We start from the raw sequence: 72089 nt of genomic DNA, 5'->3' as shown, positions 1-72089 counted from the left end.
GACTTGAAGGATGGGCTTCTAACTGACATATGGTTTACACTCCATAATGCTATGTACTGGGGAGAAGTTGGGAGAAATCTCACACTGAGACCCACTGAGATTTCTACTCTAACAATATATCAAAGAAAGGAAATTAATAAAAGTTACCCAATGCTTTCTCAGTCAAAGTATCCTAGAAGTATCCTAGATACTTTGAATCTCTGAACCAGAAGCCTGAGGGGTGGGAGTCATCAGATCCCAATGGCAGGAGTAAGAACTAAAGACTCGTTTTTCTTTACATTGTTATTAGTGCCCACAATTTCTTGATGGTCCTCCACAGACTGATGTTTCAGGGAGAATACAAATGCAAACTTTGAAAATAGTGTGTATTCTTAGAAGCCAGCCACCGTGTAAAAAGTCTTAGTTTCAATTCCTGATTGATGAGAGACCATCTAGAGAGAGAGAGATACCTGGTAGAGATGAAGCAAGGCTCCCAGCTAATAGCCAGAACCAAGGCCCCTGATGTGTGGGTGAGGCCTTCTTGGATGCTCCAACCCCAGTCAAGCTGCCTGAACCGACACCATGTAGAACAGAGATGAACCATCCCTGCTGAGTTCGGTCTGAACTCCCGACGCACAGAAGCATGGGCAAAAACACGGTTGATGTTTTAAGCTACTAAAACAAAAAAATTACACAATAATACAACAAATGTCATAAGATCTCACATGCTTTTTCCCTAAGCATCTTTTATTGTTCTGTGTTCCTCCATATCAACGCGTTTTGCTGTCATTTGCCTCTTGCCCTTTGAGAGGAGGGCTCTGAAAAGTTTCCTGGAAATTGAGTGCTCTGTTCAGTTAGGGCCCAGTTAATCAAGAGTTTATAGGTTCCTCCTGATAATGAGGAAATTGAAATAACAAAAGACCAACTCTAGAGAGTTGACCTAGATTATGGAACCAGCTGCTGGCCAGGGTCTGTCTCCTATTTCCTCCAGAGGATAATTAGCACTGAAAGTTGTGAAGTGCCCTTCACACAAGGATACCAGGCTAGAACATTCCTCAGGACACTACAGAGGAGGTGGTCTCCAAGGAAGTCCAATTAAAAATGTGTTGGGTTGTAAAAGCAGCCAAGATTTAGTCATTAAGATGCCTGTCAGCGTCTATGACTTTGTCTTCCTAATGAATTCTTCATCAGGAAGATTGCTCACAGCATCAAGGACTTAGGGTTACAGGTGACTTTCAGGTGCAAATACCTTGAGATGGATGTCTCATGGTGAGCACATTTGGGGCAGCAATTCTAAGCCTGAAGGAAGTATACGCAGATGGCACTAGTATAATAAGAGGGAAATTCAATGACTAAGTGCTTTAACACAAAGTGCTTTAACACAAAGAAGCCTATTTTTCATAGAATTAAAAAGCATGTTTGCCCTGAAAGGATTTTTTGACCCTATTGATTCAGGGATGCCCAGGCCATCTCTGGTGTGGTTCCTTGGAGCACAGCATTGAGAAAGGTTCTGAGGTACCATCTGGAAAAGAGTGCTTTGGTTGAATGACAATGCCTGCCTTCTCAACAAGAGGGCAAATGTAGGAATCTCTCCTCTGCACCTATCACATTTTATCTTGTACCAACTCTTTACAAATGGGCAAAGTGAAGCCCAGTTTGCAGAAGGGACTTGCTGAATGTCATGTGGGGAATTAGCAGGGTGGCCAGGTCTTGCCTAAATGATCCTCCTTGATTTGTTTTTACTATTTTTCCCATTCACATTTGGCATGGGGTTCAGATTCGTGACCCTACGTTTGCTTGTTACACTGAGATTGATTTCTTTGGCTTTGATTTATGGCACATTTTAAGTATTTTGGCTCAGAATCTCTCCTCCAGTCCTGGGATTTAGGGAAGATAGTTTACCCTACCTCCAACCTTGGTTACCATCTTGCTCAGCCTGAGCCCCACCCAGGTTTTTGAAAAAGGAATTTGGACCCATATCTATTTGAGGCTGTTTCATCTACAACCTTAGATTGAATAGTTTTGGAAGCATCCTTTATAATCTCCAGATGAGTACAAGTATATACTGTTGGATTCTTCTCTCTAGATGTATTTGATATGTCACCCACAGGATACAGAAAGGCTCAAAGTCTCAAAAATATTGTAGGTTGTACTGCTTCCATTCAACTGCGCTGTTTCTCCTCCATTGAGAGATAGGCTCAGCTTTAGCTGTCCCCATGTGAAGGGACCAGACACAGAGTGCGAGGACATTAAACTGGTATCTGATTTCTCAGGGACTCCAGGCAGTGTTTGGAGAAGGAAATGTTCTTGCCACTTTTCTAGTCAGAGCTCTAAACAACCAAGCTTATCCAACTGATATTCTACCTCTGGGCTGTTGACTCACTCTCCACCTTTGGGAACCTGCTTCTCATTGTGGATGGAAATACTTTAGCTGAGAAGAGGATACCCTCAAGCTGCTGACCTGACAACATTTCTTAGGAAAACATCAGCTCTGCTTTCTCTCAACTCCTTCAGCTTGCCTGCCTGGGATCTTACACTCATTTGAGCTCTTGCAACGTATTGTTTTCCAATCGTAGCACAAAAAGACACACTTACACACACACGCATATACATTTGGTGTGTTTGGATGTGTACGGGTGTTGCTATATAGAGGGTATTCAAGCTAGAATCTTTGTAGAACAAAGCATCCCCAGTCAGTCTCTACTTCGTTACTGTGTTTGATTTATTTGGGGCATTTGCCACTGGCTTTTGTGGGCATTATGACAGGGGCCATTAGGACATTGCCTGCAGATAGCGAGTGGACAAAGCCTGTCAGCTGGTATCAACCAGATGAAGGCATCAGAGCTACCTGAGATGGGGATGGGGAAAGATGAGCTTCCTTCCTTCGTTGCCACATAGCTGAGGGGCCTTATTAGCTGAAACACCTGGACTGAAGCAAAACAGCTCAGTTAACAGAAAAGAAACTGAGGCTCAGGTGTTTTGTGACTTGCCCCAAGTCACACACTTGCAATAAAGCCAGGATCGGGTCCAGGTTGTTTGAATCCCATCTGAGTGCTCATCCCACGTGTCCACCATTTTGACCTCCTCTCAGGACTGAAGTGTAATTAGCATGGACTAAGGTTCACCTACAGTTAATCATTTTATAGTTAATGGTTAATAATCGTGATCATATGAATGAAGGTGTAATATGAATGTAGAGTCACTAACTGTATTGGGAATTGAGAGTAGAGTTATGAGCTAAATATTTATGGTGATTAAAATTATCAAAGTAACAATTGGAGGCTGATAGCCAGTAGATCTGCATTTCCAGAGTGTGTCTTACCAAACGCTCTATAGAAAGAGGGTTCTGGGGTCAAATAAGTTTGGGAAATATTTTAAATCGCTCCTGGAAATTTACAACACTCATGAGGCATATTAAAAGGCTCTGAGAAATACTGCAGGAAAGAAACTTGTTTGTGTCTACATTTTCATTTGCCCAGCAAACCATCTTGGGGGATATTGTATGTTAAAACTCAGAGAAAGTGTGTGTGAAACAAACTGTAATAGATCGGTAACCAGTTATGAGCCCACACTAGGTATGTATGCAAAAGTAATCTGGGGCTGCCAGGGTCCCCTGCAGGATCTTAAACTGTGTTTGGTAGATCCCAAAGAGAACATTGCAGAGAGAGGGGTGGTCCGAGAGCAGCCTGGGGTCTTAGCCCCTTTCTTCTGCTTCAGCCAGAGAGGTTCAGCTTTTCTCTACTGTGGACAGTGAGATTCAGCATAAGATACTCATCTATTTATTCAGACAATATTTGCTGAACACCTGCCATGTGCCAGCCCTGTTTGAGGCACTTGGGGTAAATCGGTGACCAGAGACAAGTGCGATTCTGACATCATGGAACTTGATGTAGAAGGAGACAATGGATAATAAACATGATAGGAAATACAGCAACTAGAAGGATGTGCAACTATGACATACAACTATCTACTGGGGCTTTGGGGAGAAAAAGGGGAAAAAAAAAAGGAGGAGGATTGGCAATAGATGTTAGCTCAGGGCTGGTCTTCCTTAGCAAAAAAAAATAAAAAGAGGAGGATTGTCATGGATGTTAGCTCAGGGCTGATCTTCCTCACAAAAACATAAAAAAAAATAATAGGAAAATTATACAGCATGTTCAAAGATGATAAGCTCCTACTGGAAAAAAAATGATACCTGAGCCCCAGGTGATACCTGAGCAGAGGACTGGAGGGGGTAAGAGAATGAGCCCTGCACACATCTGAGGGAAGAGCACCCAGGCAGAGAAAATAGCCCATGCAAAGGCCCTGAGGCAAAGCGGAGAGGTGAAGAGAGAGTGTCGGAGATGTATCAGAAAGGTCAGAAGGGGCAGTGGTCAGGGATAAGGGCATGTTTGTATTCAGATGGGGGCTTGAGAGCATAGCAAAAGAAAGAGCATGGAGAACAGAGATAGTTTATTTATTGTAATCCATGACGTAGCTGTCAGAATCTAACTGAGAAAACAGAAATTACACATTTCTTTTCCACAGAGGGAATTTAATTTGGGGCATTAATTACACAACTGATGAGAGGACTGGGAAAAACAGGGACCATGATCAGCAACAACAGGAAGCCATTCCCAATCCTAGGCTGGACAGGCAGCAAAATGGAGCACAGGGCCTGGGCTCACCTGGCAAAACTGGAAGCACAGAAGATCCTTTCAGAAAGAGCTAGGACCACAAAGAAGATACAGCTTCTGCCAGAGGCCGCACTTGAGGCTTCTTCCTTCCTTCTGTGCTTCCATCTCCTGCCGATGGCTTCCACTGGCCAAACTCTGCCTGGACAATATCGCCTGCAGGTAAGCCCTCCTCTGATCAGCGCATAACAGGCTCTTCCAGGGATCTCTTGCCAGATAACAAACAACCCCACAATTATATGGCTTAAAACACAACCATTTTATTTGCTCATTTTTCTACAATTCAGGCAGAACTCGGCCAGCACAGCTTGTTGCTGCTCCAGCACCGCTCAGCTAAGACAGCTCATGGGGCTGGAGGATTCATTCCTGAGATGCCTCACTCGCCTGGCTGGCAGATTGGTCCCGGACGTTGGCTGAAAGCTCAGCCAACACTGTCTGCCTGGGGGCCTTGATTCTCCTTGTTGCTGGGTTGCTTGATTTTCCTCCCTGAGGCCTCTCCAGGTGGCTAGCTTGGACTTTCTCATAGCGTGGTGGTCTCAGAGTCAACGGACTTTCATGGCGGCTGGATTCCAAGTGGTGAAACAGAAATGCCAGGCCTTTTTAAGGCTTATTCCTAAAATTTGCACCATATCACATCCACTACATTCTATTGGTCAAATTCAAAGGGAGGAGACCAATCCAGGGGTAGGTATGACTCCCTAGGGAACCACCAAAATCACATGTACCACCTCCAGGGAAGGGCAACAAAGGGATTTGAGGTCTAACAGGTTTCAGATCAGAACAATCTAACCCTTTTGCCACTCAGCATCCGTTCTTACATTTTTATCTGTGTTTAATTATCATATGATAGCATTTCCCCCGCCACATTAGGCAGAAGCATAATCTTTAATCAAAAAGAAAACATTCTCATCTTCTCCCTAACAAGGAGAGACACAAAGTTCCACCAGTCACCATATCCCACTCAAGGCCACCAGGTCTGGACACGGCTTCTCCTGATCTGGGGACTTAGGAACTATGTTGTGAAGTTAAGCATCAATCACTGTCTTCATACAAAATAGTAGGGAAAAGAGGAGGGGAGAAAGTAACCATTGCTCATTATCTACCTAAAAAAGATCTGCATAGCTACTTGGGTTCATATTTCTGCAACCGGTCACAAGGATGTGGTTGATATGTCTAATTTCCTTCTTCAACTCCATTCCATGTTCCCTTTGCCTTCAATTAATCTCTTGGCTGTTTTTTTTTCTGGGAGTGGTGGACCCAAACTTTCATCCCTGAATGTCTGAATCATTAGCAAGCCTTCCTTTATTGGGTTGCTAATGATTTCTACTACTGGATATGGAAGTTCAAAGAGGCATCCCAATGAATCCCCTGGGTACAAGGCATAGTTCTCTCTGCCCCATTTTGTAACAAACACCCAATCAGGATCAACCACCCATCCAGTATAGTGACCCCCTTCTCAGCCTGTTGGTTTAGTGGCAAGAGGAGCCCCAAATAGCCAGTTGGCAGTCTCAACTTCCATTTTAATCAGAACAGTATGTTCCATGGAAGATATCCCTCTCTGGGCATTAAGACCTCTAGACTAGCAGAGCCAGAAGTTGAAGGGACAGGACCCTAGGAGTGGGTCATTCAATATAATAGTGAGAGAGCCCACTCCTAATTCCATCCCTTGCTTCTCAGACCTGTGTTCTGATTATGGGAGAAACAGCACCAGTTATTTGTCATTGGTTCAAAGCATATACCTCACCCCCAGGAGAATTACAGAGATTGATGCCACCACCGATGACTTGAAAGAATGGGGGTGTGGGGGTGTAGTTAATCAGATACCTTAGTAAGATGCTTATGCCAGATGGTGGAACATAAGACTCCCTTCCAAATCATTCATGGTTTAACCAAGAAAACGGAGACCACTTTACATATTTACAACACTAGGAATTTGATGCAGGGAATTAGTTTCAGAGATGACAGAAGAGGTGAGAAGAGGTGACTCTGAGGTAACCCATGGATGAGCAATAGCAGGAACCCATTGTTGCCCCCAGATGGAGGGACCAACCGAGAGCAAAGATGCTAGAAGGCTGGGCTAGGGTGATCTAGTGGATGTTACAGCCACTGAGGGCCGGAGCTGGAGCACAGGGGAGAGGCAGCCGCTAGAGAGACCCTGCCCAGTTCCAGGGGAAGAGGTAGATCTACCCGGCTTCTCTCTGCTCCTTCCCTTTGAGCCCCCTCTCTGTGCCTCCCTTTGGCCAAACTTATGTGGAACCCAGCTGAGTGGGGAGCCTGGGAAACACAGCCTCTAGGGCAGCCTTTCTCCATGCAGAGCACAGCAGCGGAAGGGCAAGAAGAGAATGTGGGGGCCAATGGGTCCAGCCCTGGGGGAGGCAGAGTGGTGGATGCAAGGGCTCTTGTGTGGGTAGATGGGGTTGAAGTGACAGTTGGGGGAGGGGGTGGTCTGCAGAATTCCTTTCTAACCTCACGATTCTCAGTGAAGTAGAGATCATGGCCATCCATTGAGAGCAAGGAGAGTAGGCGCTGGGCGCGTAAGGAGAAGTAGGTATGACGTGGTGACCTAGGAGATGGAAGAATGAAAAGACTGGGGAAGTTTCCTGAAGTTGCCTTGCAGCAGCAAAGGGCCACCTGAGGTCCTTGGACATGGATTTCAATGAGACCAGTCAGTGCAGCTGTGGGTTTTTCTTCAGCCAGACCCCACTGGGTGCAAGTGGTGATTACTAGGGCAGCTGTACATTACCAGAGTTATGGCTTTTCCAAGTGAATAAAATGAAGTGAGAGAGAGCGATACAAAGAAATATAAAATGCACCCTAGAGGAATTATAATGATCGACTGTGGGATTTCAGCTGGGAAAGGAGGGGCAGGAGGAAATTGGTGAGGTGGGGAATGGGTTCACGTGGAGTGGAGTTCCTTCTACTGAAGGGCTATTGAGATGGGCACTAGTAGGAATGGATTGGAAGGTGGTCAGACGCCAGAACACACGAATGAAAATAACGGGCAAGTGAAGGTCTAGGGTCTGACTGTGGGTGTCTGAGGCTGCGGAAGGTGTAGGAAAAGACCAGAGGAGTGGAGTTTGAGGAGCATTTGAAGGAAGGGCTTTGGGACTACAAAGGGATTTAGAAAACCACTTCTGTTAGCCACCTGTTGCTTGCTTCCCTCTTTATTTCCCTGGGTTCCCTTTATTGGCATGAGCCCTGCACTCTCACAGCAGGTGGTTCAGATGGAGCTACCACCACTCTCTGGGAACGGGGGACATGCACCCCCTCGCACCCTCTTGCTTTTCTTCCTGCCTCTCTGAGCCTTCCCCTTTCTCATATCTCCTCACTTTCCTTAAGTACTGAGTCCTGCTAGGCTGGTCGTCTAGGTACTCCTCTCTGCTCCCTACGTGCTCTACCCAACTTTCCTCTAACCAGGCAGCTCATTATTACAGCTTTCCCTGAGCCTGAGAGTCGCCATCCACATTGAGCTGGGCTGCAAGTAGCCACTGGGCTGTGGATGCTGAGTTGTGGGGAGAGTGGACATCTTGGAGGGATCCTGCTGAGGCTGGATGAAGCCCATAAGATCCACAGGAGCTGGGCTTTCTATGATGGATGTCAGAGGTGTAGGAGCGAAACAGATGACATTGAGAACTCCAAACCTGAGGATTCCGTGAAGGTATGGTTCTAGAATTCTGTGATTGTTGGATGTCAGGTTTCTATTGCAGTGAAACTATTTCTAGTCCCTCCTCCTGCCTTGCTTTTAAAGCTAGCAATACTTTACTGAGATCTTTTTCTTGTGATAAAGGAGAGCATAGTTTTTGGATAATTATCAGGTGTCTTCTGTGTGGCAGGCACTATTCTAGGCATGGGGCCCTGGACCATGGCTGAGTTTGCTCTGCTCTCATGACTTTTAAATTCAGACATGGGTTGGAGGGGATAGGAATGAGGGAGAGACAATAAACAAGGACACCAATAAATATACAGGAAAGTTTCAGTTAGTGCTATGAACAAAATAAAAACAGAGCCAAGGGTTAGAGGTGAACAAGGCTCGGGCCAAGAGTTACTGGACAGTGGAGGCTGGGGGAGGCCCGCGAGACCTCAGTGAGAAGAAAGAAGGGCCAGGTGGAGATTCAGAGGAACTACATTGCAGGCAAAAGGACACAAAATGCAAAGACCATCAGAAGGCAAGGAACATAGTGTGTCTGTGTCTGTGAGAGAGAAAGGAGGGTGAGTGACAGAGCTGAGTGAGCGAAGGACCAATCTGGAGGACGTCAGACAGACCACATAAGACCTTGGTGGCCAAGGTGAGGGGCTTACATTTTAGTAAGCAGGAGCATTTGGAGGTTAAGCAGGGGTGTGGTGTGCTGGGTAGGGGGACTCAGGCTCTATGGTGACTCCAATTTCACGCCTTCTTCTTTTCCTTGCATCTTCCAGATGCTGAGCCTAAACCCTCCCCTGACTGAGAGGCACCACTGAGAATGAATCAGCTTCTCCACCAATGAATTACTCCATTTTGCCTTCAGAATCCCAAAGGGGTGAGCTCAGGGCTCAAGGGGCTGCAGGGACAAACCAGCATTTCCTTGCATTTCCCTGTCACCATACAGTTATTGACCCCTGCACAGAGATATGCATGTTCAAGTGCTCTGTGTTGGCAAGTACTTCTGTAAAAGTAGGAACAATAGCCAACTACATTTATACAAACGTTTACAGTTCACAAAAAGCTTTACCGTCCCTTGTTACACCTGATCTCCCTATGCTCCCTCTGGGTAAGGCGGACATGCATTTTACTCCTCTTTGAGCTTGAATGAGTCACTGGCCTTCTCTGGGCTTCTATTTCCTCATCAGTAATTTGAGGAGAATTACAGCCCAGTTGTGAAGTTGTTGTTAGAGTTCGAAATAAGATATGCCGGGTACCTTATATTGTACCCAGTATACAGTAAGAACTCGTAAATGTTTGCTGAATTGAAAGTACTTAAAATTAGATTTTACCCAGAAGCCAAGCTTTGGCATCACTAGTGTTTGGTTACAGTATATGTTTATTAATCCTAACAACATTTCCTTTGTTTCAAAATAAAAAGTGAAAATGGATTATATATTTGCTGTTCCCTCCCTTTTTCCAAGTCGAACTTCATAATTTTGAGAGAGTTTAAAGGAGATTTGCAAGGTCCAGGGTGGCATGTGCACCATGTGAAACTAATTGCTTTGGTTTTGCCTTTTTTTTGCTACAGAAACTGGCCTCTGTTTGACTGATCTCTGTGAACACCAAAACTGCTGGCATTTACCTGGGCCTGGGTGACCACAGTTCTCTGGAGCTTCTGGAACGGCTGACCAGCTCCCTTGGGACTTTTGCTCTGACTGTGTTGCCCAGAATTCTACATGACCGTGACCTCATCTCTGAGCAAGTAGATGGAGTTACATGAACATTGCCCATTAGCAGCTCAGCAGGCCCGGCACTGGAGAAGCACAGCACTTCCCTAGGATCTTGATGATAAACCAGGACCTGCAGAGCCCACGGGCCCCAAGCATGCAGACCTGGGCCCATGCCCTCACTCACCATAACCAATTATATTCTATACTAGTCTGTTATATTCTACTCATAAGGATTTTAAATCTGTTCTGTCCTTCCTAACTCCTGGATGTCACCTTAGTTCAGGCTTTCCTCACAACTCAGGAGGACAATCACAAAAGCCTCTGATTCCTAAGGGTCCTCTTCACCCTCACACCCACCCCCGAAATCCTTCTTCTCCTGCTGTCAAAGTGATCTTTCAAAAGCCTAAGGCTGAGGGGCCAGCCCAGTGGCATACTGGTTAAGTTTGTGCATTCTGCTTCGGCAACCCGGGGTTCACCGGTTCGGACCCTGGGCACAGACCTACTCACCATTCATCAAGCCACGCTGAGGCAGCATCCCACATAGAAGAACTAGAAGGACCTATGACTAGGATACACAACTATGTATGGGGGCTTTGGGGAGGAAAAAAAAAGAGGAAGATTGGCAACAGATGTTACCTCAGGGACAACCTTAAAAAGAAAAAAAAACTTTTCAGCAGCCAGATTTGCTCCCTTGCATAATAAAGTCACTTCCAGGTGTGTCTCTTGGAGAGAAAAAATGTCTTATGAAACAAACAAAAAAACCCTAAGCCTGCCACCACTGGCTCCTCCTGGCCTCAGGACAGGGTTTGCCTTCTGTCAGGACCGAACCCTGCCTTCCCTTCTCCCACTTCCCACGTGTACTCGGGAGTGGATATCTGTGGTTTGTCTGCCTGGTCGCCTTTCTCGCTTCTTCAGGGAATGAAACCCACATTTTCCTTGGAGGAGCTCCCTTCCCCACGCTCAGACTCTGTTTCACATCTTTGTCTAGTTCAGAATGTTCATCAAACTGAAAATAATAGACAACACCTGTACGTGCTATAGTGCTCACAAAGTGCTTCCATGTGTATGGTCTACACTGCACCTCATGCCTGCCCAATGGGTTAGGTAGCTCATTCCTCTTTATTGCTGAGTATTATTCCATTGTTTGGATGTACCACAGTTTGTTTATTCACTCACCCATTGAAGGATATTTGAGTTATTTCTAGATTTTGGTAATTATGAATAAACTGCCATAAATATTTGCATACAGTGTTTGCGTGTGAACATGAGTCTTTCTTTTTCTTGGGTAAATATCTAGGAGTGGGATTGCTGAGTCATGTGGTAAGTGTATGTTTATAAGAAATTGCCACACTGTTTTCCAAGATGGCTGTGCTATTTTGCATCCCACAAGCAAGAATTTCCACATGTATAAAATTCCCATGAGTATAAATTCCCTCAAGTTAAAATTTCCAGTTGTGCTGCATCTGTGCTAACACTTGATATTATCTTTTTATTTTTAGCCATTCCAATAGGTGTGTATAGTATCAATTCAGTTTTAATACATAATATCTCTTTGCGTAAGCTCTCTTCTTGGCTGGTAGGCAGCTGCCATCTTGCTGTGTCCTCACATGATCCCTTCTTTGTGTGCACACAAGGGGAGAGAGAGAGCGCTTTCATGTCTCTTCTTACAAGGAGACTAATCCCATCATGAGGGCCCCACCCCACCCTCTTGACCTCATTTAACCTATTTACCTCCCAGAGACCCATCTCCAAATACCCCTACATTTGGGTTAGAGCTATGAATTCGAGGGGGACACAATTCAACCCATACCAACATAGAAGAGATTAGTGGAGATGGTTGTAGATCAAGCAGATCACAGAGTTGAGTATAGATTTCTGGTAAGTCACATTTAAGGGACAGGCTGAGAGCCTGGACAGATGCTGTTTCAGTGACAAGAAGGCTCTTTGCAGACCTGCAGCCTGAACCCATATTCCCTCCAGCCTTTGCTTTCCAGGCTAAATGACAATCTTTGTGGCCTGTTGTCCTCCAACTGAGATAGTCTGGCAAGTAGAAATAATAGTGAAAAGAACATGGATTTGGGTATTGGAGAGACTGGCTGGGGCTGTACATCTTAGCAGCTGTGTTAGAGCCAGTTGCCTAGCCCTTCAGGGTCCTAGTTTTCATATCCAAAACAGAGGGAATAGTCATAACTACCTTGCAGAGTCGTTGTGAGACTGAATGGGGTCCTATGGGCAAAGCACAGGACCTGTACTCAGTAAATGATTATTCTCTTGGTCTCTTTTTCCCCACTAGCAGCACCAACCAGAATAAACAGAGAAAGGCCGGGTTCTTCTCAGAGAACTCCCTTCAGTTGAAACTCTTGAACAATGAAGAGAAGGAATAAGGGACCAGGGAAACAGGAAAGGAAAGATGCAAGAAGAAAGGAAACAAGGTCTGATCACGTTAGCAATACAGCTTGAGTTTAACTGGTGTATCCGTTTCTTCACTCAAAGTACCCTCAGTGTCCCCAGGTTCATTTGTAATGGAAAGAACACCTGCTTGGCCTGGAAGGACCAGAGTTCAAGTCTCGGCTCTGCACTAGTTAGACTAAGCTGTGTGACCTTTAGGCAAAGCATCACATTCTCTGACCTTGAGTTTCCATACTTAAGGTCTATGGATGGTTCTTCCTCCCTCTTAGGTTCCTGTGCAAATTGAACGAGGTAATATATGTTCAAGTGCTTTTCAAAGCCAAATAAAAATGTAAGGGAATAATTATCATTTCTATTGCTGTCACTGTTACCATTTTGGACTTTGATTCCAATTCCTTCTTCCTTTGTCTTTTGAGATGCTCCCCACTTTGCCCAGAAGAACTCATTCATTAGGCACTGAGGATAATTCCCACATGGACAAAGGATGCGCAGCTTCCACATCGGCAAAATTAGAAACATTTAAATTTTTCATCTGTTCCCTTGTCTGCTCTTTGGTCAATAGCTTATTCTGACAACTTCATTACCTCCTAATTACTCCAAGTTCCTCTGCTCATTTTCTGTGTGTGATAAAAAACCAGCCCAAGAAAGGGGTTTGGCATGCCAAGTCACCCGACTCTTGACTGACAACCAAACCTTCCCTGCTCACTTGAAGGGAATGTATTTGCAAAAGACCTCTGATGCTTGCTTGAGTTTGCCAATTCTCTTTTCCTGCACATTTTACCTTCCACTGCAAGATGTGAGCGATAAGACACATTTTCTTCTCTCTTGTCAGAGCTGATTTATCCCCTGCCTATAAATCTTTGAGCAGTCCTTCAAGAAGCCATATCAGATGTGCCTTAATCTTTGTATTACTCATTTCTTAAAGGAATTTTAATCTATTGGGCTTTAATTATATGTCCCTTAGAAAGCATCAGCCTTTTCTTAGCAAGGCACTTTATTCTTGCAATTTGATACTCACTTTCACACTTACTTTCTCATGAGACTATACTTAGAAAATTGAAAGTGGAAGGGACCTTTGAGGTCACCCAGTCTCCCATGGAGCTGAAACCCGGCAGCTCATGCCAATCCCAGGGCTGCTTGTTAAAAATACAGATTCCCAGCAGACTCTAATAAAACAGTGGAGCTTTGACAAGTATGTTTAAGAAGCCACATGGGTGATTCTAATGAACAGGCAGCTGAAGGAACCCCACATCTAGTCCATGGATTTCAAGTCAGACATAGCTTCAGGGTGGAAGAAAAGAGAAAAGAAGTTGGAATTTCGGGGATATGAGTTCAAATGTGCAATCTCTTCATACCAACTGTGTATCCTGGGGCAAGTTTCTTATCCTCTGTGGCTTTAATTTCTTAACATGTAAAGTGGGGATTGTCAATTTAAAAAGCAAATTTGCCTATTATTTTATCTCAAAATGAGTTTATTCAGAAATAGCCAAAGGAATTGCAATTCGAGATGTGCGTGCCACGGCAAACCATAGTCAAATCCAGCAAACGAAGGAGGGGAGCTGCTTTTATAGAGAAAAAAGGGGAGAGGGAGGGGCTGTTCTAAATGAAAGTCCACTGAGGGAAAGTAACAGTTCAGGGAGGCAACTGCTTCTCATTGGCTGGGCTGTTGCTGTGTGGGGAGAGAAATATTCCTTCAGTAGTGAGATAGTTTTACTTCATTTAGCATTCCTTTCTTCCTGTTTGGTGTAATTGACAAGGTATGATAGGGCATGAGAGTTCCCCTCCAGGCCTTCCTGATTCCAATTTAAGTTTTCTTTCATTAATTTCCACAGGATCAGAGTGCTATAAAGAATAGTTTTGAGGTTTACAATGGAAAAACATATATAAGGCACCTAGCATAGTATCTGCATGTAGGAGGAATTTGATCCCTTTCACTTCTCCTAGGATCTCTATTACTTTCAATGTTGCACAGTCTAATAAAAATTGTGCTTTTATTCTTACTAATGCTTCCTTGGTTATCGTTAATGCAGCCTCTAATTTAATCCTCACAGCAACACTAGGAGGGTAGTACTATTATTGTCTCCGATTTAAAGATGAGGAAAAAAGTTATAGTTATGGTATGCAAAATTCCACAACTCAAGTGATGGTATTGGAATTTGAATACAGAAGACCTGACTCCAAAGCTGACATCCTCAAATGTTCCCCTCTGGCAGATAATACTTTTACTAAATTCCTTCCCTACTTGCCAGGAGCAGGACTAGGATGTGGCAAGCACACAGCTAAGTGTGCTCCATTTAAGGAGGCCCTCACTCTCACATGCGCGATCAGCCCTTGCACAGCCTCAAGAGTGAGGGCCTCCTTAAATTTTGTGCCCTAAGAGCCTCTCCTAATTCACCTTGGCCAGGTCCTAATGGGATCCACTGGGGAGGAAGAAATAACTGGAGGTGGGGAAAAGGTTGGGCACTGCTTACCTCTTCTGCTGTCTTCCCTCCCAAAGGGACATGCAGGGGGGACATTTATTCCCTAAAGCACTGAAGGACCTGAGGGGTCTGAGGGAAGAACAGACCCCCAAAAGTTCTAATGAGCATCTGGGCTCTGGCCTCCCCTCCTGCTCCTCCCCCAACACACACATACACACACACACACACACACACACACACACACTTAGGACCAAGATCTAACAATTTGGTTTGCTTGAAGATAATGACCCTTCCCTAACTTACCCTGACTGATTCTTAAAACTGGCCAGAGGATGGAAGGGAAACTGAGGCAGGATGGACCTTTAGCTGGGAGCCAATTGGTTTAGCCTTGGAGGGAGGAAAGCTATGAGGGTGGGAGTCAGGACAAGAGAGTCCTGACTTTAGAGCTCCGACCTCGGTATAATCTAGGGGCAGCACTTTGAATCCCTAAAATAACCTTGTGAGAATGGCATTAATAATAATATTCTACAGAAGGTAAAAACTGAGGATCAGAGGGAAGGTCTGTTTAGAACTGGAAGGGAAGGGGTAGAAAATGAATATTTATTAAGGACCCACTATGTGCATGTAATAGCTTCCATAATATTTAATATTGGCTACTGTAGGAAACCTGTGAGTCAGGTGAAAATATGTTCTGTATACAGATGTAGAGGGACACTGAGATTTAAGGAGAATGTTGAACTTGCTTAACGTTACACAGGAACCAGGATTCAAACCACGCCAGCTTGACTCTAAGCCATGCTTTTTCTTCCCATAATGGCACATAATTCCATATTTCCACAGCTTTTCTCATAATAGGTTTCAGATTCCAGCTGATTGTCAGTGGCTGCAGGTGCCCTGTGTTGAGGAGAATACTGAGATGGCATCTGGGTTTGATTAGTGATGTCTGCCCTGGGATTGGAGGGAAGCAGAAGCATGCCTGCAGTCCCTGCACCAGAGTGCTCTCCAAGAAACTAACCCAGCCCCATGAATCGGGAAGGTGTAGGTCCAGAACATGAACACAATGTCTTCTGAAATAAGACTTCTCTATCACTATTCCACATTGTTTCATTCATGCTTTCCACAAACTTTGTCTTGGGTATCTCTGTCGCCGCAGTGCCTGCGTTCTTCAAAGCTGTGATGCGTTAACTGGATTCATTTTCTGAATCGAGACATTTAGCTGAATTGACTGCATAGTGGAGGAGATAGAGATTTTGCCCATTTTCACAGATAAAGAAACCAAGGCAGAATGTCAGAGAGCTATCTAGTAGTAAAACCAGGATTCAACCCCAGAACTGTGCTCTCTGCTTGCTGTTCTCTGCACTAAAGCACGAGGAGGGAGACGGGATAGGGGGAGGAAGGAGTGACAGTTGTTCAGGGGGGAGGCAGTGGAGAAAAGAAATCGCCTCGGGTCTGTTTGCTCACACTTCCTTTCAAATAAGAGCTGTGTGTCTCAGCACATAAACAACTAAATAAACTGCCTCTGGCAGGCCCCAGATGGAGTATCAGTGTGAGGAGACTGCCTTGCTGAGATCCTTGGTCTCCTGGAGGGTTAGAAGAGGGGTAGAAGGTGCAGGCAAAGAACCTCTGAGTTGGGAAGAGAGGCCAGCCTGAGGCATGGACCCAGGGACTAAACTGGTCTTCTCACAAAAGCTGACACCTCTTTAGCATTTCTTCCACACTCCCCTCTCCTTTCTCCTACTTATTGATTGCTTGACCCTGAACAAGCTTTTAATTCCACAAGGAGAGAAACTTAACATACCAGCGTCCCTAAGAGGCAGGCAATGATGGGTCAACTTGATACTAAGATGTAAATGACTGATAGAAACAACTCACACCTGAAGCTCTTCATTTAATATTTTGAGAGCAACAATTCGTGCAGAGCACTGTGCTAGGCACCTACCTTGGATACATTCCACATCCTTAAGGAATTAACAAATATAGGGTGCATGCGATGGGTACGTTCTCTCCTCTGTGCTCTCACAGCCCTTTGTGTTGGGTTGAACAAGACTCACACTTCATGTTCTTTGAGCACTTACTCAGTGCCCATTGCTGTGGAGATACACAAGGCAAAACCTCGCTCTACCTGGTGCTCACAGTCTGGCCTGGGAGATGGGGAAGGAAAAAGTGCATCATAGTCCAGCACGAGAGATGAACTAGCTAAAGGATGCACCAAGACCATAGGACGGGAGGGCGAACCTGCCTGGAGGAGGTGCGAAGGGCTTCAGAGGGGAGGAGACCCCTAATTTTAAAGGACATTTTAAAGGGCAAGAAGGATACAGGCAAAGAAGGAGAAAATCAGAAATTAAAAACAGCCCATGTGAAGATCTGAGCTGTCTTTTTTTACATCAAGAAATGATTTGTGTGTGTGTGTGTGGCCAGAGCATAAAATCAGAGAAGAAAGAGACAAGAAGCAAGGTTGGTGAGGTAGACAAGCTCGTGTTGGGACCTGCAAGTCTCGCTAAGAAGTTTGAGCTTGGAGGTCATAGGGAGCCACTAAAGGTCTGTAAGCAGAAGAGTGAAGAGATAAATGTGAAGTTTGCTCTAGCTGATGAGAGGAGAGTGGCTAGGGGTGTGGCAGATCGGATTATTGTTCCCAACTCTTCACTCTCTCCCTGGATTATAAGTATATGTCCACACCCCTTGTTATGCCATTTTGCAATGTCTCCCTCTAAGGTGGAGTTTCTTAACCTCAATACTAGTAACATCTTGTATCAGATCATTCTTTGCTGTGAGAGCTGTCCTGTGCGTTGTAGGATGTTTAGTAGCCTCCTTGGTCTTCCTTGTTTGCTTCTTCATTGGACTCTATATATTTACCTTCCTTATACCCAACTATTTCCAACCATTACTGGCGCTGACCATTCCATTCACCCATTCATCCCATAAGTATGTATTGGTCATCAGTTATGTGCCAAGAATAGCGCTAGGTGCCTGGACATTCAGAACAGACAAATCTGATCTTTGCCCCCTTGGAGCTTATCTAGGTTAAGGATTACAAACTAGTGGCCCATGGACTGAGTCCAGCTCTAAACATGTTTTCTTTGGCTTACACAATATTGGTCCTTTTGGAAAAAGCAGACAATCTGGCAACAGTGGCCCCATGTTCCATAAGGCATCTATTGTCTGGAACAGAGGGCAGTGTGCATGTATATGTGTAAGTGTGTATATGTGTATGTATATGTGTGTGTACAAAAATATTAACAGGGGGCATTTTTTTGAAAGACTTTCTGAAAACTTGACTCAAGATAAATCTTGACTTTCTCTTAAATCCATCCATTTCCCTTATCTCTTCCACCATGATTTAGTCTTAGCAATCATTTCCTCTCCTCGGACAACAGCAACAGTGTCGCAAATTTCCCAACTCCTACAGTTGCAACCTCTAGTTCACCTACCACATAGAAGACTGAGTGATATTTTAAACATGCGAATCAGAACAAGTCACTTCCTTGATTAAAATCCCATTGTGCTCATAAGAAAACCCAGACTCAGAACTACATCCCACAGAGCCTTTCACAACCTGCCCCTTGCCCACCTCCCCACCTCCCCAGGCTCATTTGCACCATCATCCCCTTGTGCATTGTGCTTCAACCGCAATAGCCTTCTTCCTCTTCCTCAACGTGGCAAGCTCTTTCCCTCCTTTGCCTGGAATGCATTCCCTCCAATGATACCTCCTCTAAGAGATAATTCCTGATCCCCAGTCTAGAGGAGGTCACCCTTTAATTCTCCCTCATAGCACCATTTATTTTCCTTCATTGCACCAAATAAACGTCATAACTACACATTTATTTCTGTGGTTATTTGAGTGATGTCTGTCTCCTCCCCTATATTGCATGCTACTTGGAGGCCATATTTGTCTTGTTCATTGTTGTATTCTCAATGCTTACGGTGGTGCCTAGCACTTAGTAGGTGCTCAGGATTTGTTGAACAATTAGATGAATGAATGAGTAGGAGTTGGCTAGAAGAAAAATGAGGAGAACTACATTCCAAGTAGAGGGGATGAGATGTGCAAAGGCATGGAGGCACCACATCACTGTTCTTCCATCTCCATGATCAGTTGAGCTCCAAGTCCCATAATTGCCCTGGGATCTTAGACGATCCCAGCTGGATGGGGTCTTAGAGGATCTCTGCTTTGACTTTTCCATCTTGTTAGTGTGGAAACTGGAGTTCAGATAGGGTGAATCCCAGGCCAGCGCCCAGCCAGGGCCAGAAGCCTGGTCTCCTAATTCTTGGTACAGCATGTCCCTCTACCCCTCACCACCTCGGGGAGTGGGAAATAAAGCTCATTAGCTGTAAGAGACCTCTCTGGAGGCTCAGCAAGCTGCAGAGAAGAAATGGTTTCAAAACCAATTTTTTGCCTGGAAAGAAGCAAACAATAAAGACCTTAAGGGAGAAATAAACTTGAAGGTTGAATGCTTGGCTAAGGGAAAATTAAAGGAAAACCGCTAACTGCTGGTGAGGAAAGAAGGGAACCTGTGGGCTCTGGGAAGAGTCGGTGAGGAAAATTAGACAGAACAAGACAAGAAGCTATTTATTCAGGAATTCCTGTAATGATGACCACGTCAATCTCCTCCTCAAAAACCATCCATGGCTTCCCATTGCCCAGAAGGTAAAATTAGAGAATCAGGATATTTGAGTTAGAAGCTTGTCTAGTTGATGCATATATAGCTCATCCCATCATTTAATTTAAAAATACTGTTTTTGAGGTACCTAAAGAAATATGTAGCTGTTATAAATAAATACAAATACTGTTGAAGCGAAAATTTAAAATCTGCCTTCACTGTCTTTCAACCCACTACCTTCCCCAAAAGTAACTACTAGTGGTCTGGTGTGATTCCTTACAGAAAATTGTCAGTGTATTTACAGATATACTTTTAAGTGATTTCCAGAGATTGTCCTATTCAAATTGTTCTCTGACTTAGTTTTTCACATAATAGTATATATTTAGTGATCCTTTCATCTCAGTAAATAGGGATCTAACTCATTCTTTGTAAACAGTTGCATAAAATTTTATAAAGGGGAGATGGTCATAATTTATGTGACTCTTCCCCTTTTAATTAACACCAAAGTTGTTTTCAAATTTTACCATTAAAATATTGAGATGAATATTCCTGTAAAAAGGAATTTATGCTCTTGGGTAGTTATTTTGGCAGGAAAGATGCCTGTAAATGAAATTGCATCTCCATTTTAATTTTTAATTTTAATCTCACCGACAGTGGAAAAATAAAAGCTATCATCATTGAGCGCTCACTATGTGCCAGGCGCTGCTCTCAGCATTTTTCATAGATTATTATATTTAATTTCACCTAACTCTATAATGTGGTCACTGTTATAGATGAGCAAACTAAGGCTCAGGGAGGTTAAGTAACTTGCTTCAAGTCACACAGAGCAGGGTGTGGTCCCAGGTGGTCTGGCTTCAGAGCCCATGTTCCTAACGAGTTTGAATTCTCTGTCACTTAATGAGAATATCCATTTTCAAGCAACTTAACCAACATTGGATTTAATTAGCTATATTTTTTTTTACTAATTTGATATAAATTGTAACTTTTCATTTCAATGTGCATTCTCTTGATATTTTGTGAGATTGAGAACATTTTCATATGTTTATTAGCCTTTTATGTCTTGTATTAATTGTCCTTCTATATTCTATGCCTGTTTTCTCCATGAAGATTTTTAATAATTGATCGTAAAAAGCTCTTTGTATATTCTAATTATTAATCATTTGCTATATATATTGCAATATTTTTCTTATTCTGCACTTTTCTTTTTAATTTGTTGTGTTATCTCTCACAAAAAAGAAATTAAAAAATATTTTATAATCAAATATGTCAGTCTTTCCTTTATGGTGTCAAAAGCTTTGAATCTTTGATAGGACAACTTTCCCAACTTAAGGTAATAAAACTATTCCTCTATATTTATTATAATATTTTCTAAATTTTGTTTTTAAAACATATCTTTAATACATCTGGGTATTGTTTTTATATGTGGTTTGAATTAGATAACTTTTTCAATGATTATTCAATTGTCTTAACTATTTCTTGAATTGTTAATCCTTTGCTGACTGATCTGAAATGAAACTTTTATCATGAATTCTCAAATACCACAGACTGGATTCTGGTCTCTCTTTTCTATTCTTTTAATTGATTTTTCTAGGCTTTGGACAATGCCAGGTTTTGAGAAAAAATTAATTCCCATATTTGTAGACTACGATTTCATTTCTGATAGGGTAAGTTGATCTTATTGTGTTTCGTATTCAAAATACTTTTAGTTATTCTTACAAATTTACCCCGTGGAAGAATTTTAGAATCAGATTGTCTAGTTCTATTTTTTTTTAATGGGATTCTGATTCTAGCCTCTTCATTTTATAAAGGGAGGACTGAGATCAGAGAGAGGACGGCATTTATTCAAGGTCACATGTGTGTAAATAAGGTACTAATAATTCATTTCTAGGACAGTCACCCTGTCCTGACCAGAGAATTACGACCTTAAGGACCTCATCTGCACACCCCTCCCCTGGAACTGCTTATCTTCCCTACCCGTGTCCATTGAGCAGACACCAATGGGTCCTTCAAGATTCTACTCAAGCACATTTCTTCCTTGAGTCCACTCCTGCTTCTCAGTTGCCTTCTGCCGAGTTTGGAGTCCCCAATTTGTGCCTCCACAGCACTCAACTTCCCACAAAACATAACCTTTTTCACATTATACTGCCGTGGCCTATGATGCATCTTGAAGAGTGGGCATAATCTTGAGGCAGACTTCATTTAATACAAAGGAATCTTGCTTTACGAAACAACTCGAGAGAAGTCGCTGAATCCAATGAATTGATGGTAAATTCTATTTTAAATTCCCTGGTGAAGGTTACTATAATGTGGACGATGATAATGCATTTTGAAAACTGAAGGTCCTTTTGCAAAATCACTAATTGTGGTAGTCACTCATTTGTTCACAAATGTTTCAACTTTTCTCTTTCCTGACGTGTGGAAGATTTGCTCTTCTTTGCTCTGTTGGAGTTAGTCCTGGCAGTCTGACCTGTTTTGGCTAATGAAATGGCAGCAGAAATGGTGTGTCACTTCTAAATGGTGGTTTTACCAGCCAGTGTGTGGACAACAGGATGTCTGTACCCTGCCTGACTGATCACGGAGCACATGTTGAGATGGAGCCTCTATTGGCCTGGCTCCCTGAGTGACCAAGATGAATAGACCACTCTCTACCCACCCACGGTGTTTGTGTAGCAATAAAGGTTTCCTCTTAATCCACTTAGATTTGAGGATTGCTACCACAGTATAGTCTAGCCTGGCTTGACTGATACTACATAATCCCATCAGTCAATGTGGATGTTCTTTTATCAGGAAGCTGGGGACCTCATACTGACTGCTCTGCTGTCCATATTCTCTTTGTTCCTTTAATTGCACTTCTTCAAACCTATTTGTCTCGGATTTTCTCATACTTCAAACAACTTTTTATTTCCCTTATAAGCTGCTCACCGTAAAGCCAAAAGAAGCTCCTTGAAAACAAAACAGAATGTTGGTGATTATAAGGTAATCTTCAGAGAATATGACAAAAATAGAGGATTATAAGTTTTATTTTACACAAAACACAAATTGCATCAAATTTACTCTCTGAAGTTCAGCCAGAATGTCTAGTTGGTTAATTCCTTCATCTGCCACAGGTTTGAGGGGGCACTGCCACATGCCACATCCAAGGGACAAAGAGGGGGAGAGTGTGATCCTGTCTTCAAGGGGGTCACATTCTAGTCATACAGGCAGCTTTCTAAACAACAATGATGATGGATATGATGATAAGGTTGCCAGCAGAGATTATGTGTGAAGGCTTCCAGAGCACAGAGGAAGATGGAGCAGCATTATCTCAGCCACATGGAAGGCTTCACAGAACAAGAGCCATTTGAGTTGGGTTTGAAAAATGTGCAAAGGTTCAGAAAGTGTCTAAGGAGGTGGACATTCCAGGCAAGGAGACCAAAATGTGGGAAAATATGCCAGTGCGTGGTCATACCCTAAAGGTGGGTATCAGCCAACGTGACATACATATGATCAAATTCCCCTAAAGGCCAGTCAGGTAATGTACATAAGTGAAATAGGACATATATATTACACCCAGAAGTGATGGGGATAGTGGCGAACTGGCAGCACATGTCCCGTCTAAATGAGCAGCCACTTCTCAAATCCAGCTCCCTCTTGCCCAATCCCATCCCAATATTCCCAGATCTTTACTTCTTTTTTAAAATTTTTCTAGAGAACCATAAATCCAGATTTCCATGGAAAATATTCTGATGTACACTTTGTGGTCATAGGACCAGGGCTGATATTGAAAATATAGCAATTAGATGGCAAGGGCATTTAAAAATCAGATGTACACTGCACATAAGCAGTAAGTATGGTCTTCCCAGTGAATCTTGGCTGAACATTAGTTCTTCATGGGACACGTTTGGAATGCCCCTAAGCCACCAGGTTGTGAGCCCTGATCTCAAACTAAGAGAGGAAAACCAAGCTGTAGAAGTGGGGAGGTTGTGTGAAGAAGGCTTGAGTCTGATCACAACGGATTTTGAATAAACTGTGTCAGTTAGCTTTTTCTGTGCACCAAAGCACCCCAAAATGTAGGTGCTTAAAAAAAACAACCATTTATTTGTCTCATGATTCTGTAGGACAGCAATTCCTCTGGGCTCATCTGGGCTCATTCATGCATCTGCAGTCAGCTGACAAGTCCCATCAGCTGCTAGAGCTGGTTGGTTTAGCGAGGGCCTCAGTTAAGGTATCATGTCTCTCATTCACATGGTCTCCCATCCTCCAGCCAACCAGCCTAGGTCTGTTCACATGGCACGTGGTTCCAACAGCAGCAAGAGAAAATAATTGCTACTGCCCAGTGCTTTTCAAGCCTCTCTTGTGTCACATTGGCTAACATCCCATTAGCCAAAGGAAATATACTGCTGAGCCCAGAGGCAGAATACACTACGTGGTGGGCAGAAGGACCAGGACATAGAGGGAGGGCAAGAATTTGTGACGATTTTTGCCTTCTACCATATTTGCTACTAAGATTATACAAAGGGTCACATTGTCAAATCAGACCCTTAAGAATCAGAGATCTTATCAAACTTTACTAATAATTCAATATAGGTGATTGTGACACACAGACCAAGGAAGAGAAGTCCAGTGTCACTAACACTGCTTCTTGGGTTCTTCCTCATCACATCAGGACATGCTCTGATTTAATATGTGGGGTCTTTAAGTGATGCATGTGGGCTGTCACTTTACCAAAGGGAGAATTTCAGCACAAAGTATCTTCATCTTGTACTCTGATTATTACATACCTGAAACTGACATTTTCCAGCAGACAATGATGCAGAAATCTATAAATTTCAGGTTTATTTACCATAAGTATACCCTGCTGAAGGAATTCCATTGACGTGGTCTCTGTTATCATTCCACCACTAAAGATCATTAAGAGTTCTAATGGAATATTTACAAGGTTGCCCAAGCTATTTATTTATTCTTCTTTTTATTTTTCTTTATTTATCTCTCCCTCGTAAAAAGGATGCTAAAAGACCAGCTGCTAACTTTTTTTTTCCCTATCATACTTTGGATTTTGACCTTTTTATCTAATATTCACTTCTGTAACAAAGCATCCAAATATTTGGCATCATTTGCTTTTTCTTTTGTCTGTGTGTGTGTGTGTGCATACATGCCTGGGAATTACTTATCATTTATTGATGAGACTATGCATTAAGATGCATTTAATTTCTGTGGAGCCATAACTCTATCTATAGAGAGAATTTTATTTCATTTTTCCCCTGGTGGGTCCACTGCAGACCTGAACTAGAATCAGCTGCGCTGACTCTGGATCAGCCTCACCACATTCTGCTCACCTGTGAGGTGCAGAGCCCAGCTCCCACACACAGGGTCCTCCATCACACAGCAGGAGTATATTGGGTTCTAAATTCACAGAGGCTTTTGTCATCAGCCAGCATTTTCATCTTTAATAATTTTGTAAAGATAAACTCTTTTTTTCCCTGTTTATTTTTTTGTCCTTAAACTTGGTATTGACAAGCCTGACAGCACGGTACACACATATCCCATACATCCTGTCTGTCACTGAGTCATTCGATGCTGAGGAATAGGACCCCCTCCCCACATAGAAACACTTAGATTAATTTTGATAGTTTCATTCCTCAAGAAACAGCACGCTCCAGCCTAGCAATGACTTCCCTTGAAAGTAACACCAAGCACCCTCTGACCTGTGGCTCAGTGGGAGAACCATTGTTTTTCTGAAGCCATCTCATCAGCACAACTCAGAAGTGCAGTTATTAGTCTGACCAGTATTCAAGTCCTGCTTCCTTTACATTGTAAAAATTAAATCTTGAAATAATTTTCCAGAAGAAGCCAGCAGAGACATATCTCTTTACATTAACTACAAGTTGAAGCACCCCTGTGGCATTTCCCCATCCTCAGCCATGCCAGTTACAATGTCATAACCCAGAAGGAAGTGAAAATTGTCCATGTGGAAGGGAGGCAGGGCTCTATGGAAGAAAAGAGAAGAGACTGGAGTGAGCAAGTCCTGAATTCTAACCTTTGCTGCTGACTGAATGGGATTTGGAAGAACAGTTGAAAAGAGGAAGGCATTCCAGGCAGAGGTAGAGCATGTATGGAGCCATGGCATGCAGAACAATCTGGAGAGATTGGTGAACTGCAGGGAGGGCGGCACATCTGGAGAGCAGGGTATCTGGTGGCAGGAGGTAAGGCTGTATTTGATGCTAAGGAGATTGGATTTATCTGGGAGCTGGTGTGGTGCAGTGAATAGATCACATCTGTGTCATCAGATCCACCCATATTGGAGATCCAGCTCTGCTACTTTCTGACTGTGAAATCGAGATAACAAGATTTCTTTTGTAGGGTTATTTTGAGGATTAAAGACGTTGTGTGTAAAGACTGTGGCACCATGCCTGGCTCGGAGACATTCTGCTGTAAAGAGTTGCTTTTTTTAGGAAATGAGTGGTCACTTAAAGTATTTATTGTGGTGTTGAAAGATCATCTCACTAAGTATAAAGCATTGATTTAGGGTAAACTTCTCAGAATGGTCATCAGTTGGAAGGTCATTGTGCTTTACTGGTTGAGAAAGAGGCTGAGGTAGGGCAGTGGATCAGGGAAAGGGGAAAGGATAGGAGGGACAGATGCAAGAGATATTTGTGAAGCCAAAGCTAGAGGACCTGGGGTTCATTACAGGTAGTGGGCAGAGAATTGGGTGGGTTTGAGAAGTAGGAAGAATTTAAAATGATTATCAGGTTTTTGCTTGGATGATGGGTTGATAATGGTGCCCTCAAAGAAGATATAGAATGACAGAAAAAAGGGGCAGATTTTACATGGAAGAGGTTGGCCCTTAATTTAGGTATAAGCAAAGACAAAACCAGAAAGTAAAAATATAATCAAATTCCTGGGTTATTTATCTACACTTGGTCAAAATCCGGATGTTTGTAAATATATGGAGGCAATGTATCATAATGAAAGAGCACTGGATTTGGAATCAGAAGACCAGGCATGTAATCTCTGTCTACCAAATACTTGCTGTGCGATTTTGGGAAAATTACTGAGCCCCTCTGAGCTTCAGTTTCTTGATCCATAAAACAGAGATAATGATAATCACTCTTGCCCCCTCCATCAACCGAGGCACGGAGGACAGTATGTAGAGATTCTCGCTAGCCACTTGTCTCAGGACCTCGGTTCCTAGGGCTTCAGATCCACTCAGGTATGGGCAGCTTTGTGATTTTGTGGGTCATGATTGCTCCTGTGTTCTGAAAAGGCAGGTGCAATGTTCCAAATTCTCCTGGATGCCTTCCATGACAGGGCTCGCCAAGAGACTCCAGAGCAGGGACAGGGTGCCCCTTTGTGGAACACACAACACTCCCTGCCATCTGCCTGAGTCAGAGGGAAATGGAGACAATATCCTGTCTTCTGCAGGGACTAGAGCCATCAGGAGGGGAGGGAACAAGATCTGTTCCCCTCAACCCTGAGAGAATGGCCACTGAGAGTTTTCTTAGGCTTCACTGAAGTCAAGATGAGAAGGAACATGGAAATTTTAGTAGGAAGGACAGAAGGAAATAAATATGGAAGCTTGGAAAGAAGGGAGGGAGAGAAGAAAGGAGAGAGTTTGATGAGTAAATTGACCTCCATCTGCCTGTATTTTCAGTGATCAGGACCCAATACTAGTGAATGTGACTTCCAGGGCAGGGCAAGTACTAGTGGCCCGCCCCTTAATCCAGTTACACCTGTTCATTCTTCACGATTTGGCGCAGGTGGCATCTCTTTGAGGAGCCGTTCTTAATCTTCTTGGCCAGGTGAGGTGGTCCCCCTGGGTGGTCCCATAACACTCTCAGTGTCCTCCCTTCCTTGTATTGCAATGATCTATCTATGTGCCCGCCCTCCTCACAGACTGGGAGATACACATTATTACCACCACTACCACCCCCAATTAGAGGACAAGACTGTTGGAGCTCAGAGAAATTAAGTAACTTCCCTAAGGTCACAGAGCTAGCATGGGGCAGATCTAAGATTTAAACCTACCTTACCTTGGTCTCATTCCAAAGCTTTTAATTTTTCCATTTCAAACTGTTTTCCATAAAAAATGGATTTCTAAAGTGCCCCTCTAGGAAATGTGTTTTCTCTAAAATGAACCTCAAGCGGGACATTCAAGAGTGGCCCCAAGGGTCTTGGGGCGATGGAATATTCTGCCTTTCAAAAAGAATGATCTTATAATTCACAAGTTTGCCTTTCAATTAACTGAGGACTGTAGCTCTTTATTTAATGTTATTTCTACACAATCTAATTTCGGCTGCAGGTTAATGGCCCCATAGGGAGTTATTGCTACTTCAGTTTCAAAAGCCTTCAGCAGCATTCCCAGATTACTGGTTGTTAATGGAATCACCCAGCTGTTTTGACTTTCTTTCAATCCTTCTTGAGATGACCCTAGAGAAGAGGACAAAACAGAAACAGTGGGACTCACTTTTAGATCATTGGAGCTTGCTGAGCTCTCCTGCTGCTAGCCCCCTGGCCACACTCAATTCCAGCTCCTAGAAAACCACATGCTCATAGCCAGAACCAGCATTTCCCATAAAAGCAAAAACATTTACTGAGCGCCTACTATGTCCAAGGTACTGTGCTAGTGCTGCAGGAGATATAGAGATGAATCATCTATAGTGTGAAGCAAGAATCCCATTTGGTTGGGATAGTCACTAAAATCTCTGAGCTTCAGCTTCCTTATATGCAGTGGGTTCATCTGCAGTTTCACCAAGGTGCTTATCATTGTTTGTTTATTCATTCAAATAATATATATTGAGAGTCTACTATGCACCAGGGACTTTCCTAATGATACCTTCTGATAATTCCAACCTTGTAGGAGCTTATAGTCTCATACAGGATACAGACAAATTAATAGGCAGTGACAGTACATGGTGATGAGTCAACAATGGGGGGAAAACAGGGGGCCATGAGAACACGAAGGAGTTGTTCCTGTTCAGGTTGAGGGGTCAGACAAATCCTCCTTGAGTTTAGTCTGAGTTTAGATCTGAGCGGGAATAGGAGTAAGCCAGAATTAGCAGAGAGGTGAGCAAGGAGCACTGTTTCAGTTGGAAGGACCAGCAGGAGCAGATATGCAGGAGGAGAAAGAGTAAGTCATATTAGGGAAAGTATGGTGGTTAACGTGCCTTGAGTAGAGTTCAGAGTAAGGATAATTGTAAAGAGGGATGAGGCTGGAGAAAAGAGACATGTTCAGAACACAAAGAGTCTTGTATACCTACAAAAGAGATTGGACTTCGTTCTATAGACAATGGAGTGTGTAGAGATTCTCATCCGTGAGTGACACGAGCAGACTTGGACTTTTGACAACTCCTCTGGCTGCACTATGTAGACTTCATCTGGGGCTTGAAAAATCGGATGCTGGAGCAATTGGACCAAGATAGTGGACAGAGCTACCGAGGAAGCAATAAAGATGGAGAGAAGGGGAAGCAGTTGGAAGAAAAATTGGGAATAAGTGCCAACAGAACTTAATATCAGTCACGAGATGAGTTGCTGTAACTGCAAACATTAAACTTTTAGAAACATACAAACTAGAAAGTCAACTTCTACCTTTATGCCCAGATTTCCACATTTTGTGAATTGGTGACACCTGAGTGAATGAGGTTTTCTATATTGGAATACTAGATCAAAGTCATTCCACTCGAGATTTTATAAATTTAATAATATTGGAAGACGAAACGGTTTGGGACTCTAACCACAAGATGGCTTTGATTGCAGGCTTTGGGGTGGTTCAGGATCCAGTAGGTCATGGGAAACTTTCCCCAAATGATGACAAGGTAAATGAGTGGCTTTCACTTTAATGAGAGCCAGGGCTTCATTTTCATAGGTTTATTAAATTATGCTTCACCGATGGAATATTTAATTTACTGTAGAAAAGAAAAAAATCTTGGTTCCTCAAAGGCATGGGGACACAAAGATTGGTGGCTCATTTCACAGTATTGCACTTGTGAAATGGCCTCAGAGCCTATGCAGAAGCTACTGGAGGCAGAATGTCTCACAAATTTTTAAAAGTATGAAAAGTCTTCACTCCGGTGAAGGTAACATTTCACATTTTCTGAAAATCACACCCAAGCTTTTGTACTGCAATGTGTGAGCAGAAGTAGAAGGCCATGTTGTCTGGAGGCCGACCAGTGTGGTTTGGAACACCTGCTTTCACCTAAACCAGCTATACAAGTAAGGGAAAATAACTTACTCTTCCTAATGTGTTGTCTCGTCTGTGAAGTGGGAGTGGATCTGATAATCCACCTCTCAGGGCGATTCAAGAACATTCAAGTCAGAGCATTCCTTGCTCACTTCCCTCTCACTTGGTGTTGTCATCTGCAAGATAAGCAGAATAAATCCTGCCAGGCCTACTTCGCAGGTTGCTGGGAGCTCGAGGGAAGGCTGAGGCTCAGAGTGGAAAAGTATTTGTCCAAGGTCACAAAACAGATTGGAAACAGAGTAGAAGCTAAGACTAAGGTGTCCTAAAGTCCAGCACCCCCTCCATTGTGCCACACTAATGCCCAGGCCACTGGGACATGGGGGTGTGCTTCAGTGGTGGAGACTCTGGATTTCTCATTTATGCCATCAGCTAGTTTAGGAAGCACTGGAAAGTAAGCTTAGAACCCATCATGCAAACACTCCTTGATTCTGATTCCCAACCTCTCTTCCAACTGCAAGCCCTCTGACAAGGGAAATTGCCTTTCTGACACTTTACTCAGAAGCTTCCCCTCTGTACCCACGTTACTCCAGACACCTACCCTGCCAAGGGCCTTTGTCACACGGTGTGTCTGAGGGACCCACCTGAACATTGTCTGCTCCCTTCAGATGCTGAATGCCTGGAGGGCAGGGACTTGGTCCCATCTGTAAGTCCTCCTGACACCCTGCTCCCACCTGGCTCCTATAGGCACTCAACAGAGTTCCCAGAATTAAATCTATCATAAGAAATTTGACTTCCATATTGTTCACTTGTAAAAAGTAAAATGCACTACCTTTGGAAAAGATAGGAGAGCATTATCCAGGGTGAGCTGGGGCTGTGATTTGGAAGGAGACTCTTTCTAGGTCACTTATTCATATCTGTGTTACCCAAACAGTAGCCTGAGAAGTTTTGTAGCCGTAGAGTTCCCTAGAGACCCCAATGCCCACATCCCACCCCCTCAATCCCTGCTACTGCTCGCCTCCCACCCCATCTCCTCCACTCTTCTGGTGCCCTGATCTGGGCCATCAGGGGTGGGTTGATGAATAGGAAACAGAGGAAAGCAATCAGTCATTGACAACTTGACCTTAATTATTTGAAATATTCTCAAGGATGTGGTGGGGGGATATTTAATAGCTGATTGAAAGAGGACTCGACTGTCTCCGGAGACCACACCACCCCTGCCCTGGCTCAGCCCTTCATAGCTCTCACCAGAACCCTTCCACAGCCTCCTGTTTTTCTCTCTTTCCCAGCTTGCCTGGGTTTTTTCCTCCCACGCAAGTTTGAACCTTCCACGCTTGCCCCAAGCACTACCCTTGTGAAGAGTGTAGGCTTTGAGGACCCAAGCTCAAATCCCAACTCTGTCACATGGCTACTGCAGTTCCTCGCCTGACAGATTTACCACAAAGAAAAGAAATAATACAGTTAAGGCACAGAGTAGCCATCCAAGATATGGTAGCTGGCATTGTTTACGAAGGAAAGTTCCTGACTCCTCAGCCTGGCACTGAGTTTTCCACGTTCAGCCTCCCACTTACTTCTCCTGCCCTCCAACTCAGAACTGCTGTCAAACCAGGTCAGCTCAAGGGCTCAGCACACTAGGATCGCTGCATGAAGGGATGAAACAGGCTTTGGGACGAGGGTGGGCAGCTGTAGTGGGGCTCACCAAACACTTCATGAGCATTTCATGTGACCACTTCTGACCAATGGGCCGAGAGAGAGGTTACTCATGTCCCTCCCAGGTTGAAGCCTGGAAGAGCTGATGCATGACCTTCCAGTTGTTTCTATCTCCACTACAACAACCCCCATTCAAATGCAGCTATGAGAGCCAGGCAGCCTGTCTCACTGAGTCATTGCATGAAGGAAAGCTGCCCTGGAGAATCTTGGGGACTTTGCATGACTAAGCACTCAGCCTTGCTGTGTTAAGCTGCTTAGATTTGGGGTTGTTGTTACTACAGCATGACCTAACCTGTCCTGACTAATACATAGGTGAAATATTTATTAAACATCTACTATTGCTGGCTATACACAAGGCCATTAGGATAAATAATGACAAAGATACTCACGAGCCTTGCTTTCATTAGCTAACTAATGATGAAGTGGAGTTGTAAACAGACAATTAGAACACAGTGTGATATGTATTCAGACACAATTTGCTTTGGAGACTAGAGCGGGAGCATTTATTATAGTCTGGGCTCATGCAAGCTCTCTCAGAGAAAGTAACATCTAATCAGAATCTGAAGAATGAATGCTAGTCAGGGAATAAGCAGAGTCGTTTGCATGATTACGTGGTATGGTGTATGTGAAGCTCATGGTGGTTCTCAACAAATAATCCCAATCTTGCCTTAATTTTTCAGAGACTTTTACCTGGATATAGTCACTATCTTTCCAGAATAATGCAAAGGTCTCTACCTTTAATTCTTAGCACGTGAAATCCTCTCCCTGTTCTGAACTCCCTTTATCTGGAACTCTAAAATATCCAGACTTACTTGAATATAGCCATCCTGTATTTTATGAGCTTCAGAGATAGTACAGACCAGGCAGGCATGAGTCATTCCATCTTGTGACTTAGAGAATATGTCTTAGAGACTGAGTCATAAAATCATAAAGGCATGGAACATTTGGATGGGAGACCAAATGGAGAAAAAATAAAAGTTCCTCTTGGCATACAAATTATCTTGAAACAAATCTGTAACAGGATGTAGAAACTGAAGCCTCTGATAAGCACTATGAGATAACAGATGAGAAATTCAAAGCCAGGTGCCTGTGTTTGGCATTTACCAAGGAAATGTCAGAAGACTTGTTGCACGGCTAGAGGACCCTCTTCCTCATTGAGGATTTAAAGAGAGTTAAGGCAATGGAAGAGGAAAAACATCGTGGAGATTTCTTCAGCAACAACATCGTATTTTGGGGTGCCAGCTCAAGTTTGGTGAAAGTCTTCAATGGAATCATTCCAAGAGATTTGAAGTGTGTTCTCTGCAATTGAGGTCTCCTTCTCAACCAGGAGATGCAGAGGGCAGAGCAGGCTGATATGCTGCTTTGGAGGTGAAACCTAGGGAATCCTGCTGTGTGGGAACCCAGTGTTCCTTGGAACAACGGGTGTGGAAGTGTTTCCCATGAGCCAGCATGGGACTGTTTAGTGTGAGAAAAAGCCAGGGTGGGAACATTTCAATTAATAGGGCTGTCCTGGGGAGGAAGGGGAATCCTATCATCAAGAACCTGGGTCCCTAGGGTCTGAGGAAGGAGGTGAAGCATCCACCTGAATAGTGTTGCTTCCAGCTGGGTTTGGGGAGCCTCAGAGGGTGGTTCTCAGTGGTAGGTTTTCTGAGAACCTGAAAATGCCCACACTTCTGCCAGGTCCTGGGTGCTAGGACAGCTGATGATGGTGTCATCCAAGGAGGACTTTTCATATTCCCTTACCTCTCCTTCCTCCCTCGTCCAACCACGGAAGCTGGGCTTCAGGCCATTGTTGAGCACAAGATGGATGAATAGACAAATCAACCCCAGAGCCCCTCACATTTTCCTCCACAGGCTTCCAGGCTAAAAATTCCTGAGCTGGAGGAAGGCGGAAGATTCACTACCAAATCTTATTTAGATTTTTTGGCTAATATTTTTGGGCACTCAATTACTGAATCAACACAATTTTTGAGACTTAAAACAACTATGGAACTGTCACTTACCTGAGAGTTATCAGAAACATCTTGAACTTGGCTAATTTTCACCCTAGGGCAGGAGAAGTTTGCCCCATTGAATACATTTTGGAGGAGCAGTGGGAGAACAAAATAAGGGTGCATTTTAATTGCTTCACAAGCTGTGCTTGTTTAACCTACATCTTTTAAAGACTTTTTAAGCATCTCTTTGAAACTGCAGGGAAGAGAGATCCTTAAAAATTACTTAGGAATAAGAAAAGGTAAATGGATTTCAATTGTACAGTACCCATTATCATTCACTTAGGATGTGCAAAATGTTCCTCGTGTTTTCTTGGTTTAGTATCAACTCTCATTCCTTCCTGTTAGGAACTTTATTTCATCAACCTGAAATTCTCATCTGAGAAGGTCTTTAAGAACAGGATCTTCAGGATGGGGCACAGCAGGGTGAGAAGATCATGTGTGCAGCTCCTCCATTGCCCACCTGCAGCCTGAGCCATTTTTAAGGTCTCTGAGCTCAGTCTCTCATTCTAACCTGGATTTAGCTAAAACTCTTGGGTTGCCCCAATCTACACTTAAGTCTTTTCTTACCATACAGGCATCAAAAAAACAAACTACCACACACACAAACACATACATACGCTCACCCCAAACTACCTTCTTCTCTGCCACATCACAAATCGACTCTTAAAACCTGGAAAAGCGGGGCCGGGCCGGTGGTGCAGTAGTTAAGTTCACCTGCTCCACTTTGGCAGCCCAAGGCTCGCAGGTTTGGATCCCAGGCTCAGAACTACGCATTGCTTATCAAGCCATGCTGTGGCAGGTGTTCCGCATATACAGCAGAGGAAGGTGGGCACAGATGTTAGCCCAGGGCCAATCTTCTTCAGCAAAAAAAGGAGGATTGGCAACAGATATTAGCTCAGGGCTAATCTTCCTCACACACACGCACAAAAAAACCTGGAAAAGAAACGTAGTTTTTTAAAAAGAGTATAATTTCTGAAGCTTATTTAAGTACAAAAAGAAGAGGAATAAATCACATATACAATACCCAAACCTTCTAAATTTCTTCTTTAAGCATCTTTTATTTCCTCTAATTTTCCTTTGCTAAAGCAGCTGTCGTCTCTCTCCGTTGCCTGAAACCCTCCTCCCCACTCCACATCCCATCTGCTTATATACCCTGTACCTTGATCTGCCTAACAAAGGCCCAGCCTTTAGCCAAATCCTGACCAGCTGCCTCTGGCCTCACCCTGGCCCACTGAAATTTCTCAAATAATCCTGGGTACATTCGGATGGTGGGTGGGGTGGGGGTGGGGTGGGGGTGGAGGTGGGGTCATGAGCATCAATATGGCTTAGGTGCTTTTGCCTCGTGCTTTTTTCTAGGATGGGACCACACAGCTCCTCTGGCTTTTCCTTTCCTGTTTTTGCCTCATCAACCCCGTCCTGGAACTGGTCAGCTGGGCTCAAGCAACAGAAACATTGCTTCCAGCTCCCCATGTGATGGGCCTTCACATTTGTGGAGCCTCCCAAGAGGGAAAGAGTAAATAGGACAGATTCCCTTTAACTTGGACCTCATAGGTAAATTAGTTCCCATCATAGTACATGCCCAAGAAATAGTTTCTTCTCCCTCCTTTTCAGAAAATAAAATATTGCCAATAATTTTACCAATTCAGTAAGTGAAAATGTTCTTGGTTCCTCAGACTCTGGCCCTGTTAACAGGCCCACCTTCTCTCTTTTATCCATCTTCTTTACTCAGCTCTGCACACACATGGCTCTCTGTAATTGAATATGCATGAACATGCAGAAACCCATGGAAGCTAGCGACTTATTTTTAATGTGTAAATTGCATTCAAGAATTAGGTACACACAGCATTCTCAAAAGTCATGCTCCCTCGCCATCAACTAGAGGAATGGAACTAAATTATAAATTAAAGCCAGCTGCCAAATATATATATAAGATAAAGGCATTAATTCCGCAAGTGCATCCTAATTTGGGACCTTATTATAGAGGCCAGTGACAAATATGTCTGCAAACTTTCAAGAAAGCAAGAGAGCATGAAAAATAGAATACATTTGGAGATATAAAATTAAATGGTCTCTCATTACAAACGGCAATCTGAATAAACTCAGATCAGGAGGCATCGGTCTTCAAGGATTTCAAAGGCGGTAATAAAAAGATAAAGAAATAAATAATCTATCTCCAGTTAAAAGCACCAAGACATCAAAAAATCCAGCAAAAAAATTGTCTTTTTCTCAGCAATGACAGACTCAATTCTCGGACAGCTCTGTGGAGGAAAGCTGCTACATCACATCTTGCACTTTGCATGAGGGATACATTTTCGAAAAACTATGTCACCTAGTTTTATTACCTAATTTTACTTGGTGACACCCCGTCTTGCCACCTCTGCCCACATAGCCAGTATCGAACATAGAAAGAGGTGGTGAAACATCCTCTGGTTCAGAACTGATCTCAGAACTAATCTTCACCAGGAGAAACTTGTGGGTAATACATGAGGGGTCGGGGTGGTGATGGGGGAGAGACAGGGTGGGGTCCAGAGCATCTGCCTAACCCCCAAAGAGCTGCAAGGCCATCTGGAAAACAGGGCATACTGGGAACAGTTCTATCAATTGTTTTCTCTCCTGTATCTCCTCAATCTGTGTCCTCTTTGCCATCCCCACTGCTCCTTGAAACAAACGTGGTATTATTAAGACTCTCTGGAGGGCCCCAAAGTAGGAATGATAGCGAGAATCCTTAGGGAAGAACGTGAAAACTCAACGGAAGAAAGAGCACAATTCACTCTCTGCTTTGAGACTGTTTCCACCAAACAAATTTTACTTCTTAAGTAACAAATAATTGTTTATCCTTCCTAAATTAATCATACATGTGTATAAATCAGCAGACAATAAATGCAAAACAGGAAACAGCAATAAGACGCTATTAAATTGAGCTTCTGCAGCCAACACTGCTGGCTGTCTAACCAATGACAACGCTCCTGGTCCTTCCTTGTCCCAGCAGAGCCCACCTCTCCTGACAGGGGATGAAAGTGCTTGGGCATCCTTGCTTTTGAGCTTTCCTTGCAGCTGGGGGTGGCTATGGGAATCAGTCTGAGCTAACGAGACATAAAGAGAAGTCTGCTGCATTTGGGGGAGACTTCCAGAAAATACTCATCTCTGCTCCATGATAAAATAGATTATTAAAAAAAAAAACAAAACACTGTGCCTCTCTTTTCCTTTTAGCTTTGCCATCTTGAGACCAGGAGTGGTGGCATGATTTATGGACTGAGAAAGTCAACTCAGAGAGAGGAACACTTGGGTCCTTGATGGCATCGTCCAGCTGCTGTACCAGTACTGGAACCACCTCCTCTAGACACCTTGTTATTGAAAAAAAACAACCCTATTATTTAAGTCATGTTTAGTTGGATGTTGTGTTATTTTTAACTAAATGCATCCTAACTGATACCATTGTTTAATGAGTTAGCCATTGCTCTGGTGACCTGTGAGATTGTCTTGTATACATACAACTGCTACAAAGCCTTTGGTAACGCTGAAGATTCTTGTTATTATTACCTTTGGGAGGCCCCTAAGAAAAGCCAATATTCTTATTTTCCAGAGAGACAAAGAGACATGGGCATTTTCGTTGGATCTGAAGAGACTGAATCCTATCTCAGCTACCTTCTAGCTGTGTGACCGTGGGCAAGAGGTCACCGCTCTGAAACTCAATTTCCTTGTCTGTTATATGAAGCACAGTAGCAGGACCTCCTCCAGCTTGCTGTGGCATTGAAGGACATGATGGACGTAAGGCACCTAGCACAGTGCCCACCATGTGGTAAAACTCAATCTTTGCTGTGCTAACATTTCTGCTCTCCACCTGTGGAGCTGTGAGGGAGCTGGATGATTTTTAGGTGCTTTGAGATTGGCTAGCTCTTGTTTTCCCTTAGAGGAAGGTAAGGACCGCCCACCTGGACCTAGTAGCAAAGGAAGCAGTGTGAGTCCTTAGAGAGGCTGGAGGGCTATGGATAGAAGTGCAGTTCAACTTTCAACCCATCACTTAAGAAGCCTACTCTACTCTGAATCATGTTGCTTTTCTGGTCTTATTTCTAGGCACTGATAAAAAATGACTCAATGCTTGAGGCATTCTTGCATCGTACTTTGTGATTCTCCGTGCATCTGTCCAAGCTGTCGCACGCCTGGAGAAGCAGTCTCCGCCATCTGGCTGACTTCTGCTTCTTCCTCAAGGCACAGCTCAGCCATCCACTCCTAGTAGCCTTCGTGGATCCTCATTCCTCACCCATCTCTCTGGGCCAGGTGTCCCTTTTCTACTCACCTCATATACTCTCTGCTAGCCTCTATCACAGAATACTTCCCACATTTTATGTTTTCTCCTACTAAATTGTCTCCTCAATCCCAAGTATATTCTTTGTGTATATTTAGTAACTAAATGTTGGCTGAATAACATGCCCATAAAAAAATAAGATTAAACTCGGTGCTAAGTAAACATTATTCTATGCAGTTTTATACTTGATCTAGGAAAGGTATTTCTATATATTTTTTTTTTTCTGTGAGACAAACCTGATATGTTTATTACCTCCATCATCATTTTTTTCTTGGAAACTTCTGTTTTATTACTGTAAGAAGGATAGGCTGCCACCACTTGAGTGAAATTGTGCAAAGAAACAAAACACATTTAGAAATTGCAAAAACACAATTAATAATTCATGAGTTAAAGCAGAAATCATAATGGAAATCTAGAAGTGAATAACAATAAAGGCATTACACAGTAAAATTTGAGTAATGCAATTTAAAGCCTACTTAGAGGGAAATATATTGTCTTAAATGTATGTATTAGAAAAAAAATAAATCCTAAGAAGCTACATATTTAATTCAAAAACTAGAAAAAGAACCATAGAATAAACTGAAAGAAACTTAAAAAGATAAAATCAAAAAGCAATTAAACAGAAAACAAGGACACTGTAAAGATATTTTTTTTAAAAAATATAGCTCAGGGGCCGGCCCGGTGGCGCAAGCGGTTAAGTGCGCGCGCTCCACTGCGGTGGCCCGGGGTTCACTGGTTCGGATCCTGGGCGCGCACCGACGCACTGCTTGGCAAGCCATGCTGTGGCGGCGTCCCATATAAAGTGGAGGAAGATGGGCACAGATGTTAGCCCAGGGCCGTCTTCCTCAGCAAAAAAAAAGAGGAGGATTGGCGGATGTTAGCACAGGGCTGATCTCCTCACAAAAAAAAAAAAAAAAATATAGCTCAGTGAAAAGATTCATAAAATAGCTCTCTGACAAGATTGCTCAAGAAACAAGAGAAGACACCAATAACAATATCAAGAATGACAAAGGAAACATAACCGCAGTTTCAGGAGAAATTTTAGCAATTGTTATACAATGCTGTGACTAGCAATATGACAGTAATTTTGAAAAATAGGATGATATTAATATTTTCAGAAAAATAAAAATTACCAAAATTGACTCAAGAAGAAATAGAAAATCTGAATTGACCCTTCAGTAAGTTAAATTTGTGATCAAAAATCTGCCCTCCTCAAAAAAAGCAACAGCACAAGATAATTTCAAATTTCACTAAATCTTCTAGGAATGGACAACTCTATCTTATACAAAATCTTTTAGAGACTAGAAAGAGGGCAATTAGCTAAGAGTAAAGGGCAAAAAAATGCCCTTCATCGGGATGGACAAATTTGACTGGGGGTTAACCCTGGACACCTGGTAAAGGCAAAAGGTAAGCTAGGTTCCAGGTAATGTAACTTACGGTTAAGGAAGAAAAAGAAAAAGCCCCATGACTGGTGAACTGTATAGTTCCTGGGAAGACTGTGGATATACTGGCAGGAAGCTTAAATTCGAGTTTTCTATGTGGGGTTGATTTGTAACTGGGTATGTCTCTTATGGGGATCTAGAAGCTACGCCTATGGAGCTGTTTCAGCTGTATTGGTTCTGATCTTAGGTGATGCCTCCTAAATCCACCCTTGTGGTCACTTTCCCTTGCACCTGAGCTGTCACTTGGATGATCTGAGAATAGCCAATGGACTGTTGTGTGACCTGCTCAAAGACTATCACCAAAGAGAGATGCCCTACTGCCGGGCTGTGTGTGTCCTGCAGCCTTCCGTGTAACCTGGTGCCAGGTATGGCCTACTCAGATCTAGAATCTAAATGTTTAGTTGAAACTAAGACAACTGCTGATGGATATTGCAAAAACCAAGTCATGAAGCAAAACAAAAAATTATTTGGTAAACTCAATACCAAATAGATAAGGATAATAGTGAAAAAGGAAATTACCTGCAATATCATTTTTGAACAAAGATGCAAAAATCCTAATGTTAGCAAATTAATTCCAGCAAGATATTGAAGCACACACACACACACACACAGACACAGAATAAAAATGAAAGAATGGTTCAATATTAGAAAAATCTATTGATTAAATTTATCACATTAATGGATTAAGGAGCAAAACCATTGACAAATATTGTTAGCAAACACATCAGCCATGCCCACCCTTCTCCCTTCTGGTCTCCACTACACTAACTTGTGGCTATTTTTGCAAACAATCTTCCATATGGATCAATGAGAGAGAAAGAAGAACCCAGAAAGAAAGTCACCTACGTATTTTGACCTTAAAAATAAATTGGAATTACAAATCAGTGGACAAGAAAGAATGTTCAATTAGTGGTACTGAGCAACTGATTAACACATGGAAGACATAAAATTAGATCTCAACCTCACATGATTAGGTCTTTCTTTACACAAAAGCAAATTTAAGATGAATTAAAGCAAAAAATTAAAACTTGTATAAATAATAAGAAAATATTGCAATATCTGGGTTGAGTAGACTTTCTTTAACAAGACCAAAAAAAAATACCCACCATAACTTATGATAGAAAATATCAATGAATATAATCATATGTATATTTGTGGGAAAAGGCAACATATAGAATATTACCATTTATGTAAATTGCAAAAACACACAAGGCAATGTATACAAAAACATGTGCAGTGCTCAAAGTAGGCACAAGAAGATTCATCCCCAACTATAGGTTGATGATAGTGTGTCCCCTTGGGGAGGGGCAGGGATTGGAAGCAGTAAGAAGAGAACCCCACCTCTACCTTTGATGCCTTCCCATTTTTTTAAAAGCTCTAAGGCAAATAGGACAAAATGTTAACTTCTGTTAATTCTGGATGGTGGCTACATGGTTGTTTGTCATAAAAATACTACCTATAATTTTTTTAATATTTGACATTTTCTACGGTAAAAAATAATTTAATGAAATGCCTGTCTCTCCCTTGTATCATAAATTCCCATGACAACCTGGATAAAGTCCAAACAACGTAATAAGAGAGAGAAACAAGACCCTCCGTTTACTGGCCCCGTCTCCTTCTCACTACCTCACACTCAATCCTCAGGCCATGAGGAAGTATTTGTGGCTATACCACACATGCACACTCATGTCCACACACACACACACACACACCTATGTGCATGTACACACAAAACACACCCACTCAAACACACAGCCCATGCTGTCCCTTCTGTATGGACTCTTCTTCCACCACTCTCTGTCAGTTAATGCCTAACCATCCTTTAAGAACCCTCCAGTGGCCACCTTGTCTGGAAGCCTCCATTGGTCTCCTAAAATTGGTTCCTCTTTGCTCCCATGATAATGGGTGCCTGTCTCTGTTGCTGCCTCCATGTTGCTATGCTCTCACTATATTGCCTGTCCATGTCACCCAGTAGATTGCCAACCCCTTGAGTGTAGTAAACAGGTCTTATTTGCCTTAATATTTTTAATACCTTGAATAGTTCCGGGCACTTAGTGGGCATCTACTGGGTGTCCCTTGATTAAAGAGTGGCCCTACTATGCGCAGACAGCCAGGAAAAGTTGATTAAGTATGTAAGTACCCCAAGACGTACATTTTTCCTGGGGTGCACAACAGAGGTCTTACTTGCATTTTGGCAACTCTTTAGTGTAGTTCATGGACAGTGTATTGGGTTTGGGGAGAGACAGTGCTGGATTCTAACCCTCTTTCTCCCCATTACTAACTATAGAACTTTGGCCAAGTCATAATTTAGCGTCTTTGGACCTCAGAGAAATGGGGGTAATAATACCATCCTGGAGAGTTATTGTAAGGGTTCTATGAGCTAAAATATGTGCAAGCTTATTGCATCCGGTAAATAAGTCGTAAATCATTAGACTAGGCTTGGCCGATGTTCAATGATGATGAATGAAGGTGAAGTCTAATGACGAGAATTTGAGGGGTCTGAAAAGAACTGATTAAAGAGATGCACTCTGAGTAATTTTGTAGAAAGAAAGATGTTCATGTGGGAGAAAAACCCAAGGACTTCCAGACTAAGAAAAGGGCAGCTACATAAGTCTTCTTAGTAGGAGCCAAGGAGTTCACACAGTTGTAATTATCTGCTCTCCAGTTCAGAGCATATTTGTAAGCAGCTTTGTCTTTGGGAGGGGACCAGAGCGAGTCAATGGCTGTGAAGTCTATGCTAGATTCTACGAATGGTGGGAAACCCCTGCGGAAGCCACACTGAGAGATATGGAAGGTGATACAGAGGGAGTAGGCTGTATTGTAAGGAGATCAGGCTTTGGCAAGTAACAGGGGAGTTTTATCTCCAAACCTCGGTTCCTTCTCCATAAAAAGGAAATAAACTGCCTTGTGTAGTCATTGGAAGGATTAGAGATCATATGTTTAAGGAACCAAACACAGTGCCTCGTCCTGGCAAGAGTTTAATAATTGGTAGCTATTTTGTATATTACTACTATCGCCATGGCACAGTTGGACAGCACAGCGTGGTTTCAATGTATCTGAGTCCCACCTACTTCAAAAATTTTCAACCCAGAATGTAGCCTGCCCCAGAGCTTGAACTCTTTGGAGCCAAGGCACATCACAACAAGTAGTGTACCTCAGAATTCTTATAGAGCTTTAAAAAAGGACAGCTGATAGAGCCCACCCAGAACTACTAGATCACAGTCTCTGGAATAGAACTTATTTCCTTTTTCTAACCTTGTAACAAAAGCAATTCCAATATACAGCCTGGGCTGAGAACCTGGGCTGGGAAGCGGATAGAGGCGTTATCTTTTCCAGGCTCCCCTGTTGAAAGCGAATATCACCTGGGACAGGTAAAATAAGGCATAGCCAGCCTTTCACATCTGGAATGAATTCATTGATAGAATTATTTGGTATCTGCCAAGTGAACAAATAGGAGAGTCCTGAGATGTGGTAGAGGGAGTGTGGAAGATGACACACCCTCATCTGTAAATGAGATGATTGAAGTGACTGTATTTCATAAGAGTAGCTGATAGATTGAGTTATATGAGATACGGTTGCTTAATCTATGAGTTTTCCTTTCAGAAGATGGGTAAGTGAGACGTGAGTGGTGGGAGCCTAGAAAGAGATGCAGGTAGGACACCCACCTGGATGGGGGGTGGGGCCTGCCTGTCTCCCGTGTAGCTGGGAGCTTTGCCCAGCAGTTTTGTGGTACAGATGTGTTAGGGAGGGGGGTCCACTTGAGGCTATGGACCTGAATAGTGGGGAGCAAGTCAGAAAACAGGCATAGAAATATGAGGCAGCCTCACAGTAAAGACAGAATCTGCCCTTCAGCAGCTCTCCACAGCCTTCACTATAAAACTGAGCCCCTTTGCTTGATTATTGTCTTGTTTCCTAGATCTGCCATAACAAAATACCATAAAAGCGTGGCTTAAAACAACAAAAATGCATTCTCTCGTGGTTCTGAAGACCAGAAGTCCAAAATCAAGGTGTCATGCTCCCTCTGAAGACCCTAGGGAAGGATCTGCTCTATGGTCCTTCCGAGCTTCTAGTGACCCCTCATCCTTGGCAATCCTTGGTTTATAGATGCACCTTCCAATCTCTGCCTCTGTCCCCACGTGGCATTCTCTCTGTGCCAGTGTCTTTACATGGCAGGTTCACAAGGGCACTACTTACTGGGTTTAGGGTCCATCCTAACCCAATATGATCTAATCTTAGCTAATTACCTCTGCTAAGGCCTTATTTCCAAATAAGGTCACATTCTGAGGTGCCGGGTGGACATGATTGTGGAACACAATTCAACCCAGGACAATGATGATGAACATGCAGATCTTCCTGATTTTCTCCTCTGTTCTGTATCTGTATGGAAATATTAATCTCTGTCTGGGTTTTTCACAATGTGTAACAATCAATTGTTTACAGTTCCATGTTGCCTACCAAATTGTGAGGTCTTGAGGGCAGAGTTCATTTGTTTGTTGTTGTTTTTTTAACACCTTTCACCGTTCAGGATGTAGCACAGGGCCAGGTTTATGACCAGCATTCAGTAAATGTGTGTGAAATTCAATTGATTTACAGTCATATTTTTTCTGAGTCTGGCCGTTGGAAGTCTCTGCACCAGAGGATATTAGAATCTGGGAGAATGTCTGAAAGCCTCTGGAAGAGGGAAATCTTGCCAAAGCTTAAAAGTTTTGCTACCACCCTGCTCATTTGCCACCAGGATTGGAAATGGCTAACTGGCTTCTGCTCTGTTGCTCACATATTGTGTGACCCCAAGCCAGTCATTTCCCCCTTCTGGCCTCAGTTTCCCACTATAAATGAGGGATTTGGACCACAGTCCCAATATCCCCTCATCTTCTAAGCCTCCCTCTCATTAAGGTTGAATAGGTCACGCTTAGAATTAAAGTTACTGAGAGAGAAGCATCAAAGCGCCATTTATGGCAGTAGCCCCTGAAGTGCATCAAACAACTTTCATGTTCACCACGGTGAGCCTTGCCCCGTTTAGACAAACGTGTCTGCTGCTTGGGTGAGAAGCCGTCCCCGTTCCCCAGCAGGCCGCGAGCACAGTGTTGAAATTCCTCGGGTGAAGATTGCCAAGTGTGCCCAAGAGCACAGATAAACACAATCTTTCTGCTCCAACCCTTCATTTAGATCTGCTTTCTCTTTGAATCTCAATTGGCTGCAGCAGGCTTGTGGGGAGCTTGCTGAGGAGGTGTTTGGCAAATCATGAAAGAGCAAGGGCTCCCCAGAGAGGATATTTTCCCTCATATCAGAAGCTTTCAAAACAGCAGGAGGAGTGAATAGTTGCGAATGAGCATCCAATCATCTGCTCTCCTGCAGAGAAGAGGTGAGGAATGGCTCCACAGATTTTCAGTCTTGAGAAGGACAACTTCTTTCTGGAAGGAAGATTGGACTCGATGTCACATTCTCCGAGAAGCCTTGCCTGGCCACCCCCACCCCAGGCTGGGCTCCCCATTTTCTGTGTTCCCATAATCCCTGGGCTTGTTTCTAGAATGCTCTTGACACACTGGGTTGAAATTTCTCCCCAAGACTCAGATCCCCCCAATAAGTGCTGTGCTATATATATCCTGTCTGCCCTTCCAGACCACTCTCCATGCGTCTTAGTTTGGATTTTTCTGCAAGATGTCTTGGGACAAGGTTTAAGAGGAGGGTCGTTCATCTGGAAGGTGATCTCAGGAAGCATATGCGAGGAATGGGAAAAGGTAGAAAGTGAAGGAAGAGAGGTCCCTAGGAGGGTGTGTTAACACGTAGAACCAAGTCCCACCCTGGACCTTCTGAAGAACCTTGTGGAATGAACTTCAGAATTGAGCCCCTGAGGGTCGATGGCAAAGCTGCAGCATTTGTCTGCGGATTCTCCTCCCTACTGGTTGGAAGTTGCCCTTGGGAGCATTAAACGCCCCGCACTTTTGGGCTGCCCTTCATGCAGGCAGGCTGGGCTGCTCATCTGAAATCAGAAAAAGCCCTGAAGCGGGGAAGCAGAAGTAAGACACACACAGGACAGCAGGGGGTGCTAAAGAGATGCCAAGACATTCTTTCCCTGGTTCCCTCTCTGTTGTGTAGCTGCCCTTAGACCATGTCCCTCCACCAAAAGTCACATCTCCTGCTGAGTGGTCCTTTCCGGTTCCTAACGTGGTACTCCCAGAGCGTACTCTGAATTCAGACAAGAAAAATTATCAAATTTTACTTATGTAATAAAATGGACATCAGGAGAGGAGAGGCATAAGAGGATATTTTCACAGGGTGTGTATAGTTAATGTGTAGTAGGTCGTACTAACATTCAGGGATGATCCCTTTCACCTCATGTGGGAGGAGTGTACTTCCCTGCTCTGTTGATGGGGGCTTTGGCCAATGGAATGTGAACAGAGGCTACCATGCTGCTTCTGAGCAGGGTCTTGCAATGCAATTTCTTGGTCTCATTTGGCCTTCCCTGCTCTTCTCCTCAGTTTCAGTGGTGGATCCATTCCACATAGGGGCTACTCCTTCAGCCTGGATCCCAGAACGAGAAGACATGTGGAGCAGACCCAAATAATCACAGTCAAACCACAGCTTCCAACATGTGATGTGATCCAGAAAAACGTGTCTGTTGTAAGCAGTTGAGATTCAGGGGTCATTTGTCACTGGGCAAAACTGTCTAATATGGTGTGAGTATTTCGTCTTGTAACACGGAAAAAACAATGGTTATAATTTTGAACCAAATATCAAAAGATATTTCCTTGGGGCTTTCTTAGAATTGGCTGAACTTTTGGGAAAACTATTGCTTAAATTGGGATCCTAACTAGTCAAACTTTCACCTCCCGTGAGAGAAATAACATTTGGTGCTGCTTACTCCATAGAAGCTTTGCATATATTATCCTATCTTACTTTCTTAACAAAACTATGCAGGAAGTATTTCTATTCTCATTTATAAGAAGAAGAAACTGAGACTCAGAGAGAGTTTAACTGGCTTGTCCAAAGTCACACACAAAAAAAATGACCAGGATTTGAAGCAGGTCTGGAATTCAGACAAAATCCGTATTCTTTCCCTCACATCGTGCTAAAGTAACACTCATCAGCTACTGGGGACGTCAGCAAAGGCTTCCTTTGAGGGGCCTGTAATGAGCTACATTCAGTTCAAAAGGCATTTCCCTCTTGACACCATTAAAATATTTCTCACAGAAAAGAAAAGATTTCCCCCAACCTCAAAAATTATTGAAAATATTTCTCCCAACCAAAACGAAAAAACTCTTTGTTGATTATTGAGTACTTTCCCAGTGGTGTAATGTTGAAACAACGGATCTTTGAATTCTACCAGACAGGAGAAGTAAGGAAGTGTCTCTGAGACTCCTAATGACCCTTGGAAACATCCACCCATGGAGAACAATTTCTGCAGACCAACGCCAGCCTTGATTCTAGTCTTTCGAAAGACGCCCTACTGACCATCTGCTTAAAGGGGAGTCAGCCAATCAATAAGCATTTACTGGGAGACTTTCCTGTGCCAAACACCACACTGGGCACAGAGGCCAGAACAAACCAGCACTTTACGTGCATTATCCCATTTAACTCTCATAAATACACTGTGACCTATTGTTAATCCCATTTCACTAAGGAACCAAACATTATTAGAGAGCCTGAATTACTTACTGAAAGCCAAGTTGAGATTCCAATCCAGATCAGAATGGTTCTCGTCATCCCATTTGTATATTCCTTTTTGTACCTTCTTATGCTGGGTACCTCTTTGTAATAATGTCAAAGGCCACTCTGCAGAGAGGAGTTGACACAGCAGGCCTGAAACCACCATCCCTACTATCTCTAGGCCTGCTTGCATAGATGGCTTTTGTTGGTGTCTAGGAACTTGGATTTCGAGAGGGTTCCCACCATCCCTAACTGATAAGAGTGATTCACAGTGCCTGAATTGTTTGCACAAACAATGTGGTTTATGCTGAACACCTGCTTTCCTTAGGGGAGTCTGGAATTTTGGTACCAGGCAGAGAGTGTCTGGGTGAGCCAATCCCCAATAAAAGCCTTGGGCGCTGTCTCCAATAGGCTTCTCTGGTGGACAACATTTTACACATATTTTCATGACTTGTTGCTGGAGGAATTATGTGTGTTTTGTTTGATTCCACCAGAAAAGCACTTTTGGAAGCTTGTATCTGGTTTCCCCTATATTTTGCCCCATGCCCCTCACCTGTGCCAAGTCTGCTGTGCATTCTTTAGCTGCAATAAATCATAGCTGTGAGTGGGACTATATGCTGAGTCTTGTGAGTGAGTTCTCCTAGAGAATCGTCAAATCAAGGAGTAGTCTCAGGGACCCCCAGTATAGTCACCTTCCTGTATCCCTGACAACTACTGGCTGTCTCAGCCAACCTCCAATCATACATTTTGAGGGAAACGTATTTTGAGAAACATACATTTTGAGAAACTCCAGTGAGTTTCTGGGTCTGAAAGCCATTTGTTAGTGCAAATGTGCTCCATTCTCCACTTCTGCTAGACAATGACCAACTAAAAGGCATGTGTGCCCTTGCTGTGTGTGCCTTGGGGTGACTTGATTGCCCACAGTGTGAAGTCCAAGCTCCTCAGTCTGACCCCAGAGCCTCCATCATCTGATGCTTTCTGCACCTTCAGCCTCATTCTTGCCTCCCACTTTATAGCAAGTTGCTGTGGTCACAGGCTGTCTCAGCCTATGCACCTTAGCCCATGGCCTCCTCCATCCTGAGACATGTTTCCCCCTTCTCTGATTTAAGAAATCACACAGGTCACAGACACTTGGAGGTCATGTAATCATGGTGTCCTAGTTAGCTCAGGCTACCATAACAAAACACCACAGACTGGGTGGCTTACACACAGACATTTATTTCTTACAGATCTGGAGGCTGGAATTCTGAGATCAGGGTGCCAGCATGGCCAGGATCTGGTGAGGGCCCTCCTCTTGGGTTGCAGATGGCCGCCTTCCCATTGTGTTCCTCACATGGCCTTTCCTCAGTGTGCGAGTGCGAAAAGAGAGAGCGAGCTCTGGTGTCTCTTCCTCTTCTTATAACGGCACTAATATCATGGGGGCTCCACCCTCATGATCTCATCTAAACCTAATCACCTCTCAAAGGCCCCAACATCCAAATACCATCATCACTTTAGGGGTTAGGGCTTCAACTTATAAGTTTTGAGGGGATCCAAACATTCAGTCCATAGCACATGGGTAGTTTAGGGGGCAGCTTCTCTCTCCTTCTACCCTCTTACCTCATCTACTCATTCAGCAAATACTAAGTGTCCCCTATGTGCCAGACATTCTTCTACATGCTGGGGACATGACAAGGGACAAGAGAGAAGCAGCCTTTGTGGACCTTACAGCTTCCAAGTGTCTCCTTGGGGAAACCTTCCTCACTTAACTTTCCTTTCTCTGATCTTCCCTTTGCTGATTCTCCTCCATGGCCTTCTATCTCACTCCATTCTCAGTAAAAACCTTTTGAGCATGCACTCCTGTCCATATGTAGTACTTATTTATAAATTTTATGCATGTTATATATAATGTACAATATAACAATATGCAAAACAAATTTTTAAAGACATGGGTAAAAAATGGAGGAAGAGAAGTTCTAAGTCCCACAACGATATAGTGTGAACACATGGTGTGAACACAGCCTTCTTTGGAGGCTTCTCGTCTACACAGGGACCCTGCCTCCCCCGAGCACTTGAGACCAGCATCACTCTTATTCACTCATTTGCAATTGACTGTTTACCTATTTCCCTACCTTAAAGACAAGGTCTTAGTCATCTCAGTGTGCCCAGTGCTAGGAGTAGTACTTGTCATAGAGTGGACTATCTCTAGACGTTTCTGGAAATATACACATAAATGAAGCATTGACATTGTTGCTACAATGATTATGATCACAACCCCAATATTCTCTTCTTAGACAGATCTTCCCGCAGTTCCTTGGTTGGATCACCCGAAGTTCTAGGTCTCGAGCCCACATACTTCTGATGCCAATAAGGTTCACCTGAAACCAAGGTGGACTAAATCCTGTGACCTGACAAACATGAATGTTACTTTGTATTGAGGGCTTGCTGGGTGTCAGGCACTGTGCTAAGTGCTTTAATGCTGCTTCTGTAATCTTGTCAACAACCTCACAAGTCTGTTGTACTCCGCTCTACAGAAAAGGGAACTTGGACACATTAAGCAATTTTCCCAAGGTCACAGGGCTAGGGGTAGAATTAAGACCAGGATCCAAGGACCACCTTTTAAATCACTACACCAAACCAATTCACAAAGGACTATTGTATAAGCCCTGTGTCAATATATTAACATACATTTGTAGAAGGAAGTCTTCATTTTGAATTAGTACTATCTTTTAAGCACATCTCCATCACTGAGATATTTTCACATCTGGGAAATGTTGGGATGATGAGGTTCCTGAGTGTTCTAGTATGTGGTGACTGGAAAGCACCAGGAGCCCGGGCATTCAGTTTTGTTGTTCCTTAGCTCAAGGTGACCCAGCTGGTCAGAATTAGAGAAGGGCCTCAGACGGAGCCCACCATACCACTGGGCAGTATGGTCTGGTCTCCCTCATACCACGCTGCTCCACCCCTTGAAGAATTGTGTAGTATTATTGCAAGCAAATGGCCCAAAATCTGTCCCGAAATTGCTCCGGCAGGCAGGGGACTCAGAGAAACACGCTTTCACCAGCTGACCCTTAGCTAGTCTCCTCCAACTGTGACCCAATCAGGCATAAGGAGTTTAGAACAGGGCTTAGAATTATTTTCTTCTCTCTGCTTGTCTTTTCTCGCAGCCTTTATGGGTATTTTAGCAGAACTCTGTTTTTCCTTCTGCACTTATTTATATTTAGCCTGAGCATTCTGTTAATTACAGAGCAGTTACAGGAGAATTAGGGACACTATATATAAATTCTCCATTTATGCAAATTGCAAAGAGAGAACAAAGAAAAATTAGCTTAATTAGTGTAATTGCTAAAAAAGCGGGAGGCGAGGCAAACACAGCTTTAATCAAAGGAGAGGCGAAGGATGTCTCAAGGAAATGGTGACCCAAATCAGCACAGTCTGGAGGGCTCTGACCTTTCACGATTTCAAGACCTTGCTGAGACATTGGGATGTCGTGAGGCCTTGGAAGGGAGGGGCAGAGAGTTCTCAGCATAAAAACGCCACGTGGTTGCTTAGGAAATGAAATAAAACACTTGCTCTTGGAAAGTTGTTGACATGTGTGAGTGAGGGCACCTGAGATGGAGAGGGAGAGAGAGCAGTTCATGACACCTCTTGTATCATTTGTCCAGCAAATACATTATTAAGCGCCTACTAAGTTCTGGGGACTGTTAAGATGCTGGGGATACAAAAATGAATAACGTGCGGTCACTGCCCTCAAGAGCTGGGGAGACAAAAATAAAGAGGCAATAAACAAATGACACATTAAGAGCAAAGCAGAAAGGCCCAAAGGATAGGGTTGCCAGATTTAGAAAACAAAAATATAGGATGCCCAGTCAAATTTTTAATTTTAGATAAACGACATATGTATTTTTAGTGTAAGTATGCCCCATTTAGGGGATGTATTTATACTAAAAAAGGAATTTGTTGTTTATCTTTAATTCAGATGAATTGGGCGTCCTGTATTTTTTCTGGCAACCCTCCTGAGGAAGCACACAGGAGAGTTCTTCCTGTTTCTCCTCCAGAAACAGAAAAATCCAGGGCTTCCCCCTGAGAGCAGAAAACTGTTCCCTGGCCAAGTGCAGGTCCCTTCAAGCTGGCGTCATATCAATGGAGAGGTAAAGAGAGAAAGAAGTCGTGAATGAAATGAAGCTGGGACATCACGGGGCCAGTGGAGGGGCCAAAGAACCCCAAGGAACAATGGGCTCGTCATTTCTGCAATCACCCCAGTGTCTAACCCCAACTCCCCAGATCTTCGGTAAAACCACCTGTGTATATAGGGCATTCTGTGTTCTGTGGAAATCAAGGAGCGGGTGGAGTTTCACATCTGGGCAGATGTGCTTTGCCCTGTTCTAAGGCTTTGCCTATTTTAACTCATTGAATCCTCACAACAACCCGCATGGGGCAGGTTATATTGTCCTCATTTCACAAATGTGGAGACAGGCACAGAGAAGCTAAGGGACACCAGGGAAAGTGGCTAATAAGCACTAGAGCTGGAACTCAACCCAGGCACTGGGGTCCAGAGCCTGGGTTCTCGTGCATGTGCTGTACCACCTGCCACGTGGGATTTGCTGGGCAACACCAAGATAACCAAAGGGGAGCACAATCGGTCATTCATCTATTTTGCTTAAAAGATAACCCTTGATCTGCCTTCCTCTCTTCATTCAGGATTTCTTTTACAATAAAGAGAAACACGTAAATAACAAAACCAAAAGAAAAAAAAGGAGAAGCATGGGTGGGTTCCGTTAACACACAAGGGCTGAATGTACAGCTCAGCCTCAGAAGAGACTAGAAGCAAAAATCTGAGTTATTCTATTACTCTGGATCATCATGGTGTCCATCTCTGGCTTTCTTGGTTTAGGAGGCAGAGAGCAGAAATAGTTACCCTGACTCCACATGGTCTCACAATGCAAGCGTGCAACACTTTCTAACTCTGTTGATGCATCACATACTCCAAACCATTGAGAAAAAATGAGAAAGAGAGAGAGAGATCAGCTGAGCCCAGCTGTGACTTGCTTTCTCTGGAGTCACTTGTCCATCCTGTCCAACCAGCTGTGGCCAATTAAGAGTGGTTTTCAGTACAATCAGGGCAACTAGAGTTGTGGGAAGTGGATTCTCCAAGATAGGTCTACACGGAGAAGAGATAGTTGACTTAGCTGCTGCAATTCCTTTTCTTCTTCATCCCCCCAGATAACATCTTTATAATGGTATACTTCTATAACACCTGCCCTTCTTTACCTAGGGAATTGGACTACTCAAACTTGCCTCACCAATTTACCTTGCATCCCCCTCCATCCCCTTCTATGGTGATGACATTTTCTGAAACAGCCTAAGGAATTTTTGTTTTGTTTTGTTTTGTTTGGAATGTTCTCTGATTTGTTCTGTTGGATGACATCCTACATTTCATTTTGTCTTAGGATGTTTTGCTGTCTCCTTTTGTGATTGAGTCACGTGATAGAATTGGAATTTCCTAACATTTCCTCACTGCGATTACTTGATAAGACTCACTCAGAGGACAGGGATGAATCCAAGCAGAATCCTTCATGCCACAAGATATGGCACACACAAACCCAACACTAATTGTTGGGGGCGCCATATCAAAGGGTGACAAATGTCCACAGGAGAAAAATGATGGATGCAATCCAGAGAAATAAACATCAAATGCTTTCATCTTCTAATCACTACAAGAAACTACCTTCATTCTTGACGAGTGGATGTCATTTACAATAATGATGGAAGGAGCCAGCAGGGAATTAGGAAAGGTGTTAGATGTAAAGTAGGATTTAGGTTGTATCAAGCATGGGAAAGTTTTCTCTTGGGAGGAATCTGGGATTGAGTTGTTTTATCACTAGGGCAACCATATAATTTATCAACCAGACTGGGGCATATTTGAAAGAGAAAGGGTGTGCTATTAAGAATTGCACTGGAAAAGCAGATATAAACCAAGTGTGTCCTGGGTGAATCAAGATGTATGGTTGGCCCACACTCATCACCTATGCCTGAGATGCCTGGAAGTATCACGAACTCTGCAATATCTCCTAACAGCCTCCAAGCCAGACAGGCCCTTGTCTCCACTGTGGGAGACCATGGCTGACTGAGGATGGGGATGGGGTGGAGGAGACTCATTTCCTGGGTAACACCATTCAGCCCCCTCCAAGGCAACAACAGCACAGTTAGGTAACATATAATTGCTTCATGCCCACTAGCGTCTGGGTTACTATTTCATTTATCACAATGTTATTTTCCTATATTATGTTGAGACTCTAGAGCAGAAATTGCATTTTTGATCTCTATGGCCTTGATGACTAGTGCAATGCGTGATAGAGTATGGCAATCAGTAAAAGCCTGTTCAATTAATAATGTAATGACTTAGGGTCTTTCAGCTTCAGGGTCATCCCATGAGTCTTTAAAATGTGAAAGACACTTGAGGAAAATAGATCTCTTTCTTCTTGTTCTTCCTTTGTTTTTCTCTTCCTCCCTCTCTTCCTTCCTTTCTTTCTTCCTTTCTTCCTTCTTTCCTTCCTCTTTTCCTCCAACCCTGTCTTCATTCCCTCTGGCTTTCCATTCAGTGCTACAATCCAAGCAAGGGCTCTAGGTCCTTGCCTCTGTAGAGTTTGTGTAAGCCCTGTAAGCTTAAGGTTGTTCTGGCTTTAAGGAAACCTTCTCACATGGGCCTTCAAGTCAGACCAGAGCTGAAATATGGTGTCTCTCCTGGGATGTAGAAACACTCAGAAGATCTCATCAGGGCTCAGAAATGTCCATCCCATGGTTCTCTGCAAGCCACGGCTTCCAAGAGCTCTCCCTGGATTCATTCATGCAACAGAATTTTTTTTTCTTGAATACAAGATGCTTAAGAAGATTGACGGAAGCAAATACGTACAACTACCCCCAGAGACGGGAGTCCAGGATGGCAGCAAGACCAGAAACAACTGTTTGAAGAGCAGATGAAGGAACTGGGGTGTCTGGGCTGCAAAAGAGAAGACGTGGTGGGGAGACGTAGTCACTGTCTCCAAATGTCTAAAGAGCTGGTATCGGAGAAGGTGGGAACTTGACTGAGTGTTGTCAATGAGCAGAACCAGGACCAGTGGGGAAAAGCAACAGAGTTACTTTTGTTGTAAAGTAGAACCACATGTTTTTAATTGCTATATTATTAATCATTCTTTAATAATTGGTCACTCATAGGTTGCTGATGTATTGCATCTTGTGTTTTGAAGCTAATGACTTGTTCGTCCAGTTGGTGGTGGTTGTATTTCGTGGACACATTGGACAAATCATGGGGTGTGCAGAATGCAGACAAAGTGACCAATTGTATTGAGGTCACTCTTTTATTCCCAAAACTTCTGTTCCAATAGTCCCATGTCCTATCCCATTTCCCTTAAGGGCTGTGATCCCTTTTGGGTGTACGAAGTGCTTAGGGTTGACTTGGACACTATGTGGGCAGGGAGCTCAACATAAACCAGACGAATCCCTGACCTCCAGGTGCTCTGAATGTAGTAGAAAATAAAGACACGGACACAAGAATGAGTTTGGGGTTCTTTTGACTTCCAATTCTACCTCCCAGTTTTCACTAAGGAGAAGCCCTGTCCTAGAACCTCAGTGGAGAGGTAACTTAGAGGTTATCTGGTGAGTTTGCAAAACCTTTCATATCCTTTACCACACTTGATGTTTCCAAGGACATGGACGGGCAGGACACCTATTTTGCTTGTTTTCAGATGAGAGATTTGAGGTTCACAGGGGTCGTGCCGCATCCAGGAGGCCCCAGAGCTGGTTCTTCAGATCCTAAATCCTGTGATGACTGTTTTCCCTATACTGAAGCTTGGGCTTGCTATAAGTGGTACTGAGTGGGGGGCAATGAGCAGCAAAGTTGCCCCACCAATTACTTGTACTTTAGGAAAATAAGGCTTACCTCTTGGAATTAAGCTGTAAAGTCAGTGAAAACCAAGTGACAATGAAAACCAAGTGACCATGAAAACCAAGTGCCATCGTTGGATAGAAGAGCTCTGTCAACAGCACAACACAGAAACATACAACACATGTCCAGCCCCTGGGAGCTCCCACACTTAGGCAAAGAAGGCAGGAACACAAATGACTACAGGTAGGAAATAATTTGGAGCATTTGGGGAGATCCCCAAGTGAGAAAGTGCCGTGTAGGAATCTTAAAATGAGCTTATTGAGAGCAAATTGCTGTGTTTTGTGGGCTCCAGCCAAAGGATAACACGTCCCAACAATTTAAACACACCAGGCATTGGCTCAGGGAGCACATTTCAATAGTGCTCAAGAGTAGATGATATTTACATAATGGGGTTTCTAAAAAGACTTCCTGCTCTTCCAGTAGAATGAGATATGCAGGGGAAGAAAAGGGAGGGAGCTGGTCTTTTCGTGTGACTCTAGCAAGAGGTGCACCATGGCCATATTGTAATTGGATAAAAGAGGATTACTACTAATAGGCAGATGTGAAAGCTTACACGACATTTCTAATGAGAAAGGATGTGTTTCACATTCTAAGTTCCTTCATAAGGAACAGCAGGGTTGCCCAGAAAGGGGAAGTTTAAACCAGGCTTGTTTGTAATTTATACGACAAGGTAGGATAAGGGGGCTATTCCAGTTGTCTGTTACCACATAATAAATTACCACCAAAATTAGTGAGTTAATGTAAGAATTCATTATTATCTTTATTGATTCTGTGGGTTGCCTGTGCTTGGCTGGATGGTTCCCATGTGGAGTCTCTCATGTAGTGGCAGTCAGATGGTGGCTAGGGCTACAGTCATCTAAAGGCCTGACTGGGCTGGACGTCCAGGATCGCTCACTCCCATGGCTAGCACTTTATGCTGGCTGTTGGCTCACAGCTCAGTTGTGATTCTCGACCAGAAAACCTACAAGTGGCTTCTCTAAGTGCCTTGGGCTAATCACAGATGGTGGATGGGTTCCGAGAGGGTGTCCCATGAGCAAGAACTCAAAGAGAACCTGCCTGGTTCTTTTTGAGTTACCTTGAAAGCCTCGAAAGAAGCTTTCAAGGCTTATTATGGTCTAACTTCTGAAGGTCCAGAAGGTCAGTTCTAGTGATGATGGCCAGCCTTCTATGTGTGAGGTAGAGGGCTGCACATGGGGCGTATAAGGATGAAATGATACAGCCCATGCCTTTCAAGCTAAGAGCCAATCAGGAAAATAGACATGTGATTTCATATCTGGAATTAGCTAAATCAGATGCTCTGATAAATGCCCAGGCCATGATGGGCACACAAGAGGATAAATTAGTTTAGGAGGGTGGGGGATCATACTGGGGTACATAGAGGAGATGACTGCTTGAACAAAGACAGGAAAGGGAAGTCTCTGTTTGTCCTGGACAGTGAGTGTGTGTGAGTGTGTGTGTGTGTGTGTGTGTGTGTGTGTATGCATATGTAGGAATTGGGAGGAGATGAGGGAGAGACACTTAGTAATTCCAGCAAGAAAACAACATATTGAAACAAAACAAACAGTCTGATACATTCTGGGAATCGTAAGAGAGCCAATATCACTACACAGCAGAAAATCCACAAACTGGGAATGTGATTGCTCAGGATGTTAATATAAATCATCCGAAAGGATTCACTGAACAAGTAAGCTTAGAAACAACATTAAACGTCTTGTGGTACTTCTTAGATTTTATAATATGCTATCATGTATTATGCATCTTGGCCAATTTTGTGGGGTGGTGGGTGGGCCAAGAGTATGAAATATTTCCCAAACATTTTTCAAAGGCATATATGCAACCAGGACTGGCATTGTCTAGATTGTAATTTGGGCAATGTTGGTTTAGTACAACAAAGGTAGTACGGCAAGTGAAGAGATTGCAGTAATGGGGGCTGGACAAACTTCCTAATTTGGACAATTTGCAAATATTTATTGAACACCTACTACATCCCAGGCACTCTTCAAGGCACTGGGGTTCTATCAGTGAACAAGGTAGAAAAATCCCTGTCCCCATGTAGCTTACCTTCTCCCGGGGAGAGACAGACACTAAACAAGATAAATAGGACTAATATATAGTGTTTTGCATGGGGATAAGAACCACAGATAAAATACAAGGCAGGGAGGGGGGGAAGGGGAGAGATGGGGATTTTATATCAGCCGGTCAGGGAGCTGGTCACTGAGAAATGACCTGTGACCCAATATCCAAAGGACAGGATCCAGTCTAATGTGTGGATGGGGGCTCCAGCTGAGAGGATAGCAAAGGCCTGGAGGCAGAGGACTCTGGTGTCTTCAAGGAAGAGAAAGGAGACCAGTGTGACCAGGGGGAGTGAAGGAGAGGTCTACCCAAAACAGCTAGATTGTGGAGAGCCTAAGGGTCCGCAGGCCTTTGGCTTTTCCCCTGAGTGAGATGTGGAGACATTGGATGGTGTTGACCACTGGAGTCATAAGACTCAGTTGTGAAAGGATCTCTCTTGCTGGTCTGTAGGAAATGGACTAAAGGGGGCAAAAGTAGAAGCACAGGGAGAAGCACTCATCAGAAGGCTGTTGCATTAATCTGGGTGAAATACGTTGATGGCTTGTACCAGAGTGGGAGCCGAAGAGTTAGTGAGAGTTGAATGGATTTTGCATATATTTTGAAGGTAGAGCCAACAAGAATTCTTTTCTTATCAGCAGAAAAATTTTATTCCTTTTAAGGGCAAACAAATTACATCCCACTCCTTAACTTACAGCCACAAACCAAAGTAGCCATTTAAAGCATTAGATATTGAGGTACAAAATATACGGTGGGGGGAAATGCTTTGCTATCTGAAGCTTACACCAAACTTCACTCAATTGACAGCTGAGCTCTGCTAGTGCTGGTTGTGACTGAGGGTAAGAGGCTATCAGCAGAACCTAAGGAGAACAGCTGTGCTCTATAAGCACTGAGGCATTTTATTTTTTTTTCAGTGTATAATCTTTTAAATTTAATGGTTATCTTACTCTTAATGTGGTTGGCATGTTAATAAGATCAAATATATTTAACATTCAATATAATACAACTTTTACTCCATCTCGATAAACTAAAAACATATTTTTCTTCCTTTATACCAATCTCCAAGCTCCAATGTATAAGTACAAGAACCACGGTGACATGTAGTGTTTCCAAAGGGATCAATTAGGACTAACGCTTTTTGCAGAAAAAGAATCAGAAAGAGTTCACCATTGCTGCTGCTTTTGCTGTTGAATAAGTAGTGGCAGACGTAAGCTGCTCCTCTTTTGTAAATGTATAACCAATTCTGAATATTCCACATTAATACTGCAGCTTTATAGTGCTTTTTTTTTTAATTTTTGGTTTATTGCAGTAACATTGGTTTATAACATTGTATAAATTTCAGGTGCACATCATTATACTTCTATTTCTGCATAGATTACATCATGTTCACCACCCAAATACTAATTACAACCCATCACCACACACATGTGCCAAATTATCCCTTTCGCCCTACTCCCTCCCCCCTTCCCGTCTTGTAACTACCAATCCAATCTCTGTCTCTATGTGTTTGTTTGTTGTTGTTATTATCTACTACTTAATGAGGGAAATCACACGGTATTTGACCTTCTCCCTCTGACTTATTTCACTTTGCATAATACCCTCAATGTCCATCCATGTTGTCACAAATGGCTGGATTTCATCATTTCTTATGGCTGAGTAGTATTCCATTGTGTATATATACCACATCTTCTTTATCCATTAGTCCCTTGATGGGCACTTAGGTTGCTTCCAAGTCTTGGCTAATGTGAATAATGCTGCAATGAACACAGGGGTGCATGTATCTTACACATTGGTGTTTTCAAGTTCTTTGGATAAATACCCAGCAGCGGAATAGCTGGATCGTATGGTAGTTCTATCCTTGATTTTTTGGGAATCTCCATACTGTTTTCCATAGTGGCTGCACCAGTTTGCACTCCCACCAGCAGTGTATGAGAGTTCCCTTCTCTCCACATCCTCTCCAACACATGTTGTTTCCTGTCTTGTTAATTATAGCCATTCTGATGGGCATGAGGTTATACCTCATTGTAGTTTTGATTTGCATTTCCCTGATAGTTGATTTTGAACATCTTTTCATGTGTCTGTTGGCCATCTGTATATCTTCTTTGGGGAAATGTCTGTTCAGGTCTTTTGCCCATTTTTTAATTGGGTTGTTAGGTTTTTTGTTGCTGAGATGCATGAGTTCTTTGTATATTTTGGAAATTAACCCCTTATCAGATGTATGGTTTGCAAATATCTTCTCCCAATTGTTAGGTTGTCTTTTCGTTTTGTTGATGGTTTCCTTTGCTGTGCAGAAGGTTAGTAGTTTGATGTAGTCCCATTTGTTTATTTTTTCTATTGTTTCTCTTGCCTGGTCAGACATGGTGCTTGAAAATATGTTGCTAAGACCGATGTCGAAGAGCATACTGCCTATGTTTTCTTCTAGAAGTTTCATAGTTTCGGGTCTTACATTCAAGTCTTTAATCCATTTGGAGTTATTTTTTGTGCATGGTGTACGGTAAGGGTCTACTTTCATTTTTTTTGCATGTGGCTATCCAGTTTTCCCAACACCATTTGTTGAAGAGACTTTCTTTTCTCCATTGTATATTCTTGGCTCCTTTGTCGAAGATTAGCTGTCCATAGATGTGTGGGTGCACTGAGGCGTTTTAGACTGCAACGGTAGGGATATATTTTCAGGTTGATGGGAAGAGGGGAAAGACGCCAAATCCCTCCCACAGGGCATTAGGCTGCCTTGTAGAGGGCCACATCTGGAATATCCTTCTGGATAGGATGTGGAATGTGAGAAAAAGAGGAATCAAGATGACTTCAAGGTTTTTGGCTGAGCAACTGGAAAGATGGAGTACTGCACCTGAGAGGGGAAACTTTCAGGAGAAGCAAGTTTGAGGGAGAAGATAAGAAGTTAGGTGTTAGAGAAGTTGAGTTTGGGAAGCCTGTAGACACTAAAGGTACAGAAGAGGGCCAGCTCGGTGGCATAGTGGTTAAGTCCAGCACCCTCCACTTCAGCGGCCTGGGATAGCAGGTTCAGATCCCAGGCATGGACCTAGACCACTCATCAAGCTGTGCTGTGGCAGTGACCCACATACAAAATAGATGAACATTGGCATGGACCTTGGCTCAGGGCCACTCTTCCTCAAGCAAAAAGAGGAAGATTGGCAATAGGCATTAGGTCAGGGCCAATCTTCCTCACCAAAAAAAAAAAAGGTACAGAAGCAAGGACGTTGTGTGATTGGATTAGCACTTGAGGAAAAACAAACTAAACCTCCCTGGCAGCCTTAGGGAGGAGGAATTAGAGGAAGTATGAATAGCAAGAGATACTCAGGTGTAAGAGGAGGCATTTCAGAGGCTAAAACAAAAATTCAGAAAACTGCTAATAAGAAGCTGATCTAAGGCAGTAGGTTGAGAAGAGGCAGGTAGGTTTAGATTCAAAGAGGCCAAGGACGAGAGCAGTCAAGGAGGTAAAATAAGTAAGTTTTCACAAGTGGCCTAAAGTAGGGGAGAGGAGGTAAATATCGGAGATGCTTACAGCTTGGGATATGGTGTGAATGTTGGCCCTTTTTCTAACAGCAGGAAAACAGAAGATGGAATAGCTTGGTTGGAGAAGATACTGACTTCTGTGAGCAACCTGATGAATTTGAACTGCCCTAGTAAATTCTATGTGGAGATGTCCAGGGGCCTGTTGATGTGGCAGAGACATTTACTGCTCATGCCTTCTTCCCAGCACTTTTGCAGTTAGCAGGGTCCTGCGACTAGTTCTTGCTAACAGACTGGGGGCAGAAGTAGTCTGTGTTGCTTCCAGACCAAGGCATTTAAGAGTCGTTGCACAACCTTCCAGCTCGCTGTTTCCCAGCCACAGAGACTAGAGGTCGTGTGTTCAGAGGTGACCAAGCATCCAACATCCTGGGTCTGTGTGTGACTCTATGGAGCTCCTTCTACCAACTTTTGGTGGACATGTATCATGAGCAGGAAATATATGACATATGAAGCTCCTGAGTTGAGGGTCTATTTGTTATTGCAGCATAGCCTCTGCCATCCTTACTAATATGATTGGATATATGTGTGTGAGACTCAGGTGAAAGTTGTTGGAATTCTACCATTATAAATACAGCAGTTAAGTCTGGGAAATGAATGAGATGACTTAGTGAGAGACTGCATAATGAGGGCAGGAGAGGCCAGAGGCGAGGACTCTGAAACACAGCAATATTTAAGAAGAAAATGAAGAGGATCAATAAAGTCTGAGAAGGAATATTCAGACATGTGGAAGAACAAAGGAAGTCATGGGAACCAAGACAGAAAAGAATTTCAAGAAAAGGGAGAGGTCAGAGATGTTAAATGCCTTGGGATTTATTCCAATTCAATTCATTTCAGTCTATTTTAATTTTATTTATGTATTTATTTATTTTTCCCCCAAAGCCCCAGTAGATAGTTGTATGTCATAGTTGCACATCCTTCTAGTTGCTGTATGTGGGACGCGGCCTCAGCATGGCCAGAGAAGCGGTGCGTCGGTGCAGGCCCGGGGTCAGAACCCAGGCCGCCAGCAGCGGAGCGCGTGCACTTAACCACTTAAGCCACGGGGCCGGCCCTGTTTTAATTTTAAAAACATAGATAGACTGCCTTTTATGTTCCAGAGAATGAGAATTATGACGAGAACAATTCATAAGTCATTTGATGACTTTGGACTAGAGTTCTTTCTCAGACAAGTGATGGGGACAGAAGCAAGACTGGGTCAGGTTTGGAGTAAATGGAAGGTTGGGAGGTGGTGACCACCTGATGTGATTTTTTTGAGGCTCTCTTGGATGTAAATACAAAGAGGAAGATAAGGTAGTAGTTTTGAATTACAAGGGGTAGAAAAGAAAGTAATATACTAAATTCTTATTACGTGTTAGAGAATATCTAACAATCCGATGAGGGGGAAATCATTTCCCCATTTCCTCCTGAGAGAAAGCGTAAGGTAGTAGTTAAACTCTGACATGCATAAACTAAGGGTCTGAGAACCAGACTACTTGGTTCTGCCATTTATTAGTATGGACTTGGGCAAGTTGCTTAACCTGTTTGTGCCTCAGTTTCCTCATCTGAAAGTTGGAGAAATAATGCCTTACTCATATTTTGTTATGAGGATTGAGTACAGTAATCAACTGTCCTGGTTTTCCCATGACTGAGGGTTCACCTAGAACATGGGTCTTTTGGTGCTAAAACCAGGACAGTTCTAAGCAAACTGGGACATGTTGGTCATCCTTTGGTTGAGTGGCTTACACAGTGTCTGACAAACAGTAAGTTTTATAAAGAGGTAGCTATTACTACTGCCAATCTCCCATGGGCCTCGATTTCTTCATCTGTACATTGAAGATACTAGAACTTACATAATGGAGTTTTGTGAAGATTAAAAACATGATGCATGCCATGTGTCTAACTGGCAACATGGGAAACACTCAAGAGTATTCATTACTGTGAGGATGGTAATCATGATTACAGTGATAATGATAAAGAAGAAACAGTCAGAGAGAAGTTAAACATACAACTAATTAGGAAAAAAACTGGGGTGTGAAACACAAGGTTCTTGATTTCTCTTTTGTGCCATGTTGCAAGCAGATTCAAGGAATGATTAAATAAAGATGTGGAACTTGAACCAAGCCTTAAAGGACAAATTGAGTTTGACATTTATTCATGTATTGATTTCATCAACAAATATTTATCAACTACCAGTCATGTGCCAGGCACTATACAGGACGAATAAAATAGATGTGTAATTACAATCCCAACAGATCATGGAAATTAGAAGGGTGGGAAGCAGGAAGACCCCTAGACAGAGAGAGGGATGCACTTGGTTTATTTCTTCCTGCCCTTCTCCCAGGTTAGAGTGAGTAGTCACACACACGAAGATCCTTGAGAAGTTAAGCCCACTCTACAAATCCTGAGGGAAAAGTTGACGTCTAATTAGAATGTCTTCTTGTTTATTAGCTTTGAACCAAGCAGGATGATTTCTCACACAGTCATCAGGCCCTGTCTCCTTGGTCATGTCAGCCCCACCTTCATTCCAGCCTGGCACTTCACAGGTGATGTTCTAATTCCATGCCAACAGCTAATAACACACCCAGAGAGGCTGACGACAAATAAACACGGCATCTCTTTTCAGCCTCTTTGCCATGGATCTTGACAGATCTACACTCTGAAATTCAAGGGTAACCTCTAAGCTTTTCTTTAAGAATAAATACCCTTCTGAAGTGCTCCTTTAACAGATCCACTATGCGATTTGAAGCTGATGAACGAGAGGCGTACAGTGAGCTCCCAATTAACAAATCCTTTGATAACACATAGAACCTCCTTTAGCAAAATCTCTCTGTCCATGGAGGCAGCTTAGAGTTGGCAGGAGGGGAGGGGTGGGAGGCTGCATTCCCGGATCCTGCGTCTGAATGGGTCAACGGAGAGGAGTTTATTTCAAGGAAAACTCTTTCAGGATCAGTCTATTTCAGGTAAGCCAGAGAATTAAGGACAAAACCGGGTGGTTCAACAATAAAAAGATGAGCAGGCAAACATTGGAATTCTTCAGTAGAACGTGTGCCAGGAAGCTGTGCAAGTGTGCACCGTTCTCCAACATTCCAATGGCATGAGAGTAGACGTGCATCAGGTCATCAGGCCCTGTGCACTGAAAAGGACAATCTCTGGGCCTCCCCGCAGGGCTCCTGGTGCAGTAGAACCTGTCACTCAACAGACAGAGACCTTAAGACCTGGAGTTGAATGGCTTTCTCCAGAGGTTGAGAAGGACCCTGGGCAAGATTTGCATTCACAGGGCATGTATCCTTTCCAAGGTGCCCAGGAGCAAAGACCTGAGACTCAGATGTGACTAAGTATTCTTAGATACCACCAGGAGCAAGCCAAAAATTCAAGATCGGTTGAAAAATCCTAACAGCAAGAATAGGAGAAAAGCCAGCTGTCAGGTTTCATCCACAAAATGAAATAAAAAGAGAGGAGCTTGGAAAGGCAACCAGGAGTGTCCTGGGTAGTGGCACCGATAGGTCCGAGGTATTCGGAAATGTGGAGGAAGGGGGCCATACAAGGCTGGGTGGAAGTTGCAATGCTGGGATGGAGGCAGCGCAACTTCAAGGACAAGAGTCCCATTGAGACCCTGTCTCTCAAATGCAATCATTCATTCATTCAGTCAGTCTCTCATTGTAGTCGCTTAAGTGTTTTTTTGTTTTAGACAGCCATCATTCAGTCAGTCAACTAATTCAGAAACACACATTCAGTAAGTCAGCGAATCCTTGAATTCATTCTCAGTCATTCATTCTCCCATTCACTTATTCATTTATTCAGTCTTCAGTCAACAGTTTAGTCAGTCAGATATTGTCAATCATTTAGTCTTTCATCCATTCAGTCACATCATTTATTCAACTGATTAATTCATTCACACACATTCAGTCTCAGGCAGTCATTTGACTCTTATTCATTCATTTATCTAGTTAGTCCTTGCTTCTGTCAATCAGTCAGTCATTAAGCAGTTAGTTATTTTACTCATCCATTTTCTCATTTATTCAGCCATTCAAAGATAGATACTAATTCACTTTCACTCATGCATTTTTTCTTTTATTCGTCAGTCTTTCAGTTAGTCAGACAGTCAGGTGATCAGTTACTTAGTCATAGTAAAATTGTCCACCAGGCTTTGAGAGAAGAGCTTCTAATCTATGCTTTTCTTCATTAAACTGGAATTTGCATGATGGTCCCAAAGGCTCAGACTGTGGAAGATAGCTTTAGGTATAAATTTCCTCTCTGTTAAAAACTGATAATAATAAGCCCCAGAGCCTGATATGAAAAGTATCTTTGCACACATAGATTCATAAAATGCAAGCCCCATGAGGCCTGCAGAAGCAATTGAGTGGGTCCGGGCTCCAGATGGCCCATGAAGGAGGCTACACAGGGGGTCTAGGTATCCAGGGACCATGCCATAGGACCCAGCAGGGGATCCATCCCAGAACAGGCACTTACAAAATGTTTTTTTAAATTATAACTTTCCTTGGATTAAAGAAATGATACATAGTCATTAGAAAATGAAGTTTTGAACAAGAAAATAAAAATCAGCCAAAATCCCACCACCTGGAGCAATAGTTGTTAACATGTTAATGTACATACTTATGTAATTGTTTGGCTACATTTTCACCAAAAATGAAACAATTATATATAGTTTTTATTAATTGATTATTATTATAAAAGCAATGTATGATTCATACAGAAATTATTGTACTTTAGAGAGTTTGATCTATTGGGATAGCAGTTAAATTTGTGATCGCAATTAAAATAAGTAATTTAGAAATTGATTTAGACTTGCTGTTTTAAGTTGTATTTTTACTAGATTTATATACACTACTTGAACATTTATGATATCATAAGAATCATCATGTTTATGAGTTTAATGTAATCCATTAGATTTATAAGACTTAAGTACTTGTGAAATTTTCTTTGTTAACCAGATACTTAAAGTACTGAAAATAGAATGCATCAAAATTATAAAGACAGTTGAAAATCCTTAAGTTTATAAATTAGACTAGGTATTAATCAAGACCTCCTAATTTTTGCTAGACTTTTAGAAACAGAATAAAATTTATAAACTAAACTTAAAAGCTTGAGAAAAAACACAACTTTATTTTATAAACTTAATAAACTCAATATTAAATTTTAAAATGAGGATAACTTGTCAGTATCTTTCATGGGCAAATAAACTTCCCTTGAAGACATTAAAAATGTCCTTGATCTTACAGCCACATCAACAAGGAAATGGGTGTAGCATCTCGTATCTTCCACATGGACTGCCCCTCCCACATGGTACATCACGGGCTGATGGCTGTCCCTCCATCCAGGAGGGATGGAAGATGACAACATGATTTCTGGTTTGAGCATCCAGGTGGGTGGTCTTGCCATTGACTGAAAGATGCCATGTTGTGCTGACACGTGTTTGTGTGACCGTCTCTTCAACAGAAGTCTAAACTCTGGAATAAACACTTCATTCACCTTCATGGACCAGAACCCAGCCCATGCCAGGCACACATCATGTGTTCAACCACAATGCTAAGGAAACAAAAGGTCTGCATGCTTTGTGCAGGTGAAAAAGGTCACAAATCTCAAGATGATCTCAAATCTCAAGACGGCTCTGGCTTTTCTCCTCATCTGCAGGCTTACCGTTTGTCGGAGTGAAGGCCACAGGGAGGGAAAACCCAGAGGGGTGGGGGTTCTTGCTCTCTAGCGACTTGCTAAGCCATGGGGCCTCTTAGTCCAGCCACGTCCTCTGATTATTTCCCAGTGTGAGTTCAGACAGGCCACAGAGGGTCTTGTCACAGTGAAATTCCTGAGCCAACTCTTAGAAGGCCCGAGATTACCTATCAGAGATGGAAAATAAAGGCAGTGTGGAAAATGTCTAACAGCTGACAGCGCCTTGTTTAAAGCCTCCAGGCAGTGAGCTTGCCTGATCTGTTGGGGAAAAAAAAACAAAAACAAATCTTGAGACAGACAAGCTGCCTTTTACCCTTGAAAGCTCAGTGTCTGAGGCTCCCGTGAGGTAAGGATGAGTCCCCTCACAGTGCCACCGGACAGGCTAGGTGAAGGAGACTCAGGAGAAACGCAGACAACTGCAGGCTGCAGACCTTCTCCAGAGCTTCAGGGCTGCCACCACTATTTCCTTAAAACTCAGCTCTGAACTTCCTGTCCCTCTGTTCAGTGGTTAAATAAATTAACCCCCTCCACCGTCCTGTTAGGGTGTTGAACCCAGACTGCTTTGACTCCAAATCTGAGTTTCCCTCCCCTGCACCATACTTCCTCCAAATTCCTTAGCCAGGCAGCATTTTCTGCCAGCACCCTTTCCCAAAGCACAAAGGACCATGTTCTTGTCCTGTCTGTGCTTTCTCTGGTTTCTTGTCTCCAGGGAAGCTCTCCTCCACTCTCTTTTGTCTGTCTATGGAAACTTGACTCCTGATTCCAAACCTCCCCCTGTGTCTTGAGTTTGAATTTCAAAGCACTAATCAAGGTTCCATCATTTTCCTGAGTTGCAGACAATTTTGCCCCAAAACTGTTAATGTCAGTCCAAGAACAAAAGCTAATGTTCTTGGTTTCTGTAAAAACGGCTGTTGTTGCTCTTTTTCACCTCTATTTCCCCAGAAGACAAGGGGAGAGGAGGGATAAACCAACAATGTCTTCCTTCATCCCTGATAGATAAACTTGAGCGGCTTCTTGGGCTCGCAGGTGACCTGATGATAAGAATGCTAGGAATGCTCTTGAGTGACCCTCGAAATGTCCCCATCCTACATCTACATGTGGTGGAGACTCAGGAGGTGAAAGCCAGCAGCCTGCACTAAAGAGACCACTTGCTGGGTCCTCCAGTCACTGGCCATAGGGTCAACCTGCTTCTCTGTGCTCTGGACCACCTCACCTGACAAATGGCTCTTATCACAGATAACTTTCCTCTTGGCACTATTTCAGCCCCCCAATTTATGCTTAATATTAACATGCCCTTAAGCTACTCTCCTTGGAGGTTGGCAGGGATGAATTTATTCCCCATGGGTATGAGTGTGAATTCTGATGAAAACAGATGCTATACAACTTCATGATTTTCACACTCATAGCCCTATTCCATGACACTCCTTAGCCAGAGTTGGAGTCCCGACAAATTGTGTAGGTGATCGAGGCGGAGGATGACAGAATGAGTGAGGCTTGCCCCTGAAATTCCTCTCCAGCTTACCTCACCTCCATGGTCAAAATTAATACTTCCCTCCCTCTTCTTTTGAGGTATTTCATTTATATTGCTGTTTATATCTATAACAATAGCTATTAATTGTCGAATGTAAAAGAGTTTTCCTTATTGAGTTTACCCACTTTTCACACTCACATCTACAACCCTATCTGGCCATGGTCTAGCCACCAGAAAGCTTTATGGTCTAGTTGCCAGAAAGCTTTAATAAGCGCAATACCAGAACCTCTGCTTTTCCTTAATACCTGAGCCATTTTTAGGTTATATACTCACACACTCATGTGCACAAACACTACTAATTCAGTCTTTTCACCCTTGAGTAGAGTGAAATATTGTAGAAAACAAATTTGAAGGTCGTATTGGAGCAATGGCAACATATGGTAACCTTCTGCAATGAAACCTTCTCTTATCTCCACAATCAGAACAAATCCCTCCATTTGGGGAAGAGAAAATCACTTCTCATCTGTTCCTAAGCATAGAAGTGTTCTTAAGGCAGTTTTACTCTTCTTTCCCCTAGTTTTTGTCACCATTCTTCTAGTCTCCTAGGCTGAAAACTGTTAATTATACTTGGTTTTCCTGCTTCCTCTGTCCCCAGTATATAACAAAACACTAAGTTCAATGAATTCTTCTAGTTCAATGTCCCTCCCTGTCTGCCCTTCTTCCTTTCTCCCTCCCTCTCTCTCTCCCATTTATCCATGCATGCATGCATGCATCCATCCATCCATCTGTCCATCCATCAATTCATCCATATATTCACCGTTTTCCTCCTCTTACATAACTAGCTGTGAGACCCTGGATGTCCAGCGTTCAAGTTGGATTTCAAACTGTAGGAGAAACGACTTTCTTGTGGGCTCGGATAGGACCCTCTCCAACCTCACCCCCCAAAAGTGAGAAAAGCTACAAGGTGTGAAGTTTTTGACTAATATATTATTAATGGCAAACATTGACAGGAGGTACAAGATCAGCTACTTCTTTCAGTTAATATGAATTCTTTCTCAGTATCATCAATATGTAGCCTGAGTCCTGGGTCAAGAAAGAAGTGATGGCAGAATAAACTCCATTTGCTCGTGAGGCTTCCCCATAGCCTCTCTAAGGTGCTTCCACATTGTGTTTTCAAGTTGATTCTGATTCTTTCCCTAGATAAACTCTGATAGTGGCTGTGGATTTCAGAGAGCTAGAGTGTGGCTTCCATCATAGTGATTCAGCAGAATCCATCAATGAAGAAATTAAGAGAATGGGGTCCTGAACATAGAGAGGTTCTTATACCATCTCCCTGGATTGGTCTTTAGCCCATCACCTCCTTTATTCACTCATTCATTCAACAAACAACTTATTGAATACCTAGAATATACAAGGCATGGCCATATGAACTGAGGGTATAGTAATGCACAAAATAGCAGTCCAACCCTCAAGCAACTTGTAATATACAATGGAAGAAAAAGAAAGGATGAATTATAGCATAAAATGATGAGTGTTGTGATGAGGTATAAACGAAGTGTTTACAAGAGGACAGAGCAGGACATGTATCTGAGCTGAGTCCTAAAGGAATTAACAGGGCATGGGACTGGTGAAGGAGGAGATCGAGCATTCCTGGAAGGGGTGATAGAATGAGCAAGTTTCAGAGACTAGAAGAAGTACGGCAGGTTCAGGGAACTTCAAGGTGTGAAATGGAAAAGTGCCATGAGTTGAGCTGGAGGAGTTTGTCAAAGGCCAGGGTGCGATGAGCGTTGGTTGCCATCCTGAGATATTTGGACTTTATTCTGAAGATAATCAAGATCTGTTAAAGCATTTCCAAGGAGAATTGGGTAAGTTTCTAAGGTCAGTGTTGTTAAAAGAAGCTTCATTGGCAGTTTGTTGTCCCAGATATTGAGACTATAATAGCACACACGAATTTTTCTCAGTGTGAGAGAACCCTAGAGAGTCCCAGTTTGGCTAAGTGGGAACATCAGACCAAAAAAGTTACAAAGGAGGGTTCTGCAGAGCTGAGTCTTCCATAGGCACATTAAGCACCACTTTTCCAACACGGAATTCCTTCCACAAACATAGTCCTCCCTCCTTTGTGCCTGGCATCATGAGACCTGCTGTTAGGGACAAAAAGGAAGCACATATGATATAGTCCCTTAGAGACCAAACAAATGGAAAGCTTCATCAGAGCGTCAGCATTTCTCCAGGTCACCTGGTTTGTGCATCTTCTCCATTTTGTCAATTCTCCACTGTTCAATTAATTTTGTGTCTGATTCCAGGCATCTCAGCACTTGCTGATCGCAGCCAGAACCACTTAAGCACTTGAGCTACCTCAGATCTTCAGGCTGCTCAGAGCTCTCTGTTTTTAATGATCTTTCAGCTGAAAAGACGTCTCAAAGCACATTCACACGAACAAAGGTACTAATGGGGTAATGGTTGGGGATGTTTGGAGGATTTAGAACACATTCTCTGAAGGTCTGGAGCTTCATAACTTGGAAGAATGGATTACAACAGTCCATTTGTCAAGTGTCTCCATCTGGGAACATTATAATCTCCATTTGAGCATCTTGATCATTTTCTCAGCTGAGTTCACCTTTTCTTACACTTTTTTTCTCTTTTCTTTTTTCTCTTTCCCTGAAACGTGTTCACTTTATTTGAGTCTAGAGGTCTGAACATCTGTTCATCTGTCAGTTCTACTTTTGTGGTCTTTATTATGTCCAAGGATACAGCAACCTTTTTTGTGGACCTTCACATGATTTTTCATCCCTAGTTCTGATATTTCTCAGCATTTTCTGGTCTCTTGTGGGTGGTATGAAAGTTGAAGTTTCCAACTTTGCCATTGCCATTGCCAGTGGGACTAGGTAGATTGGGATTAGAGAATGGAGTTGAAAACAGCTTACCCAGTGGGAGAGCAGGTTAACCTGGGTGGTTAGCAGGTTACAAGACATGAAATGACAGAGTTGGAAGGAAATAATTGAATCCAGTGCTTTCATTTCTCAGATAAGGAAAATAAAGTTAAATGCTTGTCCAACATGACACTGCTGATTACCAAAAGCTACATGAATCTGGACCCTTATCCCATGACCTCTTCCACTGAGCATTTGGACTCATCAGCTCTTACCCGGACCCGAGGCTCCACTGCCACCTTGTATCAGAAATCACTGGAGTCTGTCTAGATCATGAAAATTCCTCTTCTCTAGCACATTCCCTAGGCTGTCCCTCACTGGCAGCCATGTTTTATCACATGGCCTCACTCTCCTGACGATAGCTGATTGGACCCGTAAGGGACATTTGGCTCAAAGTGAAATAATCACATTCCTTGTATTGAAATTTGGGATCTGGCTCAAGAGAGATTTGAGTGTTTCCCTTCTTGTGGCTGGATCTGAAAATGTGGAAGCAGCCACCATCCTCTGACAAATGGACTACAAAGCTGAGAAGCTCATCTGCAGACAACAAAAGTAACTGGACAAATGAGGAACCCAGGAGACAAAGAGAAGAGAGAGCAAGTTTATCACTGGTCTCCTGTAACTTTTCGTTTCCTAGCTGCTGTCCTTTCTGATGCCTATTTACCTTGTGGCCCTTGGAGTTCACACATATTTATTGAGCAGTTGTGATGTCCCAGGCATTCTTCCAGGCACCAGGGTTGCAGTGCAGACCAGCAAGTCACAGCCCATGCTCTCGGGGAGCTTACATTGTAGCGTGAGCAGGTGTACAATGAACAAGTAAATAAGTTAATTAAATGAAATTATTTTGGATAGTGGCAAGTATCCAAAATAAAAATGTTTAAAGTGGCAAGTATCCGAAAAAAATGTTTAAAAGGGTGGAAAATACAAAATGACTGGGATTGAGTTGAGGGGTTATTAGATTACACGTCAGAGAAGAGAAGGGCCACCTAGGATGGCTGTGCTGATCATGCCTGTATAATTCGTGCAGACAGCATTAGTATGAACTATGAAGGGAACAGTGCCCTCTGAAGTTGTGCAGTAGACAACGTAGACAACAGTAGGCAAAAGTCCCTGGCAAAGGCTCTCTGAGAAAGAAACATTCATGTTAAAATCTGTATGACAGGAAGGAGTCAGGCAGGTGAAAATATGGGAGAAGAGCATTCCTAGCCATGGGAACAGCTAATTCAATGGCCCAAAGTTGAGAATGAGTTTGGCTTTTTCAAAGAACCAAAAGAAAGGCAAATGTCTTTGCTGAATCTAGAACAGTGAAATGAAGTTAGCCAGAAGCCAAAGAATCTGGCAGTGGGTCAGCAGGGGTATCGTAAACAGTATTTCTGTAGGGTTAGAATATCTATAACTGTGGGGAGTGGGGAGACAGAACTCCAGACGGAAAAGCAGGGTCAGATCCTGATGGCCCATTAATGTGATACTACAGTATGGATTTTGTTCTCGGAAGCAGTAGGCACAAGAGGACTCACGGGGTGGACTCAGGGACTTTTCCATGCAAGTAATAAATCTAGCTGGAAATTTGAGGCTTATAACCTGGTGGCGGCCTCTGTGCCCTTGAGTTTCCTGAGAGCTGCAATGATCTGTGGAAACGGGGGAGACACCATGAAATCCATAAGTTGCATTTTATTCCAAGACGGGAAAGACAAGAAGATGTCTCCTGTGAGAGGAGGAAAAGTCTGTGGCACACCTTGGTTGAGGCATTGATGGTATTTCTAAGCCAGTTGAGTCTTTACACTTCCAAATCATTGAGTGTATTTCAAAATATTGTTTTGCAAGA

Source organism: Diceros bicornis, chromosome 21, assembly GCF_020826845.1.
Source record: "Diceros bicornis minor isolate mBicDic1 chromosome 21, mDicBic1.mat.cur, whole genome shotgun sequence".
Taxonomy (NCBI): domain Eukaryota; kingdom Metazoa; phylum Chordata; class Mammalia; order Perissodactyla; family Rhinocerotidae; genus Diceros; species Diceros bicornis.
Note: the sequence above shows the minus strand (reverse complement) of the source record.